Source organism: Rhinopithecus roxellana, chromosome 15 (genome assembly GCF_007565055.1).
Source record: "Rhinopithecus roxellana isolate Shanxi Qingling chromosome 15, ASM756505v1, whole genome shotgun sequence".
Taxonomy (NCBI): Eukaryota; Metazoa; Chordata; class Mammalia; order Primates; family Cercopithecidae; genus Rhinopithecus; species Rhinopithecus roxellana.
Window position 1 is genome coordinate 41,865,464 of NC_044563.1, and position 72,089 is coordinate 41,937,552.

General features: G+C 37.8%; 2 protein-coding genes and 2 pseudogenes across 2 annotated transcripts; 2 read left to right on the forward strand and 2 right to left on the reverse strand.

Moving 5' to 3' along the window:
• Positions 1 to 7,910: 7,910 nt before the first annotated feature.
• LOC104677789 (tripartite motif-containing protein 49C) lies at positions 7,911 to 16,503 on the reverse strand. Its single transcript, XM_010382923.2, has 7 exons — positions 16,385 to 16,503; positions 13,348 to 13,762; positions 12,987 to 13,082; positions 11,007 to 11,237; positions 10,524 to 10,546; positions 9,542 to 9,639; positions 7,911 to 8,462 (listed from the first exon to the last, which is right to left on the reverse strand). Exons 2-7 carry the CDS (start codon positions 13,756 to 13,758, stop codon positions 7,963 to 7,965), a joined length of 1,359 nt encoding a protein of 452 aa, XP_010381225.2. The 5' UTR covers positions 13,759 to 13,762; positions 16,385 to 16,503; the 3' UTR covers positions 7,911 to 7,962.
• Positions 16,504 to 24,942: 8,439 nt separating this feature from the next.
• Positions 24,943 to 30,639, reverse strand: LOC104677798 (putative tripartite motif-containing protein 64B). Its single transcript, XM_010382929.2, has 6 exons — positions 30,229 to 30,639; positions 29,695 to 29,790; positions 28,782 to 28,922; positions 28,061 to 28,083; positions 26,535 to 26,632; positions 24,943 to 25,436 (listed from the first exon to the last, which is right to left on the reverse strand). The coding sequence occupies exons 1-6, from the start codon at positions 30,637 to 30,639 to the stop codon at positions 24,943 to 24,945; spliced, it is 1,263 nt and encodes a 420-aa protein (XP_010381231.2).
• Positions 30,640 to 46,017: 15,378 nt separating this feature from the next.
• LOC104677797 lies at positions 46,018 to 51,811 on the forward strand (annotated as a pseudogene).
• Positions 51,812 to 65,351: 13,540 nt separating this feature from the next.
• On the forward strand, positions 65,352 to 67,420 carry LOC104677796 (annotated as a pseudogene).
• Positions 67,421 to 72,089: the final 4,669 nt, after the last annotated feature.

Genomic DNA, 72,089 nt, shown 5'->3' on the forward strand with positions numbered 1-72,089 from the left:
AAAGACTCAGCAACTGTATTTCACCAACCACAATTATGTGAATCTGGACTTCACCACTGTTTGGTAGTAGGAAACTTACTTTGTACCACTCAGAATTTGGAGATGCCAAAATCTGAAGGGAGCCTGACACCAGCCTGACACATGCAAAATCCATGTAGCCATCTAGATGGGTGGGTCACTGTTTATGTCCTGTCTTTATAAGATCCTCCATGTGTGTCAGGCCTTGTGATATGAGATGAATTAAGTGCATGTTTCTGTAATCTGGTTGGTGCAAGTTGATCTTTCACGAGCATCTCTATGTCTAATAGATCATTACTGTTCTTCTGAAAATAGGATTTGGTACATCTGTATTTTGTTTCCCAATTACCTGCTATTTGTGCTGTTAGAATTTACTTTGCCTAATACAAGATATTTTTTAACATCAAATTTTGTATTTATATTTACAAGAGGTTTGTATCAAACTAAATCCATATGCTTGGGTGAATTTACATAGGTCTAGCAAATGTTCTAGAATTAGCACACGGCAGAAGGATACATGCATACTTCTGTTTGGTCAGATTAGTGGTGCCATAACAGAAACAGAAGCCTTTTTAATCAATCTTTCAAGGGTTTTTTTTCCTGTTGTTTGGGATGGGTAGCATTGTGTTCATATATGTATATTTAGATACAGTATCTAATGTAAAATATTTTCATTATGGTATAATAGTCCAAAAACAGATTTTATTTTTGCATAAATCAACCATTAAAAATAATCATAAAATAGCAAATGGAAGAAAACAATTTTATACAAGTAATTTCACCAATGGTTGTATATTAAATTCTTTGAAACACAACTAAACGCTAGGTGCATTTTTTATGAGAGACTTCCAAAGATAGGTTGTTTATTTCACTTAATATTTTACATATTCAGATAAATAATGGCTCGATAGTTATTTAGCAATGACATATTTTAAAAGGAGAGTGAGACTTTACTGGCTTCTCATAGTTTCTAGATAAAGAACTCCTCCTTTCCATGTTCTGAAGCCTGAACCTGCCCCTGTAGCCTCATTTTCCATCAGACCGCTGTCATTCTTGTTACTTTAGCTTCAGTGGCCCTGAGCTCAACTACATTGGGCTCTTTCATCTGTGCTGTCACTGCAAGGAAACTTTTTCTCTATCTCACTTTGCCAAGTTAATGTATTCCTATCCCTCAGATCTCAGTTCTGTCATATCTTCATGAAAGCCCTGTGTGATCTAATATTCAGCACCTCCCTCCATTATAGACCCTCAAAGCATTTATTGCTCTTTTATTGAGCTTATACTCTAATTCTAATTATATATGTACTTGTGTGATTCTTCCATTATGATACATTGCATTCACTAATCTGGATATTCTAGTAGGACTGAAAATGTTTATTATTGTTCACTGTAATTTATTTCCTATTTCTGCTCTACTGTCATCAGTAAACATTTTTTGAAGAAAGAATGACAAATCTAGAATGGCTGCACGCAGTGGCTCATGCCTGTAATCCCAGCACTTTGGGAGGCCGAGGCGGGTGGATCAGGAGGTCAGGAGTACAATACCAACCTGGCCAAGATGGTGAAACCCCGTTTCTCCTAAAAAATACAAAAAAATTAGCCAGGAGTGGTGGCGGGTGCCTGCAATCCCAGCTATTCAGGAGGCTGAGGCAGATAATTGCTTGAACCAAAGAAGCGGAAGTTGCAGTGAGTCAAGGTCACGCCATTGTACTCCAGCTGGCATAACAGAGTGAGATTCTGTGTCAAAAAATTAAAAAAAAAAAAAATGGGAACCCATATCTGAAATTTTAGAGTTTAAAAATGGAGCAGTAAAGCAAACTTTTAAAATTGTGAGGGAATTGTTTGTGGAATAAAACATTACTTAATGAAATAATTATTTCAGATGTAATGTCTCTGAACAAGGTATGTCAGGCCAAGGTTCTTACATTTCACTCCAGAGTCATCTAGATTCTCTTGGGCTGTAAGCCCCCATTGTCTATACTTTATAAATGCAGTCAGCCAATGTTACACCCTTCTGTGTCACCTAATCTTCCATTTCCACTTCTCTCTCCAGAAAGTATCTAATCTCATGAAGTGGTTGTGGTCTTAGGTGAGTCTAATCATTTAAAAATCAAACTTGTCTTCCAAGATGGCCGAATAGGAACAGCTCCAATCTACAGCTCCCAGCGTGAGCAAAGCAGAAGACAGGTGATTTCTGCATTTCCGAATGAGGTACCAGGTTCATCTCACTGGGGCTTGTCCGACAGTGAGTGCAGTCCAGTGGGTGCAGCCCACCAAGTGTGAACCTAAGCAGGGCAAGGCATCGCCTCACCTAGGAAGTGCAAGGGGTCAGGGGAACTCCCTTTCCTAACCAAGGGAAGCTGTGGCAGACAGGATAATTGGGTCAATCCCACCCTAATACTGTGCTTTTCCAATGGTCTTAGCAAATGGCACACCAGGAGATTATATCCCTCGCCTGGCTCAGAAGGTGCCACTCCCACAGACCCTGGCTCATTCCTAGCACAGCAGTCTGAGATCGAACTGCAAGGCAGCAGTGAGGCTGGGGGAGGGGCGCCCGCCATTGCTGAGGCTTGAGTAGGTAAACAATACAGCTGGGAAGCTCCAATTGGAAGTGGGTGGAGCCCACCACAGCTCAAGAAGGCCTGCGTGCCTCTGTAGACCCAACCTCTGGGGGCTGGGCATAGCCAAACAAAAGGTAGCAGAAACCTCTGCAGACTTGAATGTCCCTGTCTGACAGCTTTGAAGAGAGTAGTGGTTCTCCCAGCACGGAGTTTGTGATCTGAGAAGGACAGACTGCCTCCTCAAGTGGGTTCCTGACCCCCATTAGCCTAACTGGGAGGGACCCCCCAAAAGGGGCAGACTGACACCTCACATGGTCGGGTATCCCTCTGAGACGAAGCTTCCAAAGGAACAATCAGGCAGCAACATTTGCTGTTCAGCAATATTTGCTGTTCTACAGCCTCCACTGCTGATACCCAGGCAAACAGGGTCTGGAGTGGACCTCCAGCAAACTCCAACAGACGTGCAGCTGAGGGTCCTGACTGTTAGAATGAAAACTAACAGAAAGGACATCCACACCAAAACCCCATCTGTACATCACCATCATCAAAGACCAAAGATAGATCAATCCACAAAGATGGGCAAAAAACAGAGCAGAAAAGCTGAAAATTTAAAACATCAGAGCACCTCTCATCCTCCAAAAGAACACAGCGCCTAGCCAGCAATGGCACAAAGCTGGATGGAGAATGACTTTGATGAGTTGAGAGAAGTCTTCAGACAATCAAACTTCTCCGAGCTAAAGGAGAAATTTCGAATCCATCGCAAAGAAACTAAAAACCTTGAAAAAAGATTAGACGAATGGCTAACTAGAATAACCAGTGTAGAGAAGCCCTTAAATGACCTGATGGACCTGAAAACCATGGCACAAGAACTACATGACGAATGCACAAGCTTCAGTAGCCGATTCGATCAACTTGAAGAAAGGGTATCAGTGATTGAAGATCAAATGAATGAAATGAAGTGAGAAGAGAAGTTTAGAGAAAAAAGAATAAAAAGAAATGAACAAAACCTCCAAGAAATATGGGACTATGTGAAAAGACCAAATCTACATCTGATTGGTGATGAAAGTGATGGGGAGAAGGAACCAAGTTGGAAAACACTCTGCAGGATATTATCCGGGAGAACTTCTCCAACCTGGTAAGGCAGGCCAACATTCAAATTGGCTTGGCCAATTTGATGTCCAATTTGAAGGCCAACATTCAAATACAGAGAATGCCACAAACAAGAAATGGGGAAAGGATTCCCTATTTAATAAATGGTGCTGGGAAAACTGGCTAGCCATATGTAGAAAGGTGAAACTGGATCCCTTCCTTACACCTTATACAAAAATTAATTCAAGCCTGGCACGGTGGCTCAAGCCTGTAATCCCAGCAGTTTGGGAGGCTGAGGCGGGTAGATCACGAGGTCAGGAGATCAAGACATCCTGGCTAACATGGTGAAACCCCGTCTCTACTAAAAATACAAAAAACCAGCCGGGCGTGGTGGCAGGCGCCTGTAGTCCCAGCTACTTGGAGGCTGATGCAGGAGAATGGCGTGAACCCGGGAGGCGGGGCTTGCAGTGAGCCGAGATCGGGCCACTGCACTCCAGCCTGGGTGACACAGCAAGACTCTGTCTCAAAAAAAAAAAAAAAAATTAATTCAAGATGGATCAAAGACTTAAATGTTAGGCCTAAAACCATAAAATCCCTAGAAGAAAACCTAGGCAATGCCATTCAGGACATAGGCATTGGCAAGGATTTCATGTCTAAAACATCAACAACAATGGCAACAAAAGCCAAAATTGACAAATGGAATCTAACTAAGCTAAACTAAAGTGCTTCTGCACAGCAAAAGAAACTATCATCAGAGTGAACAGGCAAGGTACAGATAGGAGAACATTTTTGCAATCTGCTCATCTGACAAAGGGCTAATATCCAGAATCTACAAAGAACACAAACAAATTTACAAGAAAAAAACAAACAACCCCATCAAAAAGTGGGCAAAGGAGATGAACAGAAACTTATCAAAAGACGACATTTATGCAACAAACAGACACATGAAAAAATGCTCATCATCACTGGCCATCAGAGAAATGCAAATCAAAGCCACAATGATCTATCATCTCACACCAGTTAGAGTGGTGATCATGAAAAGTAAAGAAACAACAGGTGCTGGAGAGGATGTGGAGAAATAGGAATATTTTTACACTGTTGGTGAGACTGTAAACTAGTTCAACCATTGTGGAAGACAGTGTGGCGATTCCTCAAGGATCTAGAACTAGAAACACCATTTGACCCAGCCATCCCATTACTGGGGATATACTCAGAGGATTATAAATCATGCTGCTATAAGGACACATGCACATGTATGTTTATTGCGGCACTAGTCACAACAGCAAAGACTTGGAACCAACCCAAATGTCCATCAATGATATGCTGAATTAAGAAAATGTGGCACATAAACACCATGGAATATTATGCAGCCATAAAAAAGGATGAGTTCCTGTCCTTTGTAGGGACGTGGAGGAAGCTGGGAACCATCATTCTCAGCAAACTATCGCAAGGACAAAAAACCAGACACCACATGTTCTCACTCATAGGTGGGAATTGAACAATGAGATCACTTGGACACAGGAAGGGGAACATCACACACTGGGGCCTGTCGTGGGGTTGGGGGAGGGAGGAGGGATAGCATTAGGAGATACACCTAATGTAAATGAAGAGTTAATGGGTGCAGCACACCAACAAGGCACATGTATACATATGTAACACATCTTTATATTGTGCACATGTACCCTAGAACTTAATGTAAAATAGAATAAAAAAAAAACAATCAAACTTTCCAGAGAAGACATCTCCAGAGAAGACACACTGAATATGCAACTGCTAGGCTTCAGGCACCCAAGAATTACTGCTTACCTGGATATCCGCAAATCCTCCAGATATGAGACTATTCATAGCAGATTCTGGTGTGTATCACAGTTGCAATAAAGCACTTCCTCCTCACTTACTCTAATAAAAATACTTTAAACTTTCTTCCCAGGGCACTTTTGTCTATACAAACATGTAGCTATCCCAGTTTTCTCAGTTTTTTAAAATAACATCAATATTTAAAATATCTATAATTAGAGCATTTATAATATGTTAGTTTGTGTTATATCAAGTAATTATGGTTTGTTTTATTATTGAGACAGACTGTCATTCTGTCACAGGCTGGACTGCAGGGCACCACCATGGCTCACTGTAGCCTGGATCTTCTGGACTCGAGCCATCCTGCTGCATCAGCCCCCTGAGTAGCTGGGAACATAGCATGTGCCGTCATGCCAGGCTGATTTCTAAAAGAATGTTTAGTAGACATGAGGTCTCCCTATGTTGCCTACACTGGTCTGGAACTCCTGGCCACAAGCCATTCTTACACCTTAGTCTTCCCACGTGCTGGGATTAGAGGTGTGTGCCACCATGCCTGGGCTTCTTTTGTATTCTACTACCTTATGCATTATTTGACATTTTGGGTCTTAAAAGTTATAATTCCACAGTGTTCATGTAATTATGGAACCCACAAAGAGCTTACAATTGCCAATATATTATACACATGGAAGAATCCTTTCTTAACTTCAATTTTATTATTTAAATTGGCATATATTTATTAACTTGTTTCTGAGATTCATCAACTTTGTTGCATTCAGTGTTATAGGATTATTTTGCATAAATACACCAAATTTATTTAGCTATTCTACTGTTGAAGAATATTTTGGCTCTAATTTGGAGCTACTATAAAAATTGATGCAGTGAACAATATTGTGTGTGCTGAAGTACATGTAGGCAATCAGTTGACTATATATATATATATATATATATATATATATATATTTTTTTTTTTTTTTTTTTTTTTGAGACGGAGTCTCGCTGTGTCACCCAGGCTGGAGTGCAGTGGCCGGATCTCACGGATCTCAGCTCACTGCAAGCTCCGCCTCCCGGGTTTACGCCATTCTCCTGCCTCAGCCTCCCCAGTAGCTGGGACTACAGGCGCCGCCACCTCCACGCCCGGCTAGTTTTTTGTATTTTTTTTTTAGTAGAGACGGGGTTTCACCGTGTTAGCCAGGATGGTCTCGATCTCCTGACCTCGTGATCCGCCCGTCTCCGCCTCCCAAAGTGCTGGGATTACAGGCTTGAGCCACCGCACCCGGCCCAGTTGACTATATTTTAAAATTAGAATATCTAGCCCATAAGAAATACTAATAGTCAGTTTCCCAAAAAGGATTTCCATTTACATCTCCCCAGTCATGAATAAATTTCATTTATTCTGTATCTTTGACTACACCTAATATTATGTGACTTTAAATTTTGGTATTTTTTTATGGGGGCCTGTGTTACAACTGGTGGATTAATTCTTAATTTTATAAGACTAATGAAAGTAAGCACTTTTTTATATTTGGCTAGTTATTTATGTATCCAATTCTGTAATGGGTCTGTTCAGATATTTTACCCCATCTTCTATTGAGTTCACTGTCTTTTATTTATTACATTTTAAGTATTCATCATGCACATGTATTATATTTTATTTTATGTATGTTGGGGTGAATATCTTTCTCCACTACTAGTTTGCATAATGTTTTTTGAAACACAGAAGTCATCATTATCAATATAAATGAATGAATTGTTTTTATTATTGATTTGTGCCCTGGTAAAGAAATCCTTATGAGAATATTGCATCAGGTTCCCCTTCCTTTCAGGACTTGAATCTATCTGGAAATGAGTGTGTATGGTTTGAGGTAGGGGTCAATATTTAGTTACATTTTTCCAATATTTAATTAATCCAGCATTGGTCTGATCACCTTGTGTATTTCAGTGTAGAAGAGCACACTAATAATGAAGGATTATTTACATCTGTAGTGAGAATTGCAAAATGAAGCCGAACATAGAAAGTCAAATAATATTATCTCAAAGGATAGATTAATACAATGAATCATGATGGATAAGTGTAATATAGTCAGATAAAGAGGAAGAAAAACATATCCCAGTTATCATTGAGACCTCACTCCAAGTTTCTTTGCATGAAGCACAAGATCCTGTCTTCCATTGATTTCTACTTCATTCAGAAATGTCTGTCATCTATTATTTCACTCAGTGATAGTCAGAAATAAAGAAAAAAAAAGAGAATATACTGTATGCCATGGTCATGAATAATGATTTTTCAAAAATTAGTTAATAAAGAACCAATACATATACTTTTAGTGTTTTCAGCATATTTAATAGTAACACAATAAATGAGTTTTGATAACATTAGAAGGCAGTTCAAGACATAAAATAGAGCCTATTTGTTGTGTATGTTAAGGCACAAGGAACAGGATTTCATGGAATAAAGGGGTTCCCACAGCATGTGAACACATTTCGGATTTGTGTCTGATCAGAAGTGAATACAGCAAAAGATAGGCCTGAGAGGAGGTGAGAAAGAGCAATTAGGGATGGTGCATATTAGGGAGCTTTGATTAACATCAACGAAGCTCACAGTCTTAGCCTCATAATCCAGGAATAATCCTACTAGGCTGTTAGGTCTTGGGATATATTGCAGCATAAGTGGGGAGGTGGTAAAGAGACGGCATTGAATATCATTCTTAACACACCCAAGAAGAAAGAGTCCCTCCTCTCCATCTATCTTCTCATTCTGATTCTTCTCTTTCCAATATGTATTACAGACACCAAAAGCCCAATTCCAAGAGTCCCCCACATGGAACTCCCAGTAATATTTGCCAGAGGTGAAAGTCTGAGCACCCCATACAAGAAAACTTCTAGGTGTTGCAGTGATATAGGGCACATCTTGATGGTCACATCCAATACACATGCTTCTCAAAATTTCATATCGAAAGACATGACTGTTGGCCTCTTCATGATGCAGAGTAATATGCACTGCAAAAAATAAAAAAAGAGAAAACATGCATAGACATGCGTAAATTAGAAAAAAAGAATTGTTCTATCAAGAAGTTCTTTTATCAGGAAATGTAAAGTCATAAAGACAGTTTTCCTTGTAACTTCTAGCAAAGTATAGAGATGATTAATATTATATACAGGACAAACAAAACCCTAACCACAGTTATGAAATTTTTTTGAAAACTTACATATTGAGAGCCAAATGTGAGACCAACTTCTTTCAATCCAATTTTCAAAGTAAAATGTACACATTATATGCCCTAAATGCTATACTGCTATCAAGAGTGTTATTTAGAAATGTTTCTTATTCTTAAAAGCTAATGCTATCACTTTGGAAAGAATGTGAAGATTTTCACTTACTCAAGAACTGCTCTAGATATCTGGATAAAAATGCATATGTACATGTTATAAGTGATAATTTAAAGCAGATTTCTGCAAAATCTTTGACCGGTCTCTCTGTGGTCCTTCATGCTAGCTCTGGACTGAAGCTGGATTTTAGACTTAACATGTAGCTCCTCATATTGCAATTAAATTGAATTTATTTTCATTTGTAATTTTACTTGTATTCACAAAATGATTTCTTCCTTTTATTTTTACCCATTAATTCAAATGTTTGCAATATATGAATATGTACCCATTAAAAAAATACAAAATCCCCAAGAATCTCCAGTAAACTATATTCCCCCAAAGAACAGTTCTTAGCAGTTCAAACAAATACACTAAAGAAATGTACAACTTTTTATTTAACATTAAATAATTCACCTGCATTCTGAGTATTATTTCATTTGCTCCTTTTTGAAATTTGCTACCCTACTCCTTTTTCCCATTGCATAACTCAATACATATTATGCCAGAAAGTATTCGCTTTTCACTGTCTTTCAAACTTAATGCTATAAATGTGACTATAAATAGACACAGACACCAAAGGGGTGCATGGTTATATTGTTCACTTATGTCTTAAAGAAGTAAAATATTTGATAAAGTATGAAATATTACCTATGTGATCCTAACAATAATAATATTTAAAGTGAGAGTGCTGCCTGTGGGTGGAGACTTACCTCGGAATTGGTTGAGCCTGTCCATCAGTCCAGCGATGGGCCCTGAACTGAGCTCTAGATTCAGAGGCTGGGGCTTATGCAGCAGTACGGACTCACTCCTGCAAGGAAAAACCTGCAGTTACAACATCTACAGCCATAAAAGAAATAAGAATCACTATTTGTATGTAAAAGACATTTCGTGAGAATCCTTTGAATCTACACATTTGATAATTCAAAAATTATTACTTCCTTTTTTGAAATTAATTCTTATTTAGAGTTTCTAAATTTTAAAGCACAATGGAAGAGTCTAAGTCAGATTCAATCTGATCCTTCTTTTTTTGCCCCAAATGTGTAAGTTTCCCTCAGCCTTATGGCCTTGAGAATATTTAGAATTGAAATTCTGAGTTCCACTTCTTGGCAGACTCCCCGGACATCTTTGAAATAGCAGGGTTCTGTGGAGACTGCTGCATCCACTGCTTCCTTTTCAACATAAAGGATGTGAAACTTGTTCTAGGCAGGGAGATCTGCCTTTTAGCAAAGAGCTTCTCTAGAGACTTATATACTTCTAACACTCCACAGTTTTTTTCAATCTATTTTTCAGAACTCTTAACTGATTTGTATACACGTATAAAAAACAAAACAACACATTTTCACTGCTAAAATACTTCCCCCTCTTCTCTCCTGCTTCCTCTGGTGACTTTCTCACCATCCACGAAACAAAACTCTGTCTTTCACCTATGCTGGATTTTAAGCAATAAAACAAAATCAGGAATAAAAATGTTTGTTTTAGTTCACTCTTCTTGTATTCATTTATTTACTTTTTGGCCTTGTCTTTTAAGGTGTGGGAACAAAAGTAGATGCAAAAAAAAAAAAAAAAAAAAAAAAAAAAAAAAAAAAAACTGATATCAATATCTTAATTATTTATGCCATGACCTTACTAGAGCCTTTTTTGATATTTGTGAAATCTGAAAGAACATATGCTATAATGTAGGTACACACTTACCTGTGTAATATGTCTCCAAAACCCTGTAAAAAAATAAGAAAGATTTAGTGCATTTCACAAGATGCATCTTTCACTAAGTTCAGTGTGAGATTTGTATTCAGATTTGTATTTGTATTCAGTTTCTGAAGATATTATTCTCTTACCATATGCTTCTGGAAAGCATTTTCTGTTTTTCTGTAATGAAAAACCCAGTCAGTTGTATTGTCATTAATTCACGTCCTGGGAAAGTCTGAGTCTTGAAGACGTTCTATAAATAAGTGAAGGGAGAAGAGGCCCAGAGGGTCCGTGCTCTGTGGTAACCTCGAAAAACCTACTCAGTCATCTTTAGCTGAACCAGTTACCGAAATGAGTGGACCCAAATGAGTGGAATGTGTTTTTGGAAACACGTCATGGAAATAAAGGTAGGGAGATGGATTTCAGCCATGAGGAAAATACCTATACATGTGAATATTCAAAAACCTGAACCACATTGTGGGTTCGTACCTGAAGTAGTTCCACATCTGGTTTATGGCACATTTCTTTCAGCTCCTCATACATTCCTCTTAAAATCTCCCTCCTATGAGCCATTTTGGCTTTACTTAAATGAAGTTGATGAAAAATATTTTTCCCCTTCTTTTTCAGCATCTCCAAATTATGTTTTTCTTCTTCATGGTGAAATGCAGGCATCTTCTGATACTCAGCTTTAATTGCTTCTAGCCTTAAATTCACATAATCCTGCAATGATAATGGGTTAATCAAAAGAGAAATGTATTTATCTATCTCCTATGAAATCTCACTGATTCCTTTTGTTTCTCAAACATCCAAGAGTTTAAACCTGAGTCTTGCCAGTTCTTAGAATCCACAAAATTTTGTTCCTTTCCTTTCTTTCTGCATAAAGATCAACATAGATGTATATGACCAATTACATTAAATTTATTCAAGATAATGTGTTTTCTAAGATAGTTGAAAATAAAACACACACACACACACACACACACACACAATTTGAATTTCGCTATTCCAGCCCATATTATGGAAAAGTAAGAACAGTTCATGCTTAAGAGTTGGAGTATAGAGCTATAGTTACTAGAAAGGAAATAATTATTTCTGTTTCATTGACACATGCAAGTTGCTTAAACTCATGCTATGTGAAATGACCTTAGACTAGCATGTCCAGCTAAATGCATTTCACCCAGCAAAACCTATCCTAATAAGGTTGCATTTATGATTTGACCATCTTTGTCTCTCTGAATTCATTTCCTTCCATTCTATCTCTAACTCATCCCAATCTGAAACATAGACTTCTCTGTGGTTCCTCAGGCCTCCAAATATACACAGACTCAAAATTACGCATATGCTCTTCTCTCCAACTAGAATTATATGGATGCACACAAACACATACATACATACATACATATATATATATACATACTCATGGTCCACATATATATCCCTACACACATTTCTGTTCCCTCTCCTCTTCAAAACTTTGTTTCAATTTGAATTTTTCAGTGAGACTTTTTTCTGATCACCCTTTTTAAAATTCAGACACTCATCTCCAGTTTCTGGCCTGTCATTGTCCTTTTCTACTTCCCTGCTTGATTATTCTCCAACAAAAAACCTACAACACTCAAGTACATCATGCATTGCATATATTTGCATATTGACAATTTGACTCTCTCATTTGGATTGTATGATTTGTGAGAACAAAAGTGCTTCCTTTCTTCTTTACTAGTATATTTTCTAATTTAATATTCAACATAGACTAGGTTCTTATGAAATACTTTTCAACAAACTAATATTAGCTATCATACCCTCTAAGTATACATCCACAAAGAGAAAATTATTTATAATATTTTTCTGAAGTCCTCAGAGTTCTCCTTATATTTAGATACTAGTTCCCATATTTCTGGTATGTTTACACGTCTCCCTCGAGACACAAATCTGTGTTTCTCACCACTTTTCTCATCATATGTTATGTATTATTCAATATTAATTAGTTGAGATTCCTAATTTTATGGTTTCCCTAGATTTCTCCTGTCACTTTTTCTGCCTCAAATTTTCCATACAATTCCAAATACTACTTGTTCACCAGCATTCAGATTAATGCTGACCCAGTCTCAGAAGGTTCACTTGAGCTTTCCATGACTGCCAAATAAATATTGTGCCCAGCATTTATCCAACTAGCACATATAGAATGCTGTGAGATGTATCTCAGATTCTTGTATCTCTTGGTGTATAGCTACAGGTTTCTATGAAAAGAAACCAGCGTGCTTTGGGTGACATCAGTGGTTTTCTTAGAAATCCTACCTAATAAGCATACTATTCTATATAAGAAATGAGGCCACTGTGTCTCAATGTTTTCTTTTCTTTTTTTTTTCTGAATCCCAGAAACAATACAGTTTGCTATCAAGTTCCTAGTTTGAGAGTCACCCATTTGCCCACCATAAGTTCCTGGAGAAGGGAGAGTAGTACAGGACTAACCTTCCAGTATCTGGTTCTGGTGGTTTCCATGTTCAGGTTTCTGTGATTTTCACAAGCTTCTTCCCATAAAGACTGCATTTTCTTTAAAAGCTTCTCCTGCAAAAGAGACATAAACTGAAGCACCAGTGCAGACTGTGACACAGGGAGGGGGCCCAGAATGAGCGACAGATAAGCCCCTAGTAAATGGCATTTCCTTCATTTCCCTTCATGTTTGTCAAAGCCCAGAGGTTTGAAGCTAAGAAAGTCCAAACAGAGCTGCTTAAAGGGAGGCAGAGTTGGCTTGATCCAATCTCCAAGAAAATAGACCCACAGGAATTTCATGTGTCCTTTATGGAAGTAGATGTTCAGAGGCATCACTTACCCGGTGTTCCTCAGCAGCCCACTCAATGGGACGGTGTCTGTGATCCCGGTGCTCCTGAGAGCTGGAGCACAGCAAACAGAGCAGGCTCTTGTCCACGTCACAGAACATCCTCTTTGTCTCCCTGTGAGTGCCACACATTTGCTCCTCAGAGCTCAGGAACAGCCAGAGACTGGCTTTTCTGGCAAGGGAAGCCATCTTCTTCAAATGAATGTTGGTTTTGAGGTTTCTCTGCTGTGTTGACTTTCTGCATTCAGAGCACTGAACAAGAAGTGGGATGTCTTGCCAGTTGAGGTAGAAACAGGGCCTGCAAAAGCTGTGCCCACAGTCTATGGTGACTGGGTCTATGAAGTAGTTCATGCAGATGGGGCAGGTGAGCTCCCTCTGGAAGACATGCAAGATTCCAGAACTCATGTTTCTGGGGAAGAAAGAGAAATGTGTCATTTTGGGGCCTGGGTTGATGAAAGGCTTCTAAACATGTGGAGATATGTGATAGCTATAGTTTCTTCTCTTGACAGTGTTCATTAAAGTACAACAAACTATTTCTTCTGTTACAAACTTAAAAATTCACACACAGAGGGATTCTCCCGGCTTTAGAGTAGATATTACTAACTAGATGACCCACAGTCTCTTCTGCTCCTAGTTCCTGTCTGTAACATACTACTAATCTATTCATTAACCAATTTTCTGAATGTGGATCTGGAAACTGGGTTTTGATTCTAAGTGGTTAGAATAAATCGTAGTTGTCCCTATTCTTCTTTCAAATAACTGATGAACGAGAGAGTGGGAAAAAACTGCCTGGGCTAAAGAATATGAGAAGATGGACAGAGGGTTCTATGACATATTTTTAGAGAGGAATGCAAAACCTGGGCAGCAAACCACCATGGCACAAGTTTACCTAGGTAACAAGTCTGTATGTCCTGCACAGTTATCCCAGGACTTAAAATTAAATTAAATTACATTAATAACACAAACCCAAATCAAAACAAAATTTAAAAAAAACCAACCAACCAACCAACCAAATAAAGAAAAAGACTGCAATTAAACCAATCAAGGTTTACTAGTAGAGAAAAGAAACATTATTAAAGATATCGGGTCTTTTTATTTTCGTGCTGATTAAATTAACTTCCCCTAGGGCTGTGAAAACTCTGAACTAGGTATTTTGTTAAACTCAGAGAGGTGTAATTATATTTTCATGGTGTGATGGTGAATTTTAGGTATCAGTCTGACTGGATTAACCAATACCTGTAGAACAGGTGAAGCATTGTTTCTGGGTGAGTCTGTGAAGGTGTTTCTAGAGGAGAGAGACATGTGAGTTGGTGAGCTGAGTGGGAGCCTCATCCCTCAATGTGTGTGGGCACCATCCAATAGACTGGTAGCTCAGATATAAAGACAAAGGCAGAGAAAAGACAGTTTCTTCCATCTCTCTCCTGAAACTGGTCCTGAGGCTTTCAGACTTGAGTTTAGCCAGAATACCAGTATCTTCAGGATGCCAGCTTAAAGACAGCCTATATTGGAACTCCCCAGACTCCATAATCAAGCAAATTAATTTTCCTGATTAATTCTGTCCCATGTAGAATCATGTATAGCTTGTGGACAGATGTATGTTCTGAGAAATGTGTCAGGTGTTTTTAGGTTTTTTTTTTTTTTTTTTTTTTTTTTTGACAGAGTTTCCCTGTGTCACGCAGGCTGAAGTGTAGCGGCGTGATCTTGGCTCACTGGAACCTCTGCCTCCAGTGTCAAAGCGATTCTCCTGCCTCAGGTGCCTGAGCACCTGGGATTACTGGAACGTGATACTAGGCCCGGCTAATTTTTGTATTTTTTTTTAGTAGAGACAGGGTTTTGCTATCTTGGCCAGGCTGCACTTGAACTCCTGGCCTCAAGTGATCTGCCCACCTTGGCCTGCCAAAGTGCTGGAATTACATGCACAAGCCACAGTGCCCAGACAGGTGGTTTTATTGTTTTAATATGATAGAATATACTACACAAACCTAGATGCTATAGCCTACTACACACCTATGGTATACACTATAGCTTATTGTTCCTACAATAGGCTACAAACCTATACAGTATGTTTTGTACTGCATACTGTAGGCAATTGTAACACAATGATAACTATTTGTGTATCTAAACATATACAAATACAGAAAAGGTACAGTAAACGTATTAGTATTATAAACTTATGGGACCACCATATGTGGTTTGTGGTTGATGCAAATGGCCCATGAATATATCCACACACACACACACACACACACACACACACACATATATATATATACACACACATACACACACACACACTTCCTATGGTTCTGTCTAGAGAACCCTGACTAACATAAAAACTATAATCATTGTTTTGGCAATTTTAAGTCCTTTACACTGCTTTGTTTGATATCACTTCTGAATTTAAGTGAAAGAAGTGAAAAATCTTAGAATTTCAAATATTTTCCAAAGCTCATCTAAGAAATTTTAAGAAATTTTTCACAGTTTGACAAGATTAAGACTCAAGTGAGATGACAATCACAATCACATATCAAATTAGGTCTTATAAATTTATTTGGTCGAAAAATTGTGTTTTGATTTCTAAAGTAGGATATTTTGGGGAGCTTTCTCATTGTTTTGGTTTCACTATTTTGCATCGCTCATCATTACCTTACTAATTAAAAGTCATGTATAAAACCTGAATGTTATGAAAGCACATAACTTACATTAGGCATTAATGTATTCTCAATTGCATTCAACAATATTAATACACTCGTTAAACACATACACAAACACCTATGTGTACATGTATGTATCAACTCCATGTCTTCATTATGCATACATATCTGTTGCAGTGGACACTAAAGTTTTTCAAAACTATATTAAACAATCATAGAAAACACAAAATAACAATATCCTCATAATTCATAAAGTCTATAGTAACAACATGCGTGACAAATGGTATCTTGTGTAGGTTTAAGATAATGAGATATTTTAACACTCTATTATTGTGTAAAGGAAAGATGATATAATTTCATCAATATGTTTCACTCACCCTGGAGTTCTTTTAATGGTTCCCACAGCGATTCTTCCGAAAATAATTTTGTTAAGTATTCCTCCAAGTCAGAAGCTCATTCACCACAGTACTGAATTTCAGAGGTCACCAAAATGCAGTTCTAAGTGCTGTCCTTCTCCTTTGGAGAAAACTGAACTTGTCTCTTCTGCCTCCTTTTATAAGAATTTGTGAAGACCACACCCACCTCTTTAAGGGTATTTAGAGCGTTCCGAAAGGTGGAGACAAAGATGATTAGGTTTATGCAGTATTTAGAACACACCTCTGCAGCTGATTAAATTATTATCATACTTTCATTCTGAAAACCAGTGCCTGAATGAATCATATGTAACATAAATCCTGTCAGAGTAGACATAGGCTAGAAATAAACTAAGATGCATTTTATACTGTTTATTGGGTTTCTTCCATGATACAGGCATTCCTCTAAGTGCACATTTATTTATGCTAGAGTGCAGTGGCATCATCGCAGCTCCCTGCAGCCTTGAATTCCAAGTAATCCTCCTGCTTTAGCCTCCCAAGTAGCTAAGACTTTAGGCTCACACTATATAACCTGGCTAATTTTTTTTTTTTTTTGAAATTTTTGGTAAAGTCAGTGTATGACTCTGTAGCCCAGGCTGTTCTCCAACCCCTGGCTTCAAGTGGTCCTCCGGTTTCAGCCTTCCAAATTGCTAGGAGTGCAGGTATAAACCACCTCATCCAGCTTAAATACTGCTTTAGTACATTTATAGGATATTTCCGGAGAAGTCCAACAGAAGATAAAACTTTCCTTTTTGTTTTCTATTTTCTACCACTCTAAGAGAAACCACTGATTAACCAAATAAATCCACTAACTTGGGGTCTCTCATTGAATTTACAAAACTTCACCAGTCTCACGGGTGAAAGATGAGTTATTATTTTAACACTTTTCTCCACATAGTGCATGATGTCCTGCAATGACTATGAGTGCACCTCAGAAATTATTTTGGGGATTATAAATAACTTTTAGGCTATAGGCAAATTCACAAATGCAGAATCCAAAAGATAGGCATGGACTATATTTTTCTTTCTGTACTAAATCCTTTTGTAGTTATATGACTTTTTTTTTTTTTTTTTAAAGAAAGAGATTTCAGAAGGTACTACTCAAATATCTTCTAACAGGGGAATTCTTTGCCAATGGTCCAGAAGACTTATTGTCAAGACTCTCAAAACTGTGAAGACAAATCTATCAGACCCATGACTGCCAAGTTTCAAAGACAAAAGCAGAAGCCATAAGATATGTGTATAGTTAGGGAGATTCACATGTGAAGTAAGTGCAAGGAATTGGCTTACACAATTGTGGGGGCTGCTTAAGCAAATGTGAGATCCTTGGTACAGTCCATCAGGAAAAGTAACCCACCGCTGTCTGGATCCCAGTGGTCATGAATCAAAGCTTTGGTTTAAAGTCAATAGGGGGCAATTGGAAGATTAGAGTCCCATATGCTGTTTAAAATGTTTTTCAAGAGATGCCCATGTCTTTCTTTAAAGGACATTCACTGACAAAGTCAGGCTTACTTGGGTACACTTCCTAGTCACAGGATTAGGACCTTTGCTTGCATCTGTAAAATGCCTTCCCAGCAGCTTCCTAAGTAAGTGTTTCATTGAAGAATAAGAAGGTAATGTCTATGCCACAAAATGGCTACTGCTCTCATTTCCCTCTTTGTACGTATATGTACTCAGGTTGACCCATCATAAAATCATCCAGAGTTTATATTTCATAAAATACAAGAAACTGAACACTAGATTTTCTTGTTCTATTGTCAGTTTACTGTCCAAGATCACCGACTGACTGACCACCCTTTATATACATTCTGTACCTCAATAAATCTAAGTAATTAATCAAAGTGTCCACACAGAAGTGAGATCTGCGCTGACTGTTTGTGGGGGCCCCGTTAGCCTAGTCCTGGACTCCGAGTGGGAAACTTGTGAAACCCTCAGGTCATGGACTGGATCCTGCGGACATACTCTGCTGAGATTCTGGAGCTCCGTGGCCGGGCCCTGGTACTCCATTACAAGGTCTGATGATGCTGTTTATCAGGAAGGAATTGGGGCAAGGAGAGAAAGGAAGGGAGGGTAGCTTTTGATTTTATTTCAACCACTTTTTCCACCACATCATTCATGTATTCAAACACTCAGTTTTAGGCAGGTGAAGCCTAGAGCACTGCAAATTAGGAGCTTTCCATTACAGACCTACCTCTGTCTACTGTGGCATAATTAAGGAAACAACCTGTTTTCCTACTTGAGTCTAGAACCATGAAACAAATATAAGAAAGTAATTCTCTTTACAGTTGGCATCTTGTAGGTTCCAAAAGTCCTAATCAATCCAGAAGAGAGAGTAGAGATGGGTATAGGCAGGAACAATCCATGATATGAATAATGGACACTCCAGCCAATTTGGAATACCTCTTCATTTCCCAGTGCTTCTCTTTTTAATAAAAAAGACACTTTTTTGTACATGAGACTGTTTTCATTCTAGCATCTGCAACCTACCTCTACCACAAAGTTTTCTGTTGAATTACAAATCTATTTTTCAGAATTTGGTAGTAGTCGATTTCCTGCCACTTCACTCCAGCCTGGGTGAAAGAGTCAGGCTCCATCTCAAAAGAAAAAAAAAAAAAAAGTAACATTGTATAATGACATCAGACAACTGATTTACTTATCTATCATTGGAATGTATTTGTAGAAGTTATTTTTTAATTTTAATTGATAAAGCAATTATAAAATTAAGTAGAGCCAATCAAAAGGACTAGGTTTTGCCTTTGAAACTGAAGAAACCTAATCTTCTATTAAGAGTGTATCCATGCATAGTTTAAATTTTTCAAAAAATACATACATAAAAAGAATGTAGGGAAGTGTTTTAAGAAAAGTTTCTAACCCTGGAAATTCTACACGGTGTATATGGAACAAGGTTCTGTCTTTCACATTATTTAAAAAAGCAGAAACCCTCAGCGTTAGCCATCAGGATGCCAAGATATATCCAGTGAATGCTCAATTATAAAGCATCTAGCCTGGCTCACTTTGAAAACTTGTCTTCTAAAATTGTCTTCCTGGGGCCTTTAATACTTGAGTCTAATTTAGAGTTTTAGAAACGATTGAGTTTAAAGAAAGTAAATTCCAATCTACCCTTCTTTTTAAAACCGAAGTAAGCTTAGGAATTTCTTCCTAAAATGTATAAACATTATTGTTCAAGCCTGTCATCCCAGCACATTGAGAGGTGGACACAGGAAAGGAGTTTGAGACAAGCCTCGGTAACATTGCGAAACCTCATCTCCCCAAAAAAATAAAAATTAGTGGAGCACGGTGGCATGAACCTGTAGTCCCAGGTACTGGGGAGGCTGAAGTGGGAAGATTGCTATAGCCCGGGAGGTTGACACTGCAGCTAGACAGGATCCAGTCACTGCCCTCCAGCCTGGGTGATAAAGCCAGACTCGGTCTCAAAAAAAGGAATATAAAATATCTCACTAATATTTGTCATGTTTATTAGGTTGAAAACATTTTGGATATATTGGGTTACAATGTTTTATTAAAATTAATTTCAACTGTTAGTAGTTGTTTTAAATATCATTAGAAAAACACATTCCCTCCCCTCTCTTTTATAGTTTCCCTGCAAATACATGCACTAAAGAAAAACAATGAAGAAAATGTTTAATTAAATAATATTCAAAATACAAAACAAAAACTTTTGAAATGTATTTAAGACATAGCAAACAAAAAATGTATATCATTAAATGCATCTGTTATTAACAAAGAAAAGTCTGTCATAAACAGCCAGATAAAAGCAAATTCATGTTAAAAAACTAAAAAAAATATTTTAATTGCAGAAAATTGATTAAAAAACATGCAAAAAATAAATCAACAAATTCAAAAGTAGTCTCTTTAAATAGATAAATTAAATTAATAAATTCCCAATGAGATTCATTTAAAAAATGGAGAGGGGGAGTTCAAATGAAGAATAAACAGGCAAACTCATAGGTCATCCAGATATCCATAAGTCAGTACAAATATTTTAAGAACCATTTATGCCTATACATTTGAAAATTTTGCTGACTTGAGAAAATTCAATAGGCCTCTGCTCCAAGAAAGGCACTAACATGCCTTTTAGGCACTAACATGCCTAAAAAATTATATGAGTTCTCTGACTCATATATTTTCACATTTACTCTTGTTATCTTGCAGATCAAACCATTTTTTGTCTGATTGCCCATTAAAAGAATATTAGAAAAATAAACTACCACTATACAAGGATATCAAGGAATCAGTACTTTAAATTTTTTTATTTTTTATAGACACATACTTTTACATATTTGTAGGGTAGATAGTGATGGTTTGATACATATGATGCATAGTAATCAGATCAGACTATTTAGAACATTATCCCAAACATTTATCTTTTTTTTTTTTAGGGAACTGGCAACATCCTCATTCTAGCTATTTAAAAGTATATATATTATTGTTAACTATAATCATCTTGCAATGTTATAGAACATTACAAGTTATACCTCCCATCTATGTATAATTTTGTATTTTTAAATTGTATTTACTTTCTCTTTTATTAATCATTATATTTAATTATATTTAATATTGTACCTCTCCCTATACCCTCTGCCTTCTACACTTCCTAGCCACTAGGATCCTCTGTTTTACTTTTTAATTCCATGAGATCACATTTTTTAGCTAAGCAAGTGGCTGGTTATGAGTATGTGCAGATGTTCTTCATATTTATAGAGAGTACAATAGATTACACAGTGTTTTGTTAAACTATATACTCTCCCTTGTTATATTGAAAATATTGCCACAATATACATAATAAACATATATCCTTGTGCATTTTTGTGGGAATTTCCATACTAATGATATTAGTTTTTAAAATATATGTAGAATTAAAAATTGATAGGTACCTCCAAATGTTCCTCTCAAATAGTTTCTTTCTAAGGATAACTAATAGTCACTAACTGGCCAACAAATATCTTTGAAATTCTGAGATGAGGGGATTAATTAGAATGAATATCTGAATTAGGATTAGGTTGGACCTTGATAAAAATGTGGGAGTGTCTGTTATTAATTAGCACACAGATTTATTGGGGGATGTTGTTATTCACAAATTGAGAAGTCACATCCTTGACATATTGAAAGCAAGACCCACCAATTTCTTCAAACCCCAAAGTAAATGTCGCTTTACTATAATTTTTGCCTGCCTTTCCCCCCACATATCAAATACCTAAGCCACACTTTCTTGGAATCTGTAGGGTTTTTGTTTATTTCTTTGTGCTTTACTTTTTTTAAAATTATACTTTAAGTTCTGGGATACATATGCAGAACGTGCAGGTTTGTTGCATAGGTATACATGTGCTTTGGTGGTTTGCTGCACCCATCAACCTGTCATCTACATTAGGTATGTCTCCTAATGCTATCCCTCCCCTATCCCCCAACCCCTGGACAGTCCCTGATGTGTGATGTTCCCCTCCCTGTGCCCATGTGTTCTCATTGTTCAGCTCCCACTTATGAATGAGAACACGCAATGTTTGGTTTTCTGTTCTTGTGTTAGTTTACTGAAAATGATGGTTTCCAGCTTCATCCATATCCCTGCAAAGGACATGAAGTCATCCATTTTTTTAAATTTATTTACTTATTTCTTTCTTTCTTTATTTTTTTGAAGGAGTCTGGCTCTATCACCCAGGCTGGAGTGCAGTGGCATGATCTTGGCTCACTGCAAGCTCCACCCCTGTGTTCACACCATTCTCCTGCCTTAGCCTCCCCAGTAGCTGGGACTACAGGTGCCTACCACCATGCTCAGCTAATTTTTTTTTTTTTTTTTTTTTTTTTGTATTTTTAGTAGACACAGGGTTTCACCGTGTTAGCCAGGATGGTCTCGATTTCCTGACCTCGTGATCCAACTGCCTCGGCCTTCCAAAGTGCTGGGATTACAGGTATGACCCCAGCACCTTGCCAAACTCATCCTTTTTTATGACTGCATAGTATTCCATGGTGTATATATGCCACATTTTCTTTATCCAGTCTATCCTTGATGGGCATTTGGGTTGGTTCCAAGTCTTTGCTATGCTGAACAGTGCTGGAATAAACATACGTGTGCATGTGTCTTTATAGTAGAATGATTTACAATCCTTTGAGTATATACCCAGTAATGGGATTGCTGGGTCAAATGGTATTTCTGGTTCTAGATTCTTGAGAAATCACTACACTGTCTTCCTCGATGGTTGAACTGATTTACACTCCCAACAACAGAGCAAAAGCGTTCCTATTTCTCCACATCCTCTTCAGCACCTGTTGTTTCCTGACTTTTTAATGATTGCCATTTTAACTGGCTTGAGATGATATCTCATTGTGGCTTTGATTTGCATTTCTCTAATGATCAGTGATTATAAACTTTTTTTCACATGTTTGATGGCTGCATAAACGTTTTCCTTTGAGAATTGTCTGGAATGTGTAATTTTTGCTTTTGTTTTCATTATTTTTTAGTCTGTCTGGCATGCCAGTTCACATTCTCTTCTCCCTTCATCCCTCCTTTCTTCCCTCACTATGGCCTCTATTTCTTTCCTAATACCACCCACAGGTCATTCTTCAAAGTTTCACTTTTCAGGGAGAGTCCTGTAAAATAATCTATTTACAAACGTTTAACCAGGGATGTATGACCTTGGTTCAATATCGTCTTTGAGAAATTCACAGCAAATTCCCCTATTCTCCAAGTACAAGTTTCTTTATCCACAGCTAATCTCAATCCCGACCATGCCATCCCAGCTTGCTCTGCCCAAATCTGGTAAAGTTCTTAATTTTCTTTCCCCCTTTTCTATCCAAATGAAAACGGGTTCCAAAACTTTTGTAACAGGGAACTTGGATCTGGAGACAGCAAGACTGAAGGACCATAGATGTGCTGGAGTCACCGCTGGCGTTGGGCTTCAAGAGCAGCACAAGGCGCATGCGTAGTCTCCAGAGGTTTTGATGTTTTCTGCCTGGCTTTCTTCTGGGCGTCCTGCCTGCGATGCTGCTGTGACCCTTCAATTTGGCTGTAGCCTTTGCCACCACCTCTGTATTTGGTTCCTGTTTTTTCTAAAATTACGTTGAAGCAAGAAGTTTTAGAAGATGGGTTTCACAGAGACTTTTTAAGAAAAGGGAAATTCGTTGAAAGCATTGAAGATTTATCTACCTGCAAACTCTTAACCACACTTAGGAGTACACTATTTCTAGAGCCATATGAGTTAGCTTCCCAATAAGAGGGAAATATCACAGAGGCAAGGACGGTTTCAGACAATTTAAACAAAGGGTCTCTACTTATTTGCTTACAGAATCTGAAGGTTTCATTAACTCCAGATCTGACTCACAAGCTGTTTATCCTTTGCAAAGAATGGCACATAGTAAGGATGGAGCAAATTTACCATGAATGACAATGCACAATTACTGATCTTTTAGGACCAAGACTCCCAATTTGACATTAACATTGAAGAAAACATAGATGACAATATAATGATTTTGATAAACCAGTAGTTTGTCTGAATCCAGCATTTATGAGAACATTAAAGATAAGAATCAGCCGGGTTTGGTGGCTCACGTATATAATGTCAGCACTTTGGGAGGCTGAGGCATGCATATCACTTGAGGTCAGGAGTTTCAGACCAGCCTGGCCAACATGGTGAAATCCTGTTCTCTCGACTGAAAATACAAAAATTAGCCAGGCATGGTGACACGGGCATGTAATCCGAGCAACTCAGGAGACTGAGAATCACTAGTACCTGGGAGGCAGAAGTTGCAGTGAGCCCATGTCAGACATCTGTATTTCCAGCCTGGGGTATTGAGGGAATCACTGTCTCAAAAAACTAAAATAATAAATAAGTAATCTATGCTAGAAGTCAAAAAAAAAAAAAAAAAAAAAAAAAGAAAGAAAAAGAATTTTTTCGGCTAAAAATTATTTACATCAAAACAAACTTCTTCAAAGTTTTTCCAGTCTAAGTTTACATTTTATAATGCTACTTTGGAATGCATGCAAGGACCATTGAAAACAAGAGCTATCATTGAGTGTATATACCAGTAAGACAATTCAGTTCACTCTTATAATTAACATATTTTACACATTTACAAAAATCAGTAATTTTTAGTAACTGATGATCCAGACTATATTTTGTATTATTTGCTTTGCATAAAGTGTCTACAATACACAAATCCACAGAGATCTAAAGTACAAAAGGCGTTGTGAGTCGAATGGGTGGGGAAGGTGCAATGAATAGAGAGTAACGATAAAGGGTTTTGGGTTTCATTTTGGGGCATAAAAAATGTCCAGGAATCAGACAGTTATAGTTTTTCACAACCCTTGATTAAAGTAAAATTTAGGAAACAAATGTATAATGTCAATGTGGTTATCCCATTTCATACCAGATAATAATTTTGTTTCCTCAAGTTACAATGAGCTCAAAGATGCTCACACATTGTCCTACTGTTTCACATGAGAAGGTCTCGAGATTGGAGTATTTTTCAGACGAAAGAGCTCCCTAAGAAATCATAATGAAACCTGACTTTCATGGGGAACCAATACAAAAGAAAGGTGTCAAAAGGGAAGACAAAGAGGATGGGAAAAAGCTGTATATGAGGGAACCTTTTGAAACATCATAAAAGCTTACAACTGTGTTGTCATAATCCAGAAACACCCCAACCCGACCCAAAGGTCTTTGCACATAGTGAGTTAAGGGAGCAAAGATGTTGGAGAGGCTATAAAGCTTGTTTCTCTTTGAAGAAAATAGAAAAAATGCTTCCTCAAAAGCAGGAACATGATTTGTGTTTGCTGTCCCGGAATCTTTACAGACTCCCAGAATCCAGTTGGAGGAGTGGGTTACGTCCACTTCCCAGTAATGCTTGCCGGAGGAGAAGGCTTGAGCTCCCCATGCAGCAAAGTTCTCTGCTCTCTGGGACTCCCTGGGCGCACCATCATGGTCATTTCCAAATATCACATTTCTCACATCCTCAGAAAGGTTCATGTAGTGACTCGCCCTTTCCTTACTCAGAGGATCATCCACTGCAAAAAGAACAAAAATTAGATCAAGGAGTTACGTGGGGGTCAAATGTTATCTGCCCAGGTACTGGCTTTATTTGTACCTCCTGTAAGAGACAGAATACAGGGAGAAAAAAGACTTTGGAGACTCTTATCTATGAAGATCAAGGGTGGTTATGATTTCCACAGCACAAAAGAATCCTTAAAATCACAGAGAAAAACAAATAAACAAATGTCATTAATTGTGTGAATCAATGATTTAATGTCTGGCTTTGCTTGATTTGTTGCAAGAGACATGTTAACGTTATTTATTTAGTAGAAAATGCCACTTGGATTGCTTGTATTAATATAATTAACAAATAGACTTCACTCTCGTATGATGCTCCTATTCAATGGGATATAAACTGTGCCTGTTGCTTTTTTTTTTTTTTTTTTTGAGACAGAGTCTCACTCTGCTGCCCATGCTGGAGTACAGTGGTGCAATCTTGGCTCACTGTAGCCTCCTGGGCTCAAGCGATTCTGCTGCCTCAGCCTCCCAAGTAGCTGGGATTAGAGGCATGTGCCACGATGCCCAGCTAACTTTTGTATTTTTGGTATAGATGGCCATGTTTGTCAGGCTGTTCTCCAACCACTGACCTCAGGTGATCTGCCCACCTCAGCCTTGGTAGGATTACAGGTGTGAGCCACCGTGCCCGGTCTCACCTGCTCCATTTTTAAACGTCAAAATTTGATGGACATCCATATAATGCAGTTGAGAAGTTTCTGAAAATAATGATCATGTTCTGCTTTTACATGACCTGATCAATCACTGCTTCATTTAGTCTAACTCTGGTTTTAGCCCTCTGTTGTCTAAAGGCTGCCTTACATGTTTGGGCCATTTTCACAGAACCTTCAGCTTCCAGTTGTGAAATGTATCTTACAGCAGTAGAGTTGTTTCGTTTATGGAAGCTTTAGTTCATTGGTTGGTCAAAGATTTCTAATGTTTATGATAAATATTATTTCTATAATATATTGTAAGTTCGCTTTTATGTCAGAAGAAATAAAACTAAAATGGGAAATGGCTCAACCAAGCAACCCACTAAACAGAAGTTAAGGCTGTACTGCCAAGCAGTTGGCTCTTACCTCTGAAGTTGTTGAGCATATCTAGCACTCCAGTGATGGGCCAGGAAGTCAGTTCTGGGTTCACTGGCTGGGGCTTTTCCATTTGCAGCAACTCTGTCCTGCAAAGAACAACCTCAGTTACACTTTCAGGCCCAGGGATAATCACACAATCATACAAATGTTTCAGATTTTCATCCAAGATATTTCTTGAGAAATCTCCCTTTTATATTAAATTCAGTATACATTTTATTCAACCATATTGGGGATATAGCAATGTTACTTTTATCTAAATTTAACATGTTAAAGTGTAGTTTCTCCATTCTCTCATACATGACCCAAATTTAAAATTACTGAGTGTCATTTCTTCCCTCTGCCCCTCTGGCCTCTTCAAAGTATACAGATACCCTAGGATTCTTGCTGAGAGAAGAAAACTCAGCCAAAGCCTTTGGGACCTCAACCTGTAGATGTCACCAATGATGCAGTCAGGGTCTTACAGGGAATGCCCACTGACACTAACGGTTTTGAACTTTTGTTCAAACCAAAGGAGTCAATTTCCAGCCTGTCAGCCCTGGTGCTGAGGTTCCTGAGGCTGCCATTCCCCTCTTAGATTCTGCCTATAACAGGGGAGTGCAGTGATGGAGCAGGGCCTGGCTATTGATGTCCCTGGGAACAAAACCTCCCTCCCTTTCCTGTCTTTAGGGCATTTCCCTCCCTCCTCTCGTTTTCACCTCTCCCCTCTCCAGAATAGGAGACTCCTTTGTGATAACTCAGAGTAATCTTCTTCTTAAGATTTGCTGGGGCAGGGATGGAGAAGATGGGGTGAGTGGGTAGAAGAAAATCCAGAATGGCACACTGTTGTTAGGTACATTTTCATTCAGCCACATAAGAAGGACACTTCTGAGACAAAGAAGCTTAAGGTCTCAGGTTCTCCTTTGAAACCAAAGTGGAACATAGCCACAGATCAATGCTAAATACCTCAAAACATATAGTTGACCCTTAACAAGGGTTTGAAATTTGGGGGCCCACTTCTAAGTGGATTTTTTTCAATGAAAGTTTCACCTAGCTTGCCTGCCTCTCCTGCCTCCTGCTCAACTTCCTCCATTTCTTTTCTTTCTGCCTCTGCCACTGCTGAGACACTATCTTCTCTTCCTCCTCCTCTTCAGCCTACTCAATGTGAAGACAATGAAGATGAAGAGCCTTATGGTGACTAACCTCTTAATGAGCAATAAATATATTTTCTCTTCCTTCCAATTTTTGCAATTATATTTTTTTCTCCAGCTGACATTATTGTTAGGATATAGCATATAATACATATAACATGCAATATATGTTAATTGACTATTTATGGTATCGACAGGCTTCCAGTCAATAAGAGGTGATTCATAGTTTGGTTTTGGAAAAGGCAGAAGTTATACTTAGATTTTCAACTATGTGGAATTACAGGAAGGTGGTTAGTGAACCTAACCCCCACGTTTTTCAATGGTACATTGACTTTATCAATAAGGGAATGACTTTCTCAGAAATCAAAGTTCATTAGTGTAACTCACCATTCCAGTATGTTTTCCAAGTCCTGCAAAGAAAAACGTAAGTATGTAATCACGAGAATTCTGTCCTACTTTCCCTAGTATTCTTTGTTGTTTTTCTGGGTTAACAAGGTAGGTTTATTGATACACCTCTAAGGAACCATCCAAGGCTGTGTTAATAACAGAACCTCATCTGAACCATGGTGGGCTTCCTCAGTGGGCAATAGGAATGAGGAGCTGAGAATAAGACTGTGGAATGATGTACATGGCAATGTAGGTTGTCAGTGTCACTCATCCTCCAGGCTTAATCTCAAGAAGTGAGGCTGTACTAGGGAACATAAATTGAGTTTTATTAACAAAACTAATATTCTCCTGGCCTAGCATTTGATTGATTTTGGATAACATTTCTTTGCGGCTAGTACTCCTGATTATACTGAAGAAGATTTTGTCCTAAGTGATCTACCAAAATGGCAAAAATCTCCCAAAGATTACCAGAATATGCAAAAATAAGTGACTGGACAAATGTAATGACGGAGTCAAGGAGCATGTGTCACTTAGCTAAGAGTAGTTGCATTTGCAGGTAACATATGAATGTCCTGGCAGCATTGCCCAACAAAGGTTTCCTGACTCTGGATGATGGACCCTCCCTCCTCACCTGGAGCAGCTCCACATCAGGCATGTGGCACATCTCCCACAGCTCTCTGTACATGTCTTTCGTCTTTTTTATATGTTGGGTTATTCTTACTTCACTGTCTTGGAGTTGTCTAACAATCTCTTCTGCTTCTCTGTCTAGTGTCTCCAGATGGAGTTGCTCCTCCTCCAGGAGAAATTGGCGCATCTTCTGATATTGATACCTGATCATCCCTTTCCTGAAGGCCGCATAGTCCTGCAGAGACACTCAGTTAAAAGAATTGTATCTCCTCACTCTCCACAAAACACTTAACACTTCAAATTTTATTCTCCTAGGATATGCCAGCAGTAAACTCATAAGCTCTGTGTCTCATACTTGGAAAGATTCTTGAAAATTTGCTAGCCTCCTCTGCCCATCCGTTCTTCATGTTCCTCTTAGTCTCCCTTCCTGTATAAATCGATACCTCAAAAGGACTCAAGATCCCTTCTTGTGATGCTTCTTCGGGATTCTTACTTCATTAATTATTGTCTTTTTTACTTGGTTTTTCTTAATTTTCTCTTGTTCCTTTGCCTGATTCTTCTAAACATTTTGAATATTTCAGTGTACACTCTACTACTGAGTTTTTAAAGAAATTACTTCAAGTTTTTTTCCCCACTTATATCTCTATTTCTCTCCTCTCCTTCACGGCAAAATTTTAAACTACTCAATGTGAATACAATGCTTTGAACAAGTCAGTGCTATCCTACTCTCAGTGCCTTGGAAGTTTTATGCAAACCCTCAAGATTACATCAGGAATACCTATCATGCCCTGTTTATTTCATATACATGTACATACTAGTATTTTTTGCACCAGCTCCTCTTGGCCTATATAATGATAATTGCTGATAGATCATTTGAAACCACTCTTTGTTTTTTTCTGGGGAGAAGACACTGCTATTTTGTAACTGGTAAGCAGAATTCAGCTAAGAAGTCTAAGCTAGCATTGTGCCAATCTACATGAAAAAATATAAAACATTTTTATCCCTACCATTAATGAATGGATTTTGCTAATTTCCTGATTTAGATTGTTTTGCATTTCTTGAGTGCTCCTCCATAAAGGATCCATTTTCTTTAGAAGTTTCTCCTGCAAAGTAGACATGACCTTCAGTAGCAGATAAGACATTACTGGATATGTTATTCCCTTTTCATGAGAAAAGCCTGTTGTTGAGAGAACAGTAAATTTGAGTTCCCATGAACTGGTCAGGTTTTTTACAAGATAACCTAATTTGATTCTAATATTTGGAATATCAGAGGTAACAGAAACATATCGTAGAGAGTTTGAGGAGATCCAACAGCTAATCAATTTTCGAAGAAATTGGCTTTCATATACCCTGGATCTGGAGAAGTCAAGCTTGCAGCAAAAGCAAACCATGTTCCCAGGACACATTTATATCCAGAGATTTATATTGAAAATTCAGATCCTCCCCATCTCCATTCTCTCCACCTTTATTATCCTAAGCTCTCATTTTGTCTCTCATTTAGGATCCTGCGGATTCCCAATTGCATTGGAGGTGTCACTTACCCTGCACTCCTCAGCAGCCCATCCTATTGGGCTGTGGCCATGAGCCTCATGCTCTGGTGACTCAGAGCAGGGCCCACAGAGGAGTCTCTGCTCGGCCTCACAGAAGAGCCCCTTTTCCTCTTCATGTAGCACACAGATCTGCTTCTCTGAGCTGTTGGTGTTGTGAGGTCTGCTCTGCCTTGCAAGAGAAGCCAACTTCTTGAGAGCAATATTGGTGTTGAAGTCTGTCCTCTGGGGGATTTTCCCGCACACAGGACAGCCTGTTGGAGCCTGGCCTTCCTCCCAGAGGAGACAAAGGCAGGGCCTGCAAAAGCTATGCCCACAGTCAATGGTGACTGGGTCTATTAAGTAGTTCCTGCAGATAGAGCAACAGAGCTCCCTCTGGAAGGCTTGCAGTGTGCCCGAATCCATGTTTCTGGAAATTTAAAACAGGAAATTTTAAGTGAAAAATGTATTTTTTGACCACATGGAGGGGGAAGGGGCTGTGGCTACTTCTTCTTGTCTGCTTCAGCTCTGTTCAATCTACCCATTAGCTTAAGCCCAGTACAGACCTAGATATGGTAAATATAGGCAAATTGGGTTTATACTATAACACAAGTGGAAAAATGAGACAAGCATCATTTTAGTTTAAAACAAGCAATGTTCTCAATTATGAATTATTTGGACAAGCTTAATATTGGGGTAGAGAGGAATAATTAGGATAACTTCATAGTTACTTCTATTAGCTGACTGTTCCAGAAATCCATACAAACCCATCTCTTTCTCTCTCTCTCCTTGTTTTCCTCCAAGACCCCTTGAGTATAACTCATAAGGGATACTTAGTCTCACTCTCTGGCACCCAAGTAACAGATGTACTTTTCGAAAGACAATTAAAAATTGGTTAAGTTTAATCTAAGTGTGTTTAGTTTAATCATTATGGGCTTCAGCACTCAACTCCTGTACCTGTAAACAGCTGAACTTATTCTTCTAAGGTTAATCACAAAATTCAACCTTTACATAAAGACAATGAAAAATGATTATTTCTTATTCAAGACAATGTTTTTGCTCAGAATGAATTCAGACCATCAGAGAATCTTCATATTTTGAAATGGTGACTAATCAAGCTATGAAAGGACTCAGCAACAATTAATCAACTTTTACCTAAAACAAACCAAAAAAGAAAGTAAACACTGGATTTTTTTCTTTAAAGAATCCAGAGATGTAGTTAATGGAAGCATGACCACCAATTTATCTTTATTCCCGGTGTTTCCCACAGTGATCAAAGTCCCTACTTCCTGGGAGTCTTTACCGGTTCATAGGTTATATTTGAACACTTTTCAAATCCAGTCTGCTCATTGAAGATTTGAAAAGGACTACAAACATAAACTTTACAACAAGGGTTTTACAATTAATCCTACACATTTCACACTCACACGGACATGTAGTATATTACAAAGCTACAGTAAGCAAAGCAGCAAGGTGCTGGTGTAAAAATAGACAGGTAAACCAGTGGAACAGATCAGAGAACCCAGAAACTCTTACACCTCTCTACAGCCAACCAAATTTTGTCAAAGGGAGCAACAGTATTTACTGGGGAAAGGACAGTCTTTCAATCAACACTGCTGGCAAATCTGGATATTGACATGCAGGGGATAAAATTATACCCTCACCTCTCATCCTATGCCAAAATCAACTCAAAATAGATTGAAAACCTTAATGTAAAACCTGAAAGACCAAATCTACTGGAGGAAAACATAGGAGAAATGCTCCAGGACACTAATGTGAGAAAAAAAAATGTACGAATAATATCACAAAAGCCTAGTCCACAAAAGCAAAAATCAACAACTGGAGTTATCTGAAACTGCAATGCTTCTGCACAGCAAAGGAAACAATCAATGGAGTGAAAAGACGATGGACAGAGTGAGAAAAAATATTTTTTTCTTTTAAAAATAATGCTGGTGTGATGGCACATGCTTGTAGTCTCAGCTACTCAGGATTCTGTGAGGGCAGCATTGCTTGAGTCCAGGACGTCCAGAGTACAGTAAGCCATGATAGTGCCACTTCAGTCTAGCCTAGGTGACAGAGTGAGACCTTATCTCAAAAAGAAAACCCAGTCAAATAACTTGATATAACACAAACCAATATATTGTAAATGCTCTAAAAACAGGTATTTTAAACAATTATATTATTTCAAATAACTGAGTAAGCTACTTGTTTGCTTAGACAAGATGTAAGTGTCCCGGCAGGTGAGTTTAAAGTATTTTTATAAGAAAATTAAGCATGAAGGTCTTTACTACAAATGTCATACACACCAGAATCTGCAATATATGGTCCCAAGTCTAGAAGATTCGTGGTTATCCAGGTCAGCAGCAACACTGAGCTCACCGAAGCCCAGCATCCACAAATTCAATCTGACTTCTCTGGAGAGGTCTTCCTGGACAACTGTGCTTTTTAAGTGATTAGACTCACCTAAGAACACTCCCACTTCCTGGGATTGGCTACTGTCTGGAGAAAGAGGTGGAAATAGAAGATTAGGTTACACAGAAGGGTGTAACATTGGGTAATTGGATTTATTAAGTATAGACAATTATGCCTAAGGGATTATAGCCCATCAGAAGGTAGAGGATTTTGGAGTGAGATGTGAGAATCTTGAACTGACATAGGTTGTTCATGGACATTAAAACTGAAACACTTATTTCATTAAGTAATGTTTTATTTCACAAACAATGCCTTCACAATTGAAAACAATTGCTGTATTATTTTAAACTGAAATGTGTCATCTATATTTCCATTAAATTTTTTGTTTATTCTTCAACAAGCATTTACTAATGACAATGAAATAGTTATTAGACATAAATTATATTAAACTGTAATAGACAATTTCATTCCTGCTAGAACATCCAGACTAACGAATGAGATGTATCATAATTAAAGAATCACACAAGTAAATACACAATTGGAACTATGAGCTCAGTAAATGAGAAGTACATGTTTTGAGGGTCTGTAGTAGGAGGTATGTGCTGAATGCAAGCTTACACAAGGCTTTCATGAAGATATGACAGCATTGAGATTTGAGGAATAGGAACACATTAACTTGGCAAAGAGCGATAGAGAGAAACTTTCTTTGCAGTGACAGCAGCAGATGCAAATACTTCCTGGATGGAAGAGACCTGGTACAGTTGAGCTCCAGGCCATTGGAGCTGGAGTGACAAGAATGAGTGTGGTCTGATGGGAGGTGAGGCTGCAAAGGCAGGTACAGATTTCAGAACATGGAAAAGATGAGTTTCTTATGTAGAAATTATGGGAAGCCAGTGAAGTCTCAGTCTAAAATGTATCATTGCTAAATAAGTGTCTAGTCGTTATTTATCTGAATATGTACAACTCTAAAATATTAAATGAAGTAACTAACCCATCTGTGGAACTCTCTTATAAAATAGTGCACCTAGGTACTTAGCTGTATTTTAAATAGTATACCTTTATATACAACAGTTGCTGAATTTACTTTTCTATTTTTTTGTTCTCTTCCCTGTTTTTTTTTTTTTTTTAAGACGGAGTCTGGCTCTGTCGCCCAGGCTCGAGTGCGGTCGCGGTCGCGGGATCTCAGCTCACTGCAAACTCCGCCTCCCGGGTTCACGCCATTCTCCTGCCTCAGCCTCCAGAGTAGCTGGGACTACAGGCGCCCGCCACCTCGCCTGGCTAATTTTTGTATTTTTAGTAGAGACAGGGTTTCACCGTGTTAGCCAGGATGGTCTTGATCCCTGACTTCGTGATCCGCCCGTCTCGGCCTCCCAAAGTGCTGGGTCTCTTCCCTATTTTATGACTCTTTTGAATGGTTAATTTATACAAAAATCAATGTGTTTTTTGGATTTTGCATCATGTTGAATAATTTTAGATACTTTACGTAAGTATATATGTATGGACATGTAGAAGATGTATAGCATGTATAGTTATATTAAAATATGATACAATGTCATGAATAATTATTTAAACAATAATTATGTGTGCAATTACCTTTAACAAAGTGCATACAGAAAACTAATTTTGAATAGAGTATGGTGACTCCTGTCTGTAATTCCAGCTACTCGGACAGCTGGGCAAAAGGGTCACTTGACTCTAGGATTCCAGGTTTCCCCAGGCAACATAGGTTGACTCCTGTCCCCGCCCCCCCCCCAAAAAAAAAAAAAATGATTTCACTCAGGCCTGGAAGCAAGCACATGTAGTTCCAGCTCATCAGGAGGACCAGGCAGGAGGATGACTTGAGCCTAGGTGTTTGAGGCTGCAATGAGCTATGATCATTCACTGCACTTTGGTCTGAGTGACAGAGGGAGAACTTGTCTAAATGAAGGAAAGAAAAAAATGACAGAAAAACAAAGTTATAAGTTAGGAAGCGTTGCTTTTTCCCTGTTCTCTAGAAGAATTTGTCTAAAAATGTCTTATTTATTTCAAAAATGCTTTGAAAATTTCACTGAAAGAGATCACTAGAATTTTCTTTGTGAGTTTTGTTTCTTAAATAACACAGGAAATTTTAAGAATCTAAATCATATCTTTCATTTTTCTATGTTTTCTTCTGTCTGTTTTAGTCAGCTGTGTTTTTTGAGAAATTTTCTCAAGTCAGCAACATTTTGAAATGTATAGGCATAAATTGTTCTTAAAATATTTGTACTGACTTACTGATATCTGGATGACCTATGAGTTTGCCTGTTTATTCTTGATTTGAACTCCCCCTCTCCATTTTTTAAATGAATCTCATTGGGAATTTATTAATTTGATTTATCTATTTAAAGAGCTTACTTTTGAATTTGTTGATTTATCTTTTGCATGCTTTTTAATCAATTTTCTGAAATTTTTAAAATTTTTTTTAGTTTTTTAACATGAATTTGCTTTTATCTGGCTGTTTTTGACAGACCTTTCTTTGTTAATAACAAATGCATTTAATGATATACATTTTTTGTTCTCATTGTCTTAAATACATTTCAAAAGTTTTTTGTTTTGTATTTTGAATATTATTTAATTAAACATATTTTCTTCATTGTTTTTCTTTAGTGCATGTATTTGCAGGGAAACTATAAAAGAGAGGGAAGGGAATGTGTTTTTCTAATTATATTTAAAACAACTAGTAACAATTGAAATTAGTTTTAATAAAACTTCCAAATGTTTTAAAATGTTTTAAAAAAACATCCAAAATGTTTTCAACATAATAAACATGACAAATATTAGTGAGATATTTTATATTCTTTTCTTTGAGACCGAGTCTGGCTTTGTCACCCAGGCTGGAGTGTAGTGACTAGATCCTGTCTAGCTGCAGTGTCAACCTCCCGGGCTATAGCAATCTTCCCACTTCAGCCTCCCCAGTACCTGGGACTACAGGTTCATGCCACCGTGCTCCACTAATTTTTATTTTTTTGGGGAGACGAGGTTTCACAATGTTGCCTAGGCTTGTCTCAAACTCCTTTCCTGTGTCCACCTCTCAATGTGCTGGGATGACAGGCTTGAACAATAATGTTTATACATTTTAGGAAGAAACTCCTAAGCTTACTTCAGTTTTAAAAAGAAGGGTAGATTGGAATTTACTTTCTTTAAACTCAATCGTTTCTAAAACTCTAAATTAGACTCAAGTATTAAAGGCCCCAGGAAGACAATTTTAGAAGACAAGTTTTCAAAGTGAGCCAGGCTAGATGCTTTATAATTGAGCATTCACTGGATATATCTTGGCATCCTGATGGCCAACGCTGAGGGTTTCTATTTTTTTAAATAATGTGAAAGACAGAACCTTGTTCCATATACACTGTGTAGAATTTCCAGAGTTAGAAACTTTTCTTAAAACACTTCTCTATATTCTTTTTATGTATGTATTTTTTGAAAAATTTAAACTATGCATGGATACACTCTTGAAGATTAGGTTTCTTCAGTTTCAAAGGCAAAACCGAGTCCTTTTGATTGGCTCTATTTAATTTTATAATTGCTTTATCAATTAAAATTTAAAAAAACTTCTACAAATACATTCCAATGATAGATAAGTAAATCAGATGTCTGACGTCATTATACAATGTTACTTTTTTTTTTCTTTTGAGATGGAGTCTGGCTCTTTCACCCAGGCTGGAGTGAAGTGGCGGGATCTCGGCTCACTGCAACCTCCACCCCCAGGGTTCAAGCAAATCTCCTGCTGGGATTACAGGTGCCTGCCACCATGCCCAGCTAATTTTTTTTATTTTGAGAAGAGAGAGGGTTTCTCCATGCTTGCCAGGCTGGTCTCGAACTCCTGATCTCAGGTAATTCACCAACCTCGGCCTCCCAAAGTGCTGGGATTACAGATGTGAGCCACCACAGTGGCCTGATGTTACCTTTTTAAGTCCACATAAAGTGACTTTATAATTACTTTTTAATAACTCTTTATTAAAACCTAACATATATGAACAACAATTTTGTTTTCTACTTTTATCCACAATATTATATTTTCCATGATTTTTAAAGAGTAGAAGACTTTTTTTTTGGAAATGTTGTCTCGCTCTCTTGTGCAGGCTGAATTGCAGTGGCACAACCTGGGTTCACTTCATCCTCTGCCTCCCAGGTTCAGGAGATTCTCCTGCCACAGCCTCCTGAGTAGCTGGGACTACAGGTCAGTGCAACTATGCCAGTCTAATTTTTGTATTTTTATTAGATACAGGGTTTTGCCATGTTGGTTAGACGTGTCTCCAACTCCTGACCTCAAGGGATCCGCCCACCTCGGCTTCCCCAAGTGTTGAGGTTGAGTCACCATGCCCAGCCTGGATTGGTTTTTAAGAACTTGATTTATACTTGTTTTGTTTTAAAGAATAGCTTTTTGTGTTTTTAAACTTTTTAAAGTTAAAAATACTTCACAAGAAACTGGTGAACTTAAATGACATTGAAGATAATTTACTATTACTTAACAGCGGGGTGACCTTTGGGGACTGGTTTATGGGTATAAAATTGAAAAATTAATTTGTAACCTGAGATTAGTATTCTGAAGCTCTATCTCTAGTGAACTTAAGGAATTCTCAAATCACCAAATACAATAAATAAATGAATATAAAAGTATAGTGGCTCATTCACTTCTCTAAAGCATTTTCTAAACTCCCAGAATTATGAAAACCACGGAAGATTCAAATATTTTGCCGAACTGGGTCAGAATGGGAGGTGTCTACTTAGCCTATGGGTGCTTTCAACTCTGACTCAGCAAATTATTGGTATTCACTTTCTCCTGGGCCTACTCCTCACACCCTCCTAACCCATTCTTGCTCAATATTCTCCTTAACTCTGCATCTAGGCTTGCTATCATATTACCAGTGAAACAATAATTGATTTGGATGTATTTACGTAATACAAGGTTCTTAAGTAACTAATAATATTTACTTAGCATTAATTGGTCCCTTTCTGTGTACGAAGCACTGTTGTACTTGCTGACACCTACAATATTTTTCACATACTTTAAAATACATCAGCATACACAGTGTGAAATCATTTTTGTGTGTGCTTGTTATTTAGGCCACAATATGAAGTACATACTGCTAGAATTCTAATAAAAACATACAGCACAGGAATGGTGAGATAGCATTTAAATCGGGAAAGTTCAGCTTGACAGTGTACTATTACCAGTGCATCCTGTTATCCTAACAACTTTCAACATCAGAAGTAGCACATTAGTAACAAGCTCTTAACTGGGACAATGAATGTTAGAAATGTGTACTTTTATTTTATAAATAATCTCTGAAAAAGATAGTCTTCTTAAGCACAAATGTCATTTATTATGGTATGTTCAGTCTTTTTCAATTTTTTGCTTTCAAACAATATTCTCAAATATATTTAGAAAAAGTTTTTTAAGGCATAGTATTTCATTAATGCTCATCATTTGGAAAAAACCCAACTCTAATACATGAACATGAATTTATGTTTATTTTTTAAGTATGGATTATCATGGTATTTAATCTATTATAAAAATTTTTTGAAAATAATAATTGATATAACGAGAATTTTCATCAAAATTTGAAGAGATCTAACTAACATGAATAATGAATTTGAGTTGGAAAAAAAATGTGTAACACAAGTGAAAACAAAAATGCATCTTCCATTCCTACCTGGAGAAGAAAAAGATGAAATACCATACAGGTTGAGCACCACTAATCAAAAAATCTAAAAATCCAAAATACTCCAAAATCTCAAATGTTTTGAGCTCTGAAATGTCACCGAAAGTGAAATATCCCACACATGACCTCATGTGAGCAGTTACTGTCAAAACTGTTCTCAGTGGACCAAAGTCTCTCCCAGCCCCTTCAGTTGCAATATATCTTTCTGTGTCCACCTAGATGTCCCCAAACAAGAGCACTCACAAAAGGAAATAAAATGGCATGTGTACACAGACTTTACTTCATGAATAAAATTATTTAAAATATTGTCTAAAATTATCTTCAGCCTATCTGAATAAGGTGTACATGAAACATAAATTTTGTGTTTACACTTGGGTTGATACACAAGATATCTTATTATGCATATGCAAATATTCTGCAATCCACAAACATCCAAAACCTGAAATTCTTCTGCTCTAACATTGTGAATAACAGTCAACTTGTATTACATGGTTTTATAATGCATTTATTTGAAAATGTGACTGAAATCTGTGGATGAAATTTTACAAACATCATTTTTAGCCAAATATTATTATTTTGTATAGCAGAAGGGGATACACTGGGTTTATTTCTCCACAGTGTCCAAATAGAATGTGACAGGGTTAAGGAGGAAAGATTTCTATATGTAGCACTCATGATCTTTTGGGCTTAGGGTAGGTAAAGGCACAAGACATGCTAACCTTACATTCTGCCCTGTTCCTTGGAAATTTAATAAACAACACTTACTCTTGTTTATAAACAACAATGGATTCCAGTGAAGGGTAATGGCTAAGTCCATGAGCACCATTAGAACTGGCAGGGGTCAGGAAAGAATGTGAAAACTCTACCCCACAGTACTCATTTTTCTATACTGTGCTGGAAAGATGACTGGAAAACAAATTTGGCAATGTAATGTCTGAGAACAGGATACTCAGCCAGATATGGGAAGAATAAAAGACAAGAATCTTGTGTCTACTGCATCTAGAGAAGAAAATATTCTGTTAACTCTTTGCCATGAAAATACTTTGAGGCTGGGAACAGTGGCTCACACGTGTGATTCCAGTGCCTTGGAAGGTTGAAGCAGGAGGATTGTTTGAGTCCAGGAGGTAGAGACTAGACGGAACAGCTTAAGAAGACCATATTTCCACAAACAATTTAAAAACGGGCCTGGAGTGGGGGATGCCTACCTGTGGTCAGAGCTACTCAGGAGGCAGAGGTTGAGGATCGCTTGAGCCTAGGAGGTTGAAGCTGTAGTAATTATGATCCAGCAACTGCACTGTAGTCTGGGTGACAGAGTGAGACCCTGTCTCTAAGAAAAGAAAAAAAGAATAGAAAAAGAAAAAACATGACTGAAATCTACCCCCTACGCTGCTGTGTGTAATTGCTGCCTCCATTATTTTCTCAAGGAAGAAAACCTATTTGATTCTGATTTTTATAGGCTACTGATAACGTAGCAATATTCAAGAACTGAATGTTTCATTCATCAGAGAAAGAAATCTCAGAATGTAGGCTGAACCTCACCTGAACACACAAGCACAGAAGAAATCATATGTGTTTCTGTGGCTCTAGGTGAGACAATACATTGAGAGATTTGAGGATTTATGGAGTTGACGACAAGAGATTGATTCCTGAATCCATCCCGTACAAGAAATAGGACCATAAAAAGATTGCTTACGGCCAGGCGCGGTGGCTCACTCCTGTAATCCCAGCACTTTGGGAGGCCGAGGAGGGCGGATCACGAAGTCAGGAGATCAAGACCATCCTGGCTAACACGGTGAAACCCCGTCTCTACTAAAAATACAACAAATTAGCCGGGTGTGGTGGCGGGCACCTGTAGTCCCAGCTTCTCAGGAGACTGAGGCAGGAGAATGGAGTGAACCCGGGAGACGAAGCTTGCAGTGAGCAGAGATTGTGCCACTGCTCTCCACCCTGGGGGACAGAGCAAGACTCAGTCTCAAAAAAAAAAAAAAAAAAAAGAAAAAGAAAAAGAAAAAGAAAGAAAGATTGCTTACCTTTTATGTGCTCATATGTAAACTTGGGACATATTGCATATTTTCAGTGGAGATTAGGAACAATGTGTGCATAGAGACAGCACAATATCTAGTACATCATAGCCCATGTACCACATTGTCCCCTTCCTTTTTCTAACATATTTCTCTCCACTCTAACAGATAAGAGGTTTCAACAGAAAATGACTGGGGTTGTGGAAAAATAGACAATAAATGGGTAAAACAATTGAGAAACAATTTTTAAAAAAAAGGGTTAAAGAAAAGATAGCCCTGGATATTCAGAGTCCAGAAAGAAAAATATAACTTGTTGGAAAATTACTAAATTGTGTTAACATTGGAAAAAATATGCACAATTCTCTCCATGTGAGCAAATAAAACAAACAAAATGTCAAAGGAGTTATAATTACTGGGTTTTAAACAGTATTTATCATAGAATGGCATTTTTATAAAAACTTTAAAATTTCCAGAATTAAATAAAGTCAGATTTCTACATATGTTAGGAAGCAGAAATAGATCACCAACTTTCATACAAAGATTTTGCAATAAGTTTTAGAACCCAGATGAAAAAAACAGTCTATTACAAGATTCTGAAAAATAGATTTGTAATTCAACAGAAAACCTGGCCGTGCGCGGTGACTCAAGCCTGTAATCCCAGCACTTTGGGAGGCCGAGACCGGGGGATCACGAGGTCAGGAGTTCGAGACCATCCTGGCTAACACGGTGAAACCCCGTCTCTACTAAAAAATACAAAAAGCTAGCCGGGCGAGGTGGCGGCGCCTGTAGTCCCAGCTACTCGGGAGGCTGAGGCAGGAGAATGGCGTAAACCCTGGAGGCGGAGCTTGCAGTGAGCTGAGATCTGGCCACTGCACTCCAGTCCGGGTGACAGAGCGAGACTCCGTCTCAAAAAAAAAAAAAAAAAAAAAAAAAAAACCAGAAAACCTTGTGGTAGATGTAGGTTTCAGATGCTAGAATGAAAACAGTCTCATGTACAAAAAACTATCTTTTTTATTAAAAGGAGAAGCACTGGAAAATGAAGAAGTATTCCAAATTGACTGGAGTGTCCATTATCCACATCATGGATTGTTCCTGCCTATACCCATCTCTACTCTCTCTTCTGGATTGGTTAGGACTTTTGGAACCTACAAAATGCCAACTCTAAAGGGAATTACTTTCTTATATTTGTTTCATGGTCTGAGACTCAAGTAGGAAAACAGGTTGTTTCCTTCATAATGTCACAGTAGACAGAGATAGGTCTGTAATGGAAAGCTCCTAATTTCCAGTGCTCTAGGCTTCACCTGCCTAAAGCTGAGTGTTTGAATGAATAAGTGAATGATGTGGTGCAAAAAGTGGTTGAAATAAAATCAGAAGCTACCCTCCCTTCCTTTCTCTCCTTGCCCCAATTCCTTCCTGATACACAGCATCATCAGACCTTGTAATGGAGTATCAGGGCCCCACCAGGGAGCTCCAGAATCTCAGCAGAGAATGTCTGCAGGATCCAGTCCATGACCTGAGGGTTTCACAAGTTTCCCACTCGGAGTCCAGGACTGAGCCAACAGGGCCCCCACAAACAACCAGCGCAGATCTTACTTCTGTGTGGACACTTTGATTAATTACTTGGATTTATTGAGGTACAGAATGTATATACAGGGTGGTCAGTCAGTCAGTGGTCTTGGACAGTAAACTGACAATAGAATAAGAAAGTCTGTTGTTCAATTTCTTGTATTTAATGAAATACAAACTCTGGATGATTTTATGATGGGTCAACGTGAGTACATGCACTTAATTCATATGTGAATCTCCCTAACTATACATATATCTTATGGCTTCTGATTTTGTCTTTAAACCTTGGGAGTCATGGGTCTGATAGATTTGTCTTCACTGTTTTGACAGTCTTGACCATAAGTCTTCTGGACCATTGGCAAAGAACTCCTCTGTCAGAAGGTATTTAAGTAGTCCATTCTGAAATCTCTTTCTTTAAAAAAATAATTTTCATATAACTACAGAAAGATTTGTTACAGAAATAAAAATATAGTCCATGCCTATCTTTTGGTTTCTGTATTTGTGAATTTGCCTATAGCCTAAAAGTTATTTATGATCACCAAAATAATTCCTGTCTTGCACTCCTAGTCATTGTAGGACATCATGCACTATGTGGAGAAAAATGTTAAAATAGTGACTCATCTTTCACCCGTGAATCTGGCGACGTTTTGTAAATTCAATGAGAGACCCCAAGTTAGTGGGTTTATTTGGTTAATCAGTGGTTTCTCTTAGAGTGGTAGAAAATAGAAATCAAAAAGGAAAGTTTTATCTTCTGTTGGACTTCTCTGGAAATATAATATAAATGTACTAAAGCAGTATTTAAGCTGGATGAGGTGGTTTATACCTGCACTCCTAGCTCTGTGGAAGGCTGAGACCGGAGGACCACTTGAAGCCAGCTGTTGGAGAACAGCCTGGGCTACAGAGTCATACACTGACTTTACCAAAAATTTCAAAAAAAAAAAAAAAAATTGGCGAGGTGATATAGTGTGAGCCTAAAGTCTTAGCTACTTGGGAGGCTGAAACAGGAGGATTACTTGGAATTCAAGGTTGCAGGGAGCTATGATTATGCCACTGCACTCCAGAAGGAGACGAGACCCTTTCTTTAGAATAAATGAATGTGCACTTAGAGGAATGCCTGTATCATGGAAGAAACCCAATAAACAATATAAAATGCATCTTAGTTTATTTCTAGCCTGTGTCTCCCCTGACAGGATTTATGTTACATATGATTCTTTCAGCACTGGTTTTCAGAATGAAAGTGTGATAATAATTTAATCAGAACTGCAGAGGCATGTTCTAAATACTGCATAAACCTAATCATCTTTGTCTCCACCTTTCAGAATGCTCTAAACACCCTTAAAGAGGTGGATGTGATCTTCACAGATTCTTATAAAAGGAGGCAGAAGAGACAAGTTCAGTTTTCTCCGAAAGAGAAGGACAGCACTTAGAACTGCGTTTTGGTGACCTCTGAAATTCAGTACTGCAGTGAATGAGCTTCTGACCTGGAGGAGTACTTAACAAAATTATTTTTGACAGAATCGCTGTGGGAACCATTAAAAGAACTCCAGGGTGAGTGAAACATATTGATAAAATTATATCATGTTTCCTTTACACAATAATAAATTTGAGTGTTAAAAATCTCATTATCTTAAATCTACACAATGATACCATTTGTAACTCCTGTTGTTACCATAGATTTTATCAATTATGAGGATATTAATTGTTATTTTGTGTTTTCTATGATTGTTTAATAAGGTTTTGAAAAACTTTAGTGTTTACTGCAACAGATATGTATGCATAATGAATACATGGAATTGATACATATATGTACACATAGGTGTTTGTATATGTTTGTAATGAGTGTATTAATATTGTTGAATTCAACTGAGAATACATTAATGCCTAATGTAAGTTATGTGCTTTCATAACATTCAGGTTTTAGACATGACTTTTAATTAGTAAGGTAATGATGAGCGATGCAAAATAATGAAACCAAGACAATGAGAAAGCTCCCCAAAATATCCTACTTTAGAAATCAAAACACAATTTTTCGACCAAATAAATTTACAAGACCTAATTTGATATGTGATTGTGATTGTCATCTCACTTGAGTCTTAATCTTATCAAACTGTGAAAAATTTCTTAAAATGTCTTAGATGAGCTTTGGAAAATATTTGTAATTCTAATATTTTTCACTTCTTTCACTTAAATTCAGAAGTGATATCAAGCAAAGCAGTGTAAAGGACTTAGAATTGCCAAAACAAAGTTTATAGTTTCTGTATTAGTCAGGGTTCTTCAGACAGAACCATAGGACATATATGTATATGTGTGCGGATATATTCATGGGCCAATCACAAACTACATATGATGGTCCCATAAGATTATAATACCAATACGTTTACTGTACTTTTTCTGTATTTAAATATGTTTAGATACACAAGTAGCTATCATTGTGTTACAATGGCCAACAGTATGCAGTGCAGAACATACTGTACAGGTTTGTAGCCTATTGTAGGAACAATAAGCTATAGTGTATACCATAGGTGTGTAGTAGGCTACAGCATCTAGGTTTGTGTAGTATATTCTATCATATTAAAACAATAAAACTGCCTGGCTGGGCACTGTGGCTCGTGCCTGTAATTCCAGCACTTTGGCAGGCCAAGGCGGAGAGATCACTTGAGGCCAGGAGTTCAAGTGCATCCTGGCCAAGATAGCAAAACTCCGTCTCTACAAAAAAAATACAAAAATTAGCCAGGCCTAGTATCACGTTCCAGTAATCCCAGGTGCTCAGGCACCTGAGGCAGGAGAATCGCTTTGACCCTGGAGGCAGAAGTTCCAGTGAGCCAAGATCACTCCACTACACTTCAGCCTGTGTGACACAGAGAAACTCTGTCAAAAAAAAAAAAAAAAACCTAAAAACACCTGACACATTTCTCAGAACATACATCTGTGCACAAGCTATACATCATTCTACATGGGACAGAATTCATCAGGAAAATTAATTTGCTTGATTATGGAGTCTAGGAGTTTCAATATAGGCTGTCTTGAAGCTGGCATCCTGAGGATACTGGTATCCTGGCTAAGCTCAAGTCTGAAAGCCTCAGGACCAGTTTCAGGAGAGAGACGGAAGAGATTGCCTTTTCTCTGCCTTTTTCTTTATATCTGAGCTACCAGCCTATTAGATGGTGCCCACACACATTGAGGGATGAGGCTGCCACTCAGCTCACCAACTCACATGTCTCTCTCCTCTAGAAACACCTTCACAGACTCACCCAGAAACAATGATTCACCAGGTCTATAGGTATTGGTTAATCCAGTCAGACTGATACCTAAAATTCACCATCACCCCATGGAAATATAATTACACCTCTCTGAGTCTAACAGAAACCTCCTATATGTTAGTTCAGAGTTTTCACAGCCCTAGAGGAAGTTAATTTAATCTGCACGAAAATAAAAAGACCCAATATCTTTAATAATTTTTCTTTTCTCTACTAGTAAACCTTGATTGGTTTAATTGCAGTCTTTTTCTTTATTTGGTTGGTTGGCTGGTTTTTTTTTATTTTGTTTTGATTTGGGTTTTTGTTTTTAATGTAATTTAATTTAATTTTAAGTCCTGGGATAACTGTGCAGGACATTCAGGCTTGTTAGGTAGGTAAACTTATGCCATGTTGGTTTGCTGCCCAGCTTTTGCGTCCCTCTCTAAAAATAAGTCATAGAACCCTCTGTCCATCTTCTCATATTCTTTAGCCCAGGCAGTTTTTTCCCACTCTCTCATAGTCATTCATCAGTTATTTGAAAGAAAAATAGGGACAACTATGATTTGTTCTGACCACTTAGAATCAAAACCCAGTTTCCAGATTCACATTCAGAAAATTGGTTAATGAATAGATTAGTAGTATGTTACAGACAGGAACTAGGACAAGAAGGGACTGTGAGTCATCTAGTTAGTAATATCTACTCTAAAGCCGGGAGAATCCCTCTGTGTGTGAATTTTTAAGTTTGTAACAGAAGAAATAGTTTGTTGTACTTTAATGAACACTGTCAAGAGAAGAAACTATAGCTATCACATATCTCCACATGTTTAGAAGCCTTTCATCAACTCAGGCCCCAAAATGACACATTTCTCTGTCTTCCCCAGAAACATGAGTTCTGGAATTTTGCAAGTCGTCCAGAGGGAGCTCACCTGCCCCATCTGCATGAACTACTCCAAAGACCCGGTCAGGATGGACTGTGGGCACAGGTTTTGCAGGTCCTGTTTCTACCTCAACTGGCAAGACATCCCACTTCTTGTTCAGTGCTCTGAATGCAGAAAGTCAACACAGCAGAGAAACCTCAAAACCAACATTCATTTGAAGAAGATGGCTTCCCTTGCCAGAAAAGCCAGTCTCTGGCTATTCCTGAGCTCTGAGGAGCAAATGTGTGGCACTCACAGGGAGACAAAGAAGATGTTCTGTGACGTGGACAAGAGCCTGCTCTGTTTGCTGTGCTCCAGCTCTCAGGAGCACCGGGATCACAGACACCGTCCCATTGAGTGGGCTGCTGAGGAGCATCGAGTAAGTGATGCCTCCGAACATCTGTTTCCATAAAGGACACATGAAATTCCTGTGGGTCTATTTTCTTGGAGATTGGATCAAGCCAACTCTGCCTCCCTTTAAGCAGCTCTGTTTGGGCTTTCTTAGCTTCAAACCTCTGGGCTTTGACAAACATGAAGGGAAATGAAGGAAATGCCATTTACTAGGGGCTTATCTGTCGCTCATTCTGGGCTCCCTCCCTGTGTCACAGTCTGCACTGGTGCTTCAGTTTATGGTTCTTTTGCAGGAGAAGCTTTTAAAGAAAATGCAGTCTTTATGGGAAGAAGCTTGTGAAAATCACAGAAACCTGAACATGGAAACCACCAGAACCGGATACTGGAAGGTTAGTCCTGTACTACTCTCCCTTCTCCAGGAACTTATGGTGGGCAAATGGGTGACTCTCAAACTAGGAACTTGATAGCAAACTGTATTGTTTCTGGGATTCAGAAAAAAAAAAAAAAAAAAAAATATATATATATATACAGAGAGAGAGAGAGACACAGTGGCCTCATTTCTTATATAGAATAGTATGCTTATTAGGTAGGATTTCTAAGAAAACCACTGATGTCACCCAAAGCATGCTGGTTTGTTTCCTTATAAACTTGTAGCTATACACCAAGAGATACAAGAATCTGGGATACTTCTCACAGCATTCTATATGTGCTGGTTGGATAAATGCTGGGCACAAGATTTATTTGGCAGTCATGGAAAGCTCAAGTGAACCTTCTGAGGCTGGGTCAGCATTAATCTGAATGCTGGTGGACAAGTAGTATTTGGAATTGTATGGAAAATTTGAGGTAGAAAAAGTGACGGGGGAAATCTAGGGAAATCATGAAATTAGGAATCTCAACTAATTAATATTGAATAATACATAACATATGATGAGAAAAGTGGTGAGAAACACAGATTTGTGTCTTGAGGGAGATGTGTAAACATACCAGAAATATGGGAACTAGTATCTAAATATAAGGAGAACTCTGAGGACTTCAGAAAAATATTATAAGTAATTTTCTCTTTGTGGATGTATATTTTGAGGGTATGATAGCTAATATTAGTTTGTTGAAAAGTATTTTATGAGAATCTAGTCTATGTTGAATATTAAATTAGAAAATATACTAGTAAAGAAGAAAGGAAACACTTTTGTTCTCACAAATCATACAATCCAAATGAGAGAGTCAAATGGTCAATATGCAAATACATGTAATGAATGATGTACTTGAGTGTTGTAAGTTTTTTTGTTGGAGAATAATCAAGCAGGGAAGTAGAAAAGGACAATACAGGCCAGAAACTGGAGATGAGTGTCTGAATTTTATAACGGGTGGTCAGAAAAATGTCTCACTGAAAAATTCAAATTGAAACAAAGTTTTGAAGAGGAGAGGGAACAGAAATGTGTGTAGGGATATATATGTGGACCATGAGTGTGTATATATGTATATGTATGTATGTGTCTGTGTATTTGTATATATCCATATACTTCCAGTTAGAGAGAAGAGAATATGCAGTAATTTTGAGTCTGTGTATATTTGGAGGCCTGAGGAACCACAGAGAAGTCTATGTTTCAGATTGGGATGAGTTAGAGATAGAATGGAAGGAAATGAATTCAGAGAGACAAAGATGGCCAAATCATAAATGCAACCTTATTAGGATAGGTTTTGCGGGGTGAAATGCATTTAGCTGGACATGCTAGTCTAAGGTCATTTCACATAGAATGAGTTTACGCAACTTGCCATGTGTCAATGAAACAGAAATAATTATTTCCTTTCTAGTAACTATAGCTCTATACTCCAACTCTTAAGCATGAACTGTTCTTACTTTTCAATAATATGGGCTGGAATAGCGAAATTCAAATTGTGTTTTTTTTTTTTTTTTTTTTTATTTCCAACTACCTTAGAAAACACATTATCTTGAATAAATTTAATATAATTTGTCAGATACATCTATGTTGATCTTTATGCAGAAAGAAAGAAAAGGAATAAAATTTTGTGAATTCTAAGAACTGGCAAGACTCAGGTCTAAACTATTGGATGTTCAAGAGACAAAAGGAATCAGTGAGATTCCATAGGAGATAGATAAATACATTTCTCTTTTGATTAACCCATTATTGTTGCAGGATTATGTGAATTTAAGGCTAGAAGCAATTAGAGCTGAGTATCAGAAGATGCCTGCATTTCACCATGAAGAAGAAAAACATAATTTGGAGATGCTGAAAAAGAAGGGAAAAGATATTTTTCATCAGCGTCATTTAGGTAAAGCCAAAATGGCTCATAGGAGGGAGATTTTTAACAGGAATGTATGAGGAGCTAAAGGAAATGTGTCATAAACCATATATGAAACTACTTCAGGTACGAACCCACAATGTGGTTCAGGTTTTTGAATATTCACATGTATAGGTATTTTCCTCATGGCTGAAATCCATCTCCCTACCTTTATTTCCATGACGTGTTTCCAAAAACACATTCCACTCCTTTGGGTCCACTCATTTGGGTAACTGGTTCAGCTGAAGATGACTGAGTAGGTGTTGCGAGGTTACCACAGAGCATAGACCCTTTGGGCCTCTTCTCCCTTCACTTATTTATAGAATGTCTTCAAGATTCAGACTTTCCCAGGATGTTAATTAATGATAATACAACTGACTGGGTTTTTCATTACAGAAAAAAAAGAAAATGCTTTCAAGAAAAGAAGACGGCAGGAGAATAGTATCTTCAGAAACTGAATACAAATCTCACACTGAACTTAGTGAAAGATGCATCTTGTGAAATGCACTAAATCTTTCTTATTTTTTTACAGGGTTTTGGAGACATTACACAGGTGAGTGTGTACCTACATTATTGCATATGTTCTTTCAGATTCCACAAATATCAAAGAAGGCTCTAGTAAGCTCATGGCATAAATAATTAAGATATTGATATCACTTTTTTTTTTGCATCTACTTTCGTTCCCACAACTTAAAAGACAAGGCCAAAAAGTAAATAAATGAATACAAGAAGAGTGAACTAAAACAAACATTTTTATTCCTGCTTTCGTTTTATTACTTAAAATCCTGCATAGGTGAAAGATAGAGTTTTGTTTTGTGGATGGTAAGAAAGTCACCAGAGGAAGCAGGAGAGAAGAGGGGGAAGTATTTTAGCAGTGAAAATGTGTTGATGTTTTGTTTTTTATACATATATACATATCAGTTAAGAGTTCTGAAAAATAGATTGAAAAAAACTGTGGAGTGTTAGAAGTGTATAAGTCTCTAGGGAAGCTCTTTGCTAAAAGGCAGATCTCCCTGCCTAGAACAAGTTTCACATCCTTTATGTTGAAAAGGAAGCAGTGGATACAGCGGTCTCCACAGAACCCTGCTATTTCAAAGATGTCCGGGGAGTCTGCCAAGAAGTGGAACTCAGAATTTCAATTCTAAATATTCTCAAGGCCATAAAGCTGAGGGAAATTTACACATTTGGGGCAAAAAAAGAAAGATCAGATTGAATTCTGACTTAGACTCTTCCATCATGCTTTGAAATTTAGAAACTCTAAATAATAATTAATTTTAAAAAAGGAAGTAATAATTTTTGAATTATCAAATGTGTAGATTCAAAGGATTCTCATGAAATGTCTTTTACATACAAATAGTGATTCTTATTTATTTTATGGCTGTAGGTGTGGTAACTGCAGGTTTTTCCTTGCACGAGTGAGTCCGTACTGCTGCATAAGCCCCAGCCTCTGAATCTAGAGCTCAGTTCAGGGCCCATCGCTGGACTGATGGACAGGCTCAACCAATTCCGAGGTAAGTCTCCACCCACAGGCAGCACTCTCACTTTAAATATTATTATTGTTAGGATCACATAGGTAATATTTCATCCTTTATCAAATATTTTACTTCGTTAAGACATAGGTGAACAATATAACCATGCACCCCTTTGGTGTCTGTGTCTATTTATAGTCACATTTATAGTATTAAGTTTGAAAGATGGTGAAAAGCAAATACTTTCTGGCATAATATGTATTGAGTTATATAATGGGAAAAAGGAGTAGGGTAGCAAATTTCAAAAAGGAGCAATTGAAATAATGCTCAGAATGCAGGTGAATTATTTAATGTTAAATAAAAAGTTGTACATTTCTTTAGTGTATTTGTTTGAACTGCTAAGAACTGTTCTTCGGGGGAATATAGTTTACTGGAGATTCTTGGGGATTTTGTATTTTTTTAATGGGTATATATTCATATATTGCAAACATTTGAATTAATGGGTAAAAATAAAAGGAAGAAATCATTTTGTGAATATAAGTAAAATTACAAATGAAAATACATTCAATTTAATTGCAATATGAGGAGCTACATGTTAAGTCTAAAATCCAGTTTCTGTCCAGAGCTAGCATGGAGGACCACAGAGAGACTGGTCAAAGATTTTGCAGGAATCTGCTTTAAATTATCACTTATAACATGTACATATGCATTTTTATATAGATATCTAGAGCAGTTCTTGAGTAAGTGAAAATCTTCACATTCTTTCCATCAAAATGATAGCACTAGCTTTTAAGAATAAGAAACATTTCTAAATAACAATCTTGATAACAGCATAGCATTTAGGGCATATAATGTGTACATTTTACTTTGAAAATTGGATTGAAAGAAGCTGGTCTCACATTTGGCTCTCAATATGTAAGTTTTCAAAAAAAATTCATATCTGTGGTTAGGGTTTTGTTTGTCCTGTATATAATATTAATCATCTCTATACTTTACTAGAAGTTACAATGAAACTGTCTTTCTGACTTTACATTTCCTGGTAAAGTAACATCTTGATAGAACAATTCTTTTTTTCTAATTTACACATGTCTATGCATGTTTTCTCTCTCTCTCTCTCTCTCTTTTTTTTTTTTGCAGTGCATACTACTCTGCATCATGAAGAGTCCAACAGTCATATCTTTTGATATGAAATATTGGGAAGCATGTATGTTGGATGTGACCATCAAGATGTGCCCTATATCACTGCAACACCTAGAAGTTTTCTTGCATGGGGTGCTCAGACTATCACCTCTGGCAAATATTACTGGGAGTTCCATGTGGGGGACTCTTGGAATTGGGCTTTTGGTGTCTGTCTGTGATACATATTGGAAAGAGAAGAATCAGAATGAGAAGATAGATGGAGAGGAGGGACTCTTTCTTCTTGGGTGTGTTAAGAATGACATTCAATGCCATCTCTTTACCACCTCCCCACTTATGCTGCAATATATCCCAAGACCTAACAGCCTAGTAGGATTATTCCTGGATTATGAGGCTAAGACTGTGAGCTTCGTTGATGTTAATCAAAGCTCCCTAATATACACCATCCCTAATTGCTCTTTCTCACCTCCTCTCAGGCCTATCTTTTGCTGTATTCACTTCTGATCAGACACAAATCCGAAATGTGTTCACATGCTGTGGGAACCCCTTTATTCCACGAAATCCTCTTCCTTGTGCCTTAACATACACAACAAATAGGCTCTATTTTATGTCTTGAACTGCCTTCTAATGTTATCAAAACTCATTTATTGTGTTACTATTAAATATGCTGAAAACACTAAAAGTATATGTATTGGTTCTTTATTAACTAGTTTTTGAAAAATCATTACTCATAACCATAGCATACAGTATATTCTCTTTTTTTTTCTTCATTTCTGACTGTCACTGAGTGAAATAATAAATGACAGACATGTCTGAATGAAGTAGAAATCAATGGAAGACAGTCAGGAGCTTGTGTTTCATGCAAAGAAACTTGGAGTGAAGTCTCAATGATAACTGGGATATGTTTTTCTTCCTCTTTATCTGACTATATTACACTTATCCATCATGATTCATTGTATTAATCTATCCTTTGAGATAATATTATTTGACCTTCTATGTTCGGCTTCATTTTGGAATTCTCACTACAGATATAAATAATCCTTCATTATTGTTGTGTTCTTCTACATTGAAATACACAAGGTGATCAGACCAATGCTGGATTAATTAAATATTGGAAAAATGTAACTAAATATTGACCCCTACCTCAAAACATACACAGTCATTTCCAGATAGATTCAAGTCCTGAAAGGAAGGGGAACCTGAAACAATATTCTCATCAGGATTTCTTAACCAGGGCACAAATTAATAATTAAAACAATTCATTTATATTGATAATGATGACTTCTGTGTTTCAAAAAAACATTATGCAAACTAGTAGTGGAGAAAGATATTCACCCCAACATACATAAAATAAAATATATACATGTGCATGACGAATACTTAAAATGTAATTAAAAAAGACAGTGAACTCAATAGAAGATGGGGTAAAATATCTGAACAGACCCTTTACAGAATTGGATACATAAATAACTAGCCAAATATAAAAAAGTGCTCACTTTCCTTAGTCTTACAAAAATAAGAATTAATCCACCAGTTGTAACACAGGCCCCCATAAAAATATACCAAAATTTAAAGTCACATAAAATTGTGTGTAGTCAAAGACACAGAATAAATGAAATTGATTCATGACTGGGGAGATGTAAATGGAAATCCTTTTTGCCTCAATTTTTATTGTAGCTCCAAATTAGAGCCAAAATATTCTTCAACAGTAGAATAGCTAAGTAAATTTGGTGTATTTATGCAAAATAATCCTATAACTCACTGAATGCAACAAAGTTGATGAATCTCAGAAACAAGTTAATAAATATATGCCAATTTAAATATTAAAATTGAAGTTAAGAAAAGACTCTTCCATGTACATAATATATTGGCAATTGTATGCTCTTTGTGGGTTCCATAATTACATGAACACTGTGGAATTATAACTTTTGAGATCCAAAATGTCAAATGATGCATAAGATGGTAGAATACAAAAGGAGCCCAGGCATGGTGGCACACACCTCTAATCCTAGCACGTGGGGAGGCTAAGGTGTAAGAATGGCTTGTGGCCAGGAGTTCCAGACCAGTGTAGGCAACATAGTGAGACCTCATGTCTACTAAACATTCTTTTAGAAATCAGCCTGGCATGATGGCACATGCTATATTCCCAGCTACTCAGGGGGCTGATGCAGCAGGATGGCTCGAGTCCAGAAGACCCAGGCTGCAGTGAGCCATGGTGGTGCCCTGCAGTTCAGCCTGTGACAGAATGACAGTCTGTCTCAATGTAAAACAAACTATAATTACTTGATATAACACAAACCGATACATTGTAAATGCTCTAGTTATAGACATTTTAAATATTGATGTTATTTTAAATAACTGAGAAAGCTGGGATAACTACATGTTAGCTTAGACAGGACAAAAGTACCCTGGGAAGTAAGTTTAAAGTATTTTTATTAGAGTAAATGAGGAGGAAGTGCTTTATTGCAACTGTGATACACACCAGAATCTGCTATGAATAGTCTCATATCTGGAGGATTTGCAGATATCCAAGTAAGCAGTAATTCTTGGGTGCCTGAAGCCTAGCAGCTGCATATTCAGTGTGTCTTCTCTGGAGATGTCTTCTCTGGAAAGTTTGATTTCTTTTTTTATTTTTATTTTTCTTTAAGTTCTATGGTACATGTGCACAACATAAAGGTTTGTTACATATGCATACATGTGCCTTGTTGGTGTGCTGCACCCATTAACTCGTCATTTACATTAGGTATATCTCCTAATGCTATCCTTCCCCCCTCCCCTCACCCCATGACAGGCCCCAGTGTGTGATGGTCCCCTTCCTGTGTCCAAGTGATCTCATTGTTCAATTCCCACCTATGAGTGAGAACATGTGGTGTTTGGTTTTTTGTCCTTGCGATAGTTTGCTGAGAATGATGGTTTTCAGCTTCCTCCATGTCCCTACAAAGGACAGAAACTCATTCTTTTTTATGGCTGCATAATATTCCATGGTGCTTATGTGCCACATTTTCTTAATGCAATCTATCATTGATGGACATTTGGTTTGGTTCCAAGTCTTTGCTATTGTGACTAGTGTCGCAATAAACATATGTGTGCATGTATCTTTATAGCAGCATGATTTATAATCCTCTGGGTATATCCCCAGTAATGGGATGGCTGGGTCAAATGGTATTTCTACTTCTAGATCCTTGAGGAATCGACACACTGTCTTCCACAATGGTTGAACTAGTTTACAGTCGCACCAACAGTGTAAAAATGTTCCTATTTCTCCACATCCTCTCCAGCACCTGTTGTTTCTTTACTTTTAATGATCACCATTCTAACTGGTGTGAGATGGTATATCATTGTGGTTTTGATTTGCATTTCTCTGATGGCCAGTGATGATGGGCATTTTTTCATGTGCCTGTTTGTTGCATAAATGTCGTCTTTTGAGAAGTTTCTGTTCATCTCCTTTGCCCACTTTTTGATGGGGTTGTTTGTTTTGTTCTTGTAAATTTGTTTGAGTTCTTTGTAGATTCTGGATATTAGCCCTTTGTCAGATGAGCAGATTGCAGAAATGTTCTCCCATTCTGTACCTTACATGTTCACTCTGATGATCGTTTCTTTTGCTGTGCAGAAGCACTTTAGTTTAGTTTAGTTAGATCCCATTTGTCAATTTTGGCTTTTGTTGCCATTGCTTTTGATGTTTTACACATGAAATCCTTGCCAATGCCTATGTCCTGAATGGCATTGCCTAGGTTTTCTTCTAGGGTTTTTATGGTTTTAGGCCTAACATTTAAGTCTTTGATCCATCTTGAATTAATTTTTGTATAAGGTGTAAGGAAGGGATCCAGTTTCAGCTTTCTACATATGGCTAGCCAGTTTTCCCAGCATCATTTATTAAATAGGGAATCCTTTCCCCATTTCTTGTTTGTGGCATTCTCTGTATTTGAATGTTGGCCTTCAAATTGGCCATCAAATTGACCAGGCCAATTTGAATGTTGGCCTGCCTTGCTAGGTTGGGGAAGTTCTCTGGGATAATATCCTGCAGTGTTTTCCAACTTGATTCCTTCTCCCCATCACTTTCATCACCAATCAGACATAGATTTGGTCTTTTCACATAGTCCCATATTTCTTGGAGGCTTTGTTCATTTCTTTTTATTCTTTTTTCTCTAAACTTCTCTTCTCACTTCATTTCATTCATTTGATCTTTAATCACTGATACCCTTTCTTCAAGTTGATCGAATTAGCTACTGAAGTTTGTGCATTCGTCTTGTAGTTCTTGTGCCATGGTTTTCAGCTCTATCAGGTCATTTAAGGACTTCTCCACACTGGTTATTCTAGTTATCCATTCATCTAATCTTTTTTCAAGGTTTTTAGCTTCTTTGGGATGGATTCAAAATTTCTCCTTTAGCTCGGAGAAGTTTGATTGTCTGAAGACTTCTTCTCTCAACTCGTCAAAGTAATTCTCCATGCAGCTTTGTTCCATTGCTAGCGAGGAGCTCTGTTCTTTTGGAGGGGGAGAGGCACTCTGATGTTTTAAATTTTCAGCTTTTCTGCTCTGTTTTTTGCCCATCTTTGTGGATTGACCTACCTTTGGTCTTTGATGATGGTGATGTACAGATGCGGTTTTGGTGTGGATGTCCTTTCTATTAGTTTTCATTCTAACAGTCAGGACCCTCAGCTGCAGGTCTGTTGGTGTTTGCTGGAGGTCCATTCCAGACCCTGTTTGCCTGGGTATCAGCAGTGGAGGCTGTAGAACAGCAAATATTGCTGAACAGCAAATGTTGCTGCCTGATTGTTCCTTTGGAAGCTTCGTCTCAGAGGGGTACCCGACCATGTGAGGTGTCAGTCTGCCCCTTCTGGGGTTCCCTCCCAGTTAGGCTACTAGGGGGTCAGGAACCCACTTGAGGAGGCTGTCTGTCCCTTCTCAGATCACAAACTCTGTGCTGGGAGAACCACTACTCTCTTCAAAGCTGTCAGACAGGGACATTCAAGTCTGCAGAGGTTTCTGCTGCCTTTTGTTCAGCTATGCCCAGCCCCCAGAGGTGGGGTCTACAGAAGCACACAGGCCTTCTTGAGCTGTGGTGGGCTCCACCCACTTCCAATTGGAGCTTCCCAGCTGTATTGTTTACCTACTCAAGCCTCAGCAATGGCAGGCGCCCCTCCCCCAGCCTCACTGCTGCCTTGCAGTTCAATCTCAGACTGCTGTGCTAGCAATGAGCCAGGCTCTGTGGGTGTGGCACCCTCTGAGCCAGGCGCGGGATGTAATCTCCTGGTGTGCCATTTGCTAAGACCATTGGAAAAGCACAGTATTAGGGTGGGAGTGTCCCAATTATCCTGTCTGCCACAGCTTCCCTTGGCTAGGAAAGGGAATTCCCTGACCCCTTGAACTTCCCAGGTGAGGCAATGCCTCGCCCTGCTTAGGCTCACACTTGGTGGGCTGCACCCACTGTACTGCACCCACTGTCCGACAGCCCCACTGAGATGAACCTGGTACCTCATTCGGAAATGCAGAAATCACCTGTCTTCTGCACGCTCACGCTGGGAGCTGTAGATTAGAGCTGTTCCTATTCAGCCATCTTGGAAGACAAGTTTGATTTTTAAATGATTAGGCTCACCTAAGACCACAACCACTTCATGAGATTAGATACTTTCTGGAGAGAGAAGTGGAAATGGAAGATTAGGTGACACAGAAGGGTGTAACATTGGCTGACTGCATTTATAAAGTATAGACAATGGGGGCTTACAGCCCAAGAGAATCTAGATGACTCTGGAGTGAAATGTAAGAACCTTGGCCTGACATACCTTGTTCAGAGACATTACATCTGAAATAATTATTTCATTAAGTAATGTTTTATTCCACAAACAATTCCCTCACAATTTTAAAAGTTTGCTTTACTGCTCCATTTTTAAACTCTAAAATTTCAGATATGAGTTCCCATTATATATATATAATTTTTTTTGACACAGAATCTCACTCTGTTATGTGAGCTGGAGTACAATGGCAAGACCTTGATTCACTGCAACTTCCGCTTCTTTGATTCAAGCAATTATCTGCCTCAGCCTCCTGAATAGCTGGGTTTGCAGGCACCCGCCACCACTCCTGTCTAATTTTTTTGTATTTTTTAGGAGAAACAATACACCATCTTGGCCAGGTTGGTATTGAACTCCTGACCTCGTGATCCACCCACCTCAGCCTCCCAAAGTGCTGAGATTACAGGCATGAGCCACTGCGTGCAGCCATTCTAGATTTGTCATTCTTTCTTCAAAAAAATGTTTACTGATGACAGTAGAGCAGAAATAGGAAATAAATTACAGTGAACAATAATAAACACTTTCAGTCCTACTAGAATATCCAGATTAATGAATGAAATGTATCATAATGGAAGAATCACACAAGTACATATATAATTAGAATTAGAGAGTATAAGCTCAATAAAAGAGCAATAAATGCTCTGAGGGTCTGTAATGGAGGGAGGTGCTGAATGTTAGATCACACAGGGGTTTCATGAAGATATGACAGAACTGAGATCTGAGGGATAGGAATACATTAACTTGGCAAAGTGAGATAGAAAAAAAGTTTCCTTGCAGTGACAGCGCAGATGCAAAGGCTTCCTGGGTGGAAGGAGTCCAATGTAGTTGAGCTCAGGGCCACTGAAGCTAAAGTAACAAGAATGACAGTGGTCTGATGGAAAATGAGGCTGCAGGGGCAGGTTCAGGCTTCAGAACATGGAAAGGAGGAGTTCTTTATCTAGAAACTATGAGAAGCCAGTAAAGTCTCACTCTCCTTTTAAAATGTCATTGCTAAATAACTATCCAGCCATTATTTATCTGAATATGTACAACTGTAAAATATTAAATGAAATAAACAACCCATCTTTGGAAGTCTCTCATAAAAGATGCACCTAGCGTTTAGTTGTGTTTCAATGAATTTAATATACAACCATTGGTGAAATTACTTGTATAAAATTGTTTTCTTCCATTCGCTATTTTATGACTATTTTTAATGGTTGATTTATGCAAAAATAAAATCTGTTTTGGACTATTATACCATAATGAAAATATTTACATTAGATACTTTATCTAAATATACATATATGAACACAATACTACCCATCCCAAACCATAGGAAAAAAAACCTTGAAAGACTGATTAAAAAGGCTTCCATTTCTGTTATGGCACCACTAATCAGACCAAATAGAAGTATGCATGTATCCTTCTGCTATGTGCTAATTCTAGAACATTTGCTAGACCTATGTGAATTCACCCAAGCGTATGGATTTAGTTTGATACAAATCTCTTGTAAATATAAATACAAAATTTGATGTTAAAAAATATCTTGTATTAGGCAAAGTAAATTCTAACAGCACAAATAGCAGGTAATTGGGAAACAAAATACAGATGGACAAAATCCTATTTTCAGAAGAACAGTAATGATCTATTAGACCTAGTTATGTTCGTGAAAGATCAGCTTGCACCAGCCAGATTACAAAAACATACATTTCATTCATCTCATATCACAAGGCCTGACACATATGGAGGATCTTATAAAGCCAGGACATAAACAGTGACCCATCCATCTAGATGGCTACACAGATTTTGCATGTGTCAGGCTGGTGTCAGGCTCCCTTCAGATTTTGGCATCTCCAAATTCTAAGTGGTGCAAAATAAGTTTCCTACTACCAAACAGTGGTGAAGTCCAGATTCACATCATTGTGGTTGGTGGAATACAGTTGCTGAGTCTTTTCACCAAAATTGCTATAAGGGCTACTTGAACATCTAGAAATAGGTATGAACACTGCCTTACGGAAAACAGTCCAAATCAGGCTCACCAGGTCACGTGCTTTTGTGAGCAACTTTTTGTTAGAAGATTTGAAAGTCAGTTTTCTACCTGACATTGTCAACACACTGGACAGCAAGAATCTGATTGAAGCAGCCATGAAGTCCTTTAGAATTGAATTTCAAATGTACATTTGAAAGTACATTGTAACGTAGCTGTCTTCAGAGCATAGTGTGTTTCCTAACATGCCTGGGATGTAGGTACTGCTAACAATCTTACTAGAGATACCCTTTAATATCATCCAGTTTTCAAGTGTTACTCCTTAAGTGGTGCTCAAGAAACCCAAAGGGAAGGAGATGAAGTGGGGAAGTGGCTGGGCAGGAAAGATCCTGCTGACTTGGTGGAAAATGGTGATTCCTTTACGTTTTCCATGTTCTTGGAGAATTGAAAAGGAGCTCACTACATTTTAAATCTTGAAAGAGTTTCATGTGGTCAGTGATGAGTAATGCATAAGATTGTGACTTCCTGTGAATATGAGTTTACTGCAGAATAGAAGTCCACTATATTCTGAGTGAGCTCAGATGGCCTACTTGGAACAGTGCAGTTATCAAGGGCTTTTCTAGACTGATGTTTATGCTCTGTTTCTCCTGGAATGTATCACCTGTCTTGCACAATGTCATCCCCAACAGAATGATGACAATTTTATCTGTGCCTTTCAGGTATGAATAGAGGTGATGAGTCTGATAACGGAGTACTAACTCCTCTGTACTGTTGTGGTCTGACCCTTGCACTCTACAGCTAAAAAATGCTTTCAGAGCCCCAGCTACATATATACATTTAAAATCAAGTTCTGAATGTTCACACACATGCAAAAAAAATAAGCAAAACAAAACAAAAAACTAATTTTCTTATTTGTTGAATTTGCATTCAAATCCAGAAACATGGGATAGCTTCAAATCTTACCTTCAAATCCACAAACATAGGATATCTCCTTTACTTATATTTTAAACATTTCTTTCAATAGTGTTTTATGGTTTTTATGCACAGACTTGTGCATCTCCCTTTAGCTTTATTTCTATGTATTGATTCTTTGTATAATACTTAAATACATTTTAACTTTATTCTCACTTTTAATTGTTGTCTAAGAAGCGTGCATGATTAAATCTCTTACTCATTTCAATAATATGTCTAGTAGTTTATAAATTTCACATAACTTTTAATGTCACATCATGTTATGCTAATCATGCAATTATCATAGATTTATTTCTGTCCAACCCTCACATTATTTGTTTCTTTTTCTCGTCTGGTTGCATTGAAGAGGACATCTTGCAAGATGTTGAAAACAAGCAGTGACAGCAGAATTCACATCTCATTTCCATTCTTGGGTAGAAGCTTTCAATTCTCCATTAAATATAGAGTTGGTTCTAACTTTTTATATTCTTATTAGATTGTGAAAGTTTCCATCTATTTTAGTTTTTTAATAATATCTTTAAAATCATAAATGACCATTTAATTATATCAAATGTTTCCCTTCTCTATCTACAAGAACAATAACATGTATTTTCTCCTGTTCCTGTGGTGATTCACATTTATTCCACATTCTGATGTTAAACTCTACTGTCCTAGAATAAGCTCCACTTGCACATGTATTATGCCCTTGTCTCTCACAAGATTTGATTAGTTAATAACTTTTTTTGAATTTTTGCCCCTATATTTATGTTAAAGTCTGTATGGCAATTTTCATTTCTCATACTTCATGTGTATCAAGATTGGGTATTAAAGTTATACACTTGGGCTGGGCAAAGTGTCATCCCAGCACGTTGGGAGGCCAAGACAGGAGGATCACTTAAGACAAGGAGTTTGAGCCTGCTGTGAACTATGATCCTGCCTCTGAACTTCAGCCTGGGAAACAGAGAGAAAAGTTGTCTACAAAAAGAAAAAGACAATAATAATAAAAAACAACATCATGATTTGAGATGTATAACTTTTTTTTCTGTTCTCTAGACGGGTTGTCTAGCTGTGTTATTACTTTCTCAAATGTTTTCAAGGTTTCACTGAAAGGTATCACTGGAGTTCTCTTTGTGAGTTTTTTTTTTTTTTAATAATAGGGTAGACTTTTATAATCCAAACCATATATTTCAGTTTTCTATGTCTTCTTTTGTTAGATTTTGTCAGGTGGTTTTTCAAGAATTTTCTCATTTCACTGAAATTGTCAAATGTGTAGATATTAAGTTGTTCTTAAAATCTTATTGACTATTTAGCCTGAGGATGACCTGTGTGTCTGTCTGTTAGCTCATGGTTTGAACTCCCTTTTTCTGTTTTAAATGAGTCTTGCTGGAAATTTATCAATTTAATTTTCCTATTTGAAGACCCTGCTTTTGACTTTATTGATTTTATCTATTTTATATTTTTTAACCAATTTTCTGCAATTATTTTTTCAAATTTTCTTTACTTTTCATTGCATGAATTTCCTAGTATTTGTCTGGTTGTTTTGGAATAAACCTTTCCTTGTTAATTACAGATGAATTTAATGACATACATTTCCTTTTTAGCATTATTTTAATTATATTTCAAATGTTTTATTGTTAGGTATCTTGAATATTATTTAATTAGACTTATTTTCATCATTGGTTCATGCATTTGCAAGGGAACTATAAAGGAGAGGGAAGGGAATAAATTTTTCTGGTGATATTATAAAACAATTAGAAACAATTGAAATTAATTTTAATAAAATAGTTTAACTGAATATATCCAAAATATTTAGAACATAATAAACATTGCATATATTAGTGAGATGTCTTATATTTTTGTTCTTCTTATTATTTTTTTGACACAGGGTCTCACTCTATTGCCCAAACTGGAGGGCAGTGACCAGATCCTAAATAACTGCAGCCTCAACCTCATGTGTTCCAGCAATCCTCCCATCTCAAATTCCCTAATAGTTGGGATTACAGGCACATACCACCATGCTCAGCTAATTTTTTTCTTTTTCTTGCAGGAATAAGGTCTCACCACGCTGCCAAGGCCGCTCTTGAAGTCTAAAGCAATTCTCCTGTATCTGCTTCCCAAAGTGCTGTGATTACAGGATTGAACCACTGCACCCTGCCTTTCTACCTTTCATACTAAATTTTGACATCCACTTTGCATTTTACACTTACAGTCCAATTCAGAATAAGATTTCAAGTGTTCAATATCTACCTGTGGCTTTCTTCCTTTTTTTTTTTTTTTTTTTTTTTTTTTTTGTTGAGAAGGAGTCTCACTCTGTTGCCCAGGCTGGAGTGCAGTGGCACGATCTCGGCTCACTGCAAGCTCCTTCTCCCGGGTTCATGCCTGTCTCCTGCCTCAGCCTCCCGAGTAGCTGGGACTACAGGCGCCCGCCACCACGCCCGGTTAATGTTTAGTAGAGACAGGGTTTCACCATGTTAGCCAGCATGGTCTCGATCTCCTGACTTCATGATCTGCCCACCTCAGCCTCCCAAAGTGCTGAGATGACAGGCATCAGCCACCACACCCGGCCTACCTGTGGCTTTCTGATTAGACACATGGAATTAGACAAACTACCCATTTATCTAGGAGACACCTTAGTTTTCCAATCCTTAGCTTATGGAACTATTTTCCTAGTAGGAAGAAAGTCCTGAGCCTACTTAGGTTTCAAAAGAAAGGGAAGATTGGGACTCACTTTCTCTAAACTCTAGGGTTTAGAGAACTATAAATTAGATTGAAATATGAAAGACCTTATGAATATAATTTTAGAAGAAAAGTTCTCAAAGTGAGCCAGGCTGGATGCTTTGTAATTTAGAACTCACTGGTGGTTGTATCTTGGCATCCTAATGGTCACCACTCAGGTTTTTTGTTTTGTTTGTTTTGTTTTGTTTTGTTTTTATTAATGTAGAATACTGAATTTTCTTACTTCGACTTTGTGGGGAACTTCCAAAGTCTGGATACTTTTCTCAAAACATTTTTCTACACATTTTTTTAAAAATTTTCTAAATTGAAACTATGCATGGATACCCTCTTAACAGAAGGCTTATTTACTCCAGTTTCAAAGGCAAAACCTTTTCTTTTTGATTGGCTTTACCTAATTGCATAATTGTCTAATCTATTTTTTAAAAAAAACTTCCACAAATGCATGCCAATGATGACAACTATATCAGTTGTCTGATGCCATTATTTGATCTTGTTTTTTTTTTTTTTTTTTTTAGGCAGGATCTCACTCTTTTGGCCAGGCTGGAGTACAGTGGCATGATTTCGGCACACTGCAACCTCCACCTCCCGGGTTCAAGCAATTCTCGAGCCTCAGTACCCCAGATTATCTGGGACTACCGGTACTTACCACCTTACCTGGCTATGTTTTGTAGTTTTAGTAGAGAATACGTCTTGCTATGTTGGTCAGGATGGTCTTGAACTCTCAACCTCCGGTGATCCACCCACCTTAGCCTACCAAAGTGCTCGGATTACACATGTGAATGACCATGGCCAGCCCAATGTTACCTTTTTAAGTTTACATAAAGTGACTTTTAATGACTTTACATAAATCCCTTTTAATGACTCATCATTAAAAACCAAAAATATATTAATTACAATGTTATTTTCTACTTTAATCCATAATAGTATATTTAGCATAACTTTTTAAAAAGTTAAAGACTTATTTTTAAGGCAGTAGTAGCCAATGAATCTTCTCTTTCGTAAAAACTTTTGTACTATTCTGTAAACTTCAAACTGCAGCATTGCGGTAAATTCATAAGTTTTCAAAAAATTCCTCCCATTCCTGCTCTTCCTCCTCTCTTCTTGTTTTCTTCTTTCTTCTTTTCGTTAGAAGCACAAGTCACATAGCTTTGCTGACTGATGTTTGGGATGCTGAGAGCAGAAAGTAGAGCCACAGGAAGGAAGATGGAGAGAAGAGCTGAGGGCTCTCAATGCAGGTCACCTGCCAAAACACTGAGAAATACAATGTATTAAAATCCTGAAGTTACATGATTCAATCATTGTGAAACAAAGAAACAAGAGAGAAGGTTTTTTATCTGCTGCATATGGTATATGTATTATTTGAAGCATAGACAGAAATACTTGAGGCTAGAATTTATGTTTGCCTGCTGTTGTCCAGTGAAGATTTTAGAACCCTTTCCTAGTACTGGAATTGCTGGGTCAGAGACAAACTTATGTGTAAGGATTTTCATGCATTTTCCCAATAACATTCTCCATGAAATTTATACAAGCATATCAAATGGTAGCTGACGGTACCTACATTACACTGTCAGAATATTTGATAATATCACATATTAATTCTGTCCAATTTTAGATTTTAGTAAAAATAGCTCACTTACGACAACAGTTTGTCCTTGAAACTTGGGAATTACCTATTTTCAAATGTGGAGGATGGTACATCAGACGTGATTATGGGAATATTGATCTTATATTCTGAATATTAGATACACATTACATTACAAATCGCTTGGTAAACATATAATTGTTTGTCTATGTGTATATAATCACTTTTCTCAAAGTTTCCTATTAGTGGGCGTCTGTCTCCCAATCTGGAGTGCGATGGCACGATCTCTGCTCACTTCAACCTCCACCTACCGGTTTCAAGCAATTCTTCTGCCTCAGGCTCCTGAGTAGCTGGGATTGCAGGCGTGTACCACCAATACGTTTTTGTATTTTTAGTAGAGATGGGATTTCACCATGTTGGCCAGACTGGTCTCAAACTCCTGACCTCAGGTGATCTGCCTGACTTGGCCTCCCAAAGTGCTGGAATTACAGGCGTGAGCCTCTGCTTCTGGCCTTATTTACATAAACATATCTAGTGTTCTCTAGTGAAAAAATACAGCTGGAAGAAAGAATTGATTCCGATATTGATATAACCTTGTGCTGGTTGTACTTTCTCCACACCCCACTCTATGTTGTCTTCTCTTTTGTTGCTATACTCAGTGATTATATTAGGCAGTCCAATGAAAGTTCTGCAAAACCAAAAAACAAACAAAAAATAAATAAAATAAAATAGAAAGAAAAAAACGAAAGAAGAATAAAAAAGTGAGCATCTCTATTCCTAATTTCCTCTTTATTGCTCAAAAACCTGCATATTTGAAAGAGAAAATGTTACATTTACTACATGGCTACAAAGTCAACCAGGGGAAGCCAGAGAGAAAAAGGGAAAGTATTTTTGCAGTGAAAAGTGTTGATGATTTCTAGTTTATATTTAAATATATAATTTTGAAAAATAAATGAAACAAACTATTTGGAATATTTGAACTGTGTAGGCCTCCAGAGAACCTCAGTTATAAAAGGCAGATGTCCCTGCCTGGAGCAAATCTCAACACCCTGGCCTTGAGAGGGAAGTAACAGATGCAGCAGTCTTAAAAATAACCCCACCTTTCCAGATGGTGACATCAGGACATTCTGGTGAAGTCTGGAACCCAGAATTTTATTTTTGAATATTCTCTTGCTCTTAAGATTAATGATCCTTACTAATTTGGAGCAATAAGAAGAAAGACCCAAATGAATTCTCACTCAGAGAGACTTTTCTATCATGCTTGAAAATTACAAACTGTGAATAAGAATGAATCTGAAACAGAAAATCATAATTTTGGAATTAGCAAATGTGTGGGTTAAAGGGATTCTCATGAAATGTCTTTTAAATAAAAGTAGTGATTTTTATGTACTTTATGGCTATAGATGTGGTAACTGCATCTTTCTCCTTGCAGGTATGAGTCCCTGCTGCTGCAAGTGCCCGAGCCTTTGAATCCAGAGCTCAGTGCAGGGCCCATTGATAGAATTCCCACAGTGTGTTACTTCTTGTTAGAATCATGGGGGTAGTATTTTATCCTTCACCAAATCTTTATTTCATTTCAGAAGGAAGTGAACGATATGACTATGCAACCCTATTATATCTGGGTTTCTATTTATTGTCCAATTTATAACATGAAGAGTAAAACATAGTGAAAAACAAATATGTTCTGGGCTCACATGGATAGAACTATATTTTGGGTAAATGGAATGACATAAGAAATAAAAAATTGAATAAATGGAACAATACTAAGAAGGAAGCTTAATAATCCAAAGTTACGTAAAAATTTTACATTTCTTTACTGTATTTGACTTGCATTGTTAAAAAACAGTTTTTTTGGGGAATAGAGTTCACAGCAGTTTGTTGGAGTATTTGTATTTTCTTATAATAAATGTGTATTATTGATACAATGTAAAAATTTGACTTACTATGTAAAAAGAAAGAAGAAATTATTTTGTAAATAGGAAGTAAAAATAGAAATGATAATTTCAGTTCAGTTACAACATGAAGACCTACATATAAAATCTAAAATTCAGTTTCAATCTAGAGCTAGCAGGGAAGTCCACAGAGTGACTGGTGAAATATTTTGCAAAAATCTGCCTTCAGTTACCACTTATAATTTGAACATATGGACTTTTATCCAGTTTTCTAGAGCAGTGCTTGAGTAAGCTAAAATCTTACCATTCCTGTCAAAAGTATATCACTAGTATTTAAGAACAAGAAATATTTTAATAATGACCTTTATAGCTAAAGGGCATTCGGGCATATAACATTTCTGTTTTACATTGGAAATTGGATTAAAACAGGCTGGTTTTATATTCAACTCTCAATTTTTGAGTTTTCAATACATTTTCAATGTCTGTTTTTAGGATGTTGTTTTTTCTATAGAGAATATTAATCATCCTTATACTTGATTAAATGTTGTAATCAAAATTCTCCTGTCCTTGTAACTTCAAATTTCTTGGTAAAGTAAATTCTTGGTAGAACAAATTTTCCCTCAAGAATTCTAATTTCTATTATTTACATGTATCTATACTTTTTTTTTTTTTTTTTTTTTTTTACTATTTTTGCAGTTGATTTTACTCTGCAGCCTGAAAGAGGCAATAGTCGTATCTTCCTGTATGGAGAATTGAGAAGCATGAATGTTGGATGTGACCCTCAAGATGATCCCCATATCACTGCAAAATCTGAACGTTTTCTTGTATGGGGTGCTCAGACTTTCACATCTGGCAAATATTATTGGGAGGTTCATGTGGGGGACTCTTGGAATTGGGCTTTTGGTGTCTGTAACAATTATTGGAAAGAGAAGAGACAGAATGATAAGATAGATGGAGAGGAGGGACTCTTTCTTCTTGGATGTGTTAAGGAGGATGCTCACGGCAGTCTCTTTACCACCTCCCCACTTGTGGTGCAATATGTTCCAAGACCTACCAGTTGAGTAGGATTATTCCTGGATTGTGAAGGTAGAACCATGAGCTTTGTTGATGTTGATCAAAGTTCCCTTATATACACCATCTCTAATTGCTCCTTCTCAACTCCTCTCAGGCTTGTCTTTTGCTGTAGTCACTTCTGATCAGAGACAAGTCAGAAGTGTGTCTATATGCTGTGGGAACCCATTTGTCACAGAAAGTCCTCTTTTTTGCACCTCATCAAACAGGACAAATAAGTTATATTTAATGTCTTTAGTTGTGTTCTAATGTCATCAAACCTCATTAATAGTGTTTCTATTAAATATGGTGAAAACATTAAAACTATGTGTATTGGTTCTTTGTTTAATCATTTTTGGAAAATCACTACCCATGATGTATGGAATAGAATATATTCTCTGGTTTTTCATTATTTCTGAATGTCACAAAGTGAAACAATAGATGACAGAGTTGTCTAAATGAAGTTAAAATCAAAGGAAGAAAGTAGGGATCTTGGGCTTCATGAAAAATCTTGGAGTCAAAAGACTCAATGGTAACCTGGCAATATTTTCTGTCTCTTCATCTAACAGTATTATACTTATCCATGTATTTTATTTATGAATCTATACTTTGAGGTCATCTTATTTGACCTCCTATGCTGTGCTTATCTTTGTAAATCTCATCTTATATACAAATGCTCATGCATTATTAGAGTGTTTTCCTACAGTGAAATTTACAAAGTGATCAGGACAATGCTGGATCAATTAAATATTCAAATGGACATAACTGTATACTGACCTCTACCTCAAACCATACCCAGTTCATTTCCACATGGATTCACGTTCTGAAGGTGAAGGGAACACAATAAAATATTCTCACAGAGAAAGATTTCCTAACCAAGACAAAAATGTAACAATTAAGAAGGAAAATTTAGTTAGTTTATATCAAAAATGATGACTTCTGTGTTTCAAAATATACCATCCAAGAATTAAAATGCAAACAAAGAGTGGAGAAAAATATTTAACCCAATATATATGCAATAAAATACAATACATGTGATTAATGAATGTAATCAATAAAAGAAAATGAACCCAATATAAAATTGGGAAAATATTTGAACAAGCACTTCATAAAATTGGAGGCATAAATAACTGGACAAATATGAAAAAGGGATTACTTGTATTAGTCCTCAGAATAATAAAGATTAATCCATAAGTTGAACTACAGGCCTCCATAAAAATTAGCAAAATTTAAAGACACATAATATTGTGTGTTGTGAAAGACAAAGAATCAGTGAAAGTTATTCATGGCTGGAGGGACGTAAACTGAAATACTTTTTGGCAAATTGACTATGAGCATTCCTTATGGGCTAGATTCTAACTCTAAAATAGATTCCACAGGTTGCCTATGCGTATTTCTAGATAAACACAGTGTTGATCATTGCATCAATTTTTATAGTAGCTCCAAATTGGAGACAAAATAAATACTAATCAATAGTAGAATTGCTAAATAAATTGTGATCTCTTCATAAAAAAGAATTCTGTAAAACAAAGATAAGATGAAAATGCAACAAATTAATGAATCTCAATGAGAAGTTTAAGAAGAAGAATTGAAACACACAAATGTTATATTATAGATAAATATGTTTAGATAAATTGTGAACTCCATTAATTGATACTAGAAGTTAGAATATTGAATGATATTTTGGGAGGTAATCGTTAGGAAACTTAAAAATTAACCAGGATGAGATACAGGAATCATTTCAATCAAAGAGAGAAACTAAGTATTTTTCAGGCAGAAGAAAATTATATACATACATAAAATATTTTAATGTGTAAAGTAAGAAGCTTGAAATAAATGAATTTGATGTTATGCCTAATTTTTCAAATGCATATATATATGTATACACACACACACATAATTTAATTTATGGTAAGTTAACATCAACATTAAGACATAAACTTTTTTTATTATTATACTGTAAGTTCTGGGGACACGTGCAGAACGTTCAGGTTTGTTACATAGGTATACACGTGCCACAGTGGTTTGCTGCACCCATCAACCCATAATCTACATTAGGTATTTATCCCAGTGATATCCCTCCCCAGGGCCTGTCCCCCACCCCTAACTGGCCCTGGTGTGTGATGTTCCCCTCGCTGTGTACATGTGTTCTCAGTATTCAACTCCCACTTATGAGTGAGAACATGCAGTGTTTGGTTTTCTATTCTTGTGTTAGCTTCCTAAGAATAATGGTTTCCAGCTTCATCCATGTCCCTGCAAAGGACATGAACTCATCCTTTTTCATGGCTGCATAGTACTCCACAGTGTATATGTGCCACATACATTTGTTTTACAGTCTGTGAAGAGATTCACAGAATATCACATTTTAAGACCTGTATTTACCTCTCCATCTCTCCCGTGTGACACTGCCCAGACCAGTGCCTTGAGAACTTTCGCAGCAGGGAAAGCGGCTTAAAGAAGTGTGCCTGGGAGACCACGTGGCACTGCCTGGCTGGGTCCTCGGCTGACAGAGGTGAGGATAGGGATCATAGGGACTTGGTAATGCTGTGAATTATGTATGTGTGGCAGGAAGGTGCCACAATGCCAAGGCCCCACGTCTTCGAAATTCCATGAGGTCCGCATGAGGTTGAACTAAACACCAAGGGCTGTCCTCAAGGGAAAAATAAAAGAAACACCACATAATGGACTCTTTGGAACTGAGTCTAGAAGAGAGGGCTGCCTGGTCCACTCCAGGAGAATTTGCCTAGAAGAAGTTTGCTTCCCATTGCATTCTCTTTGCTTGTTCTAAACATCACCTCCTCCCCATTCCTGTAATTTGCATCATTCTGGGCTCCTTACTCTTGCTGCATCCTTTTTTTACATTTTAAGGATGCCTGGATTCGATTTACTTAGGAGCACATAAGGCTTAATTTTGTATTTCTGTAATCATTTATTACATTTCCCCTATTTTATCAAATGACACGTTTTTCTCATGTATATTTTTAATATGTTAAAAATTTTGTATTCAGTTTATCTAAAACTCCCTGCTTAAAATGAGTTTAATTCTAGCAAGCTATACATGCTTATCTCTGCATTGTCTTATAATTTGATGATAAATGTTTTCCCCCAATATATGACTGTATGGATACTTTTTAAAAAGATACAATAAAACCCGATCTCTCTGTCTCACTTGATCAAGTGGCTGAAGGAGTCAATCCCTCCATCAAATAGAAATATCCGGCATCACTTAACCTAATTAATAACAACATCCAGTGTGCACGTGCTCCCACAATGAGAAGAAAAGACCAAACAGCCAAAAAGGAGAGAATCCCATGATTTCTGTGTAAACTCCTACAGATATCATCAGTATTTATTACTAGAAACAGTATTTTAAATACAAGGTTTTCAGGCAAGTGTATCAAAACTGCCTTGGATACAAGGGGCCCTTTCACTTGTAAAACTTAGCAAATCGGATAACGATTAAAAATACAAAATTACACAGAAAATACCCTTCAATAAATTGACTTTTTTTTTTTTTTTTTTTTTAAATTGAGACGGAGTTTGCCTCTTGTTGCCCAGGCCGGAATGTAATGGCTTGATATTGGCTCACTGCCACCTCTTCCTCCGGGTACAAGCGACTCTCCTGACTCGGCCTCCCCAGTAGCTGGGATTACACGCATGTGCCACCATGCTCGGCTAATTTTGTACTTTTAGTAGAGATGGGGTTTCTCCATTTTGGTCAGGCTAGTCTCAAACTCCCAACCTCAGGTCATCCACCAGTCTCGGCCTCCCAGAGGCCTGGGATTACAGGCGTGAGCCACCGCGCCCGCGCCCGGCCTAATAAATTGATCTTTAAAAAAATCTTCATTGAGGTTCTCTAAAGGGAGTCTTTAAGGCCACATGCCCACTAGGTGTACTGATTCCTAGGGTGGTTGGTGTCAGGCGAAGCGATGTGGCTCCCCCAGCCCCTTCCTGGGAGCATCCTAGACACAGCGTGTCTAGCGTGGAAGACGCACGCGGCCCGGTGGTCCTGGGAGAGGTCATGGTGCCCAGACCCGCGGTCTCCCCGTGCCCTCGAACCCCATGTCAAGCACCCGCGGATTCTCACGTCCTCTTCTTACAGGGCGGCGGGCGCTTTTCCTGCACCTTGGCGCTTCTTCTAGGCCTCCTCCGCCTTCCGTTTCTCCTCCTTGGCCACCTTGTAAGGCCACTTTGGTATCCGCAGGTGGCCGCTGCCCTTTGTGCTGCCCTTCCGCGCCGACCTCTCGGGGCTGGAAGGTGGGCGCTGGCGCCTTGGTGAGGCTGACCTGGGGCACCACCACGCCGGCCACAAGGTGCTCCGCTGAAAGCCCTGCAGGGGCAGAGGCTGGCCTTCCGCGGGGCGGGGGTGGCGGAGCCCCAGGACCCCTGCAGCGGGGCAGGTGGGAGGTCGGCTCTTGCGGAGCCCTCCTGGGAGCCCACGGCCGATGGGACGGGCCGCTTGGGCTGCTCTGCGCCCTCTGTTTCCCTGCCTCCTGCGCCTGTCCCCTCCCCCCACCCCCCGCCGCGCCGCCAGAATTTTCTGCACCGCCAGAATTTCCTGCACAGCCAGGATTTCCTGCACCGCCAGCCGCCTCTTCCGCACCCACAGAGTGCTCATGGGGGACAGTGTCTGGCACGCGATGGCCACAGCGGGGCTGTTAGAGGCTCCTGGTCATCCTGACCATGTGATCCACGGCGCCCCGATCCTCCAGGCGGCGCACGGAGCGCGGCGTCAGCTGGGACAGCTCGCAGTCCTAGAGCTTCTGCAGGCAGTTCTTGGAGACCTCGGGCTTCCGCGCTCTCTAGAGGAGCGGA

What these genes read in the sequence shown, in the direction of transcription:
- LOC104677798 (XM_010382929.2), bottom strand. Translation starts at nt 30,639, where the DNA reads ATGGATTCGGGCACACTGCAAGCCTTCCAGAGGGAGCTCTGTTGCTCT. An exon ending in GCAAAATCCATTCATTAATG is followed by an intron (nt 28,923 to 29,694) that starts GTAGGGATAAAA and finishes GTGTCTCTGCAG; the next exon opens with GACTATGCGGCCTTCAGGAA. An exon ending in TATGCTCAACAACTTCAGAG is followed by an intron (nt 25,437 to 26,534) that starts GTAAGAGCCAAC and finishes TTCTTTTTGCAG; the next exon opens with TGGATGATCCTCTGAGTAAG.
- LOC104677789 (XM_010382923.2), bottom strand. Translation starts at nt 13,758, where the DNA reads ATGAGTTCTGGAATCTTGCATGTCTTCCAGAGGGAGCTCACCTGCCCC. An exon ending in CAGATGTGGAACTACTTCAG is followed by an intron (nt 10,547 to 11,006) that starts GTACGAACCCAC and finishes ATTTTTTTACAG; the next exon opens with GGTTTTGGAGACATATTACA. An exon ending in CAGGCTCAACCAATTCCGAG is followed by an intron (nt 8,463 to 9,541) that starts GTAAGTCTCCAC and finishes TATTTTTTGCAG; the next exon opens with TGCATATTACTCTGCATCAT.